The sequence below is a fragment of the Triturus cristatus genome, chromosome 6, assembly GCF_964204655.1.
Source record: "Triturus cristatus chromosome 6, aTriCri1.1, whole genome shotgun sequence".
NCBI lineage: Eukaryota > Metazoa > Chordata > Amphibia > Caudata > Salamandridae > Triturus > Triturus cristatus.
The window spans coordinates 273,613,350-273,685,438 of NC_140589.1; the positions used below are offsets into that span (position 1 = coordinate 273,613,350).

Below are 72,089 nucleotides of genomic sequence, written 5' to 3' on the forward strand. Positions count from 1 at the left end.
AACGCCTTTGGATTTCTCTTAATTATCTTACCATCCCCTACTGACTTGGCATAAGGGAGCTCATTCAGAATGACCTCTCGGTGGTTGGGATGTACTTGCGCCTCTATCACCAGGGCCCTTGGCTCGGCCGACTCAACTAAGCCTGTGTGTCATAGATGTTGGGTATTTGATTGGTCCCCAGTCTGTTGAGTGCTCAAATATCTTACCGGCTGGGTAGATATGTGGGTAGGTAAATATTTCTTCAGTGTCCCGCTGTCATCTTCCAAAACCTCAGTCGCAGTCGCCTGCCGACACCCATGCCAATACTTTAATAGGGTTGTCTGATTTGTATAATTTTTACCTGGGGGTAACAGATAGGGCAAGCCCATGTTTTCTCATTTACCTTGATTGCTTCGAGCTTCTTGTCCCTCTGAATTCTGGACATGCTGGCTGCCAATTGTTTGATCGCAGGATCCGAGATCTAGCGGACTAGGAGACCCAAGAGGTGGACAGCCTGGGGTAGTTTTTGTCAGGCAGGTAGGCTTGTTCTTTCTGAATTCCACCAGAGCCAAATCCAAGACAGCAATCAATCTGTGAATGCCTGTGAATTTGCAAGCAACCCTGTAAGGCAAATAGCCTTAGAGTCGAGGTAGATAGTCTAAGAGCTGAGATACAACAACGGAACAGCGCCAGTTGTGTACTATGGGCTACTATGGTTACTTTGGTTTCAGCAGGATAGTCCAATTCATCTTGGGCTTCCTACCTAAATTTCTTTGAGATCCCATATCTTACCCCTGCTTTAATAGCTTTTTTGGATTTTTTTTTAAAGTTAGGTGACTACAGTCCCAGAATGCCTTAACAGCATTACCAATGGCAGTAACCAAATAAACACAGCGGGAGAAAGAAGGTTACAAGAGCAGTCAATGCAACAGTCAGTGTGCAATGCAATATGCAAGCAGAGCCACATCCCCTATAATGCTTGGGTAAGATGAAGGGCAATAGTAGTATGTGACAGCTAGGTCAGAAGTCGTCTGCAGCTATGATGTGGGGGTAGGAGCACAGAAGCACAGGGCAGAAGCTCAGGGCAGAAACACAGGGCAGGCACAACAAACAAACAAATGCAGAGCCAATAGCACTGTGAAGAAGAGAAACCCGGCTTACCACGCTTCTCCCTGAAATCTCTGAGCAGCCACCCAGGTGCAAATTCCAATACTGCGGGCCCATCGAAACTTCATCACCGCTCCAACCCAAACCCATGCCTCTTTCCAAGCCGACAAACAGCTGGCGACAATGAAGTGAGCTGACAGTTGGCGGAGCGATGGTGAGGCGGGGGAATATGCCACTATGGGCCAGGGAAGTCAACAGGTGGGCTGGAGTGGGTGACTCTGCACACCGCAAACCGGAGCCATAGACAAGAAAACATCCAAGATGGACACAGGACACCTGGCACAGTGATGGGGCCGCAATGTGATGAAGCCACAGCGAAAGCACAAGTGAGCAAGCTGCACCAGGAGCTACACTGGCCTGTTCCGCCCTGGACTGCGCAGCCGCAGCATCAGATGCCTAGCGTACTGATGCCTGGCAATGGCAATCAAAGAGAAAATAACGGTTATTGCTTATGTTGAATTGATCCCAGCTGAAGCATGTTACTTTTTTTAATACAATTATTCACATTATCAATTTGTATCTATTGTTTCCAGTGTTGCTTTTTTTCATCCCCAAGGTTCAGCCTACATGTTCCACTGGGTGTGTATAGTCCAATGTCCAAAGATACAAGTGCTTCGAGAAGGCCAAGTAGAAACCGAGCAATTGATCAATTAACAATTCTACAGAGGTAAAAGTGGGAGAAATAGTAGCCTTTGGGTGAGTGAGTGAGTGAGTGAGTGAGTGAGTGAGTGAGTGAGTGAGTGAGTGAGTGAGTGAGTGAGTGAGTGAGAATTTGAAAACATAAAGCAAGATTTTATTATTATTGTTACTATTGTTCTCGTTTTTGTTTTGTTATTATTGTTGTTATTGATATTATTATTACTATTATTAATATTATGAAGAGCAACAATAAAAACAACAACAAATCAACCATTTAAATGTAACAACAATAACTTGCACTTTTATTTCTTGTTTTAAATATTGAGGGTTGAATTTAACTATAAAACTTTTTGTTTATTTATACAGTTCAGCCTGAATACCTACATTTTGCTCCAGTGCAATACATTCTTTCACTGACAGAGCATTAAAAAAATGTTTGCACTGATTGGTTCGTGTAAATTGTGTGCATCGCTGCATCATATTAGGCCTGATATACAAAGCCACCTTGCATTCACAAAAGCCCAATTTGCAATTTGTCATTTGCAAAATTACAGGTGTTATGACTAAACAAAGGCAAGTCGCATTGTGACAGAGGTACAATGCAAACATCTCAGCCTTTGCCACTGCAAAAACAAATTCGTAAAAATCACAAGATTTGCAACTGGAAAAAGGCAACTTGCAGGTTTTAAGGGTACATTGCAAAATCACAGGCTTTTGAGACTGGAAAACGGTATGTAACAATGTACTAAAGCTACTTTTCGAAAACACATGCTTTTTGGCCTCAAATAAACAAGTTGCAATGTATTAGTGGATAAACCCATACTGGTTTTTTATTTTCTTTGCCTTACGGCTTTCATAATGTGACAATGGGCCAACCGAAAAGAGCAATTTCCTGGTTTCAAGCTACCAGAAACTTGGATATCAGAATACATTGCAACACTGCTCAGAAGGTACTACTTCCCCCTAGTTGCCCCATCACAGATGTCAAGGACTTGACCTCCCACAGTCTAGGATGTCTCTCTAATCTGCTTGATAATGTAACTCCACTTCAAAGTAAAAAGAAACCATCAGTCCCAGGGTTCAACAAGAAATGGAGACAATCACCCTCCACCACCAACCTCAAATGTCTCTGAAATGCTATGTCCAAGTACAAAAGACATGTCTTTGCAAGAAATCCAATCCCTTTAGATCCCTCCTGGACTCAGCCAAGAACCAACCGAATGTGGTACGTGCTACCAATAGCCCCTCTACTTCCTCATCCATCAAACCTGATGATCCACCAACAAAAGTAGAAAAGTTTGTAAAGTTCTTCCACTGCAAAGTAAAATTACGTCTAGGTCATGACGTCCACCCTTCCCCTCTCCTGATGTGCTGATCCACAGATACTTGGCAAATAATTAACATCCTTGCGGGGGAAGACTTACTCAAAATCTTCGCAAAATTCATACCCTAAAACCCCTTTATGGACCCACTCCCAGGTAACACTGCCAAATACGTTTCTATTCACAAGCTACCCTACTAGCAAAATTGGTGAATCTCTCCATCAGTCAAGGAACATTTCCTGACTGCCTCAAAACTGCAAACTCACCCCTCTCCTCAAAAAACACCTGCAGATGTAATGACCTCTAAAACTATTGCATGGTCTCCAACCTGCCTTTCCTCACAAAATTAACTGAAAGATGTCTAACATAGAAATCGATTCCGTTTTTCAGGCAAAAACGTGCACGCATTGCATTGCTTTGAATGGCAACGCGTGCACGTTTGGCAATTCCCTTGCGGGAGTGAGCTTTGAAACCATCTGTTTGTAATTAACAGATGGTTCCTGCTTGCTCCCGCAAGGGAGAGAGGCGCAGGCCCCCTCCTCTGTCCCCTCCCCCTGCTGCCTCCTCCTCTTCTCGTTAAACTTTTTTTTTTTACTTTTAGCACGAGGTACGCGCACTTGTTTTAACTGAGTGTGTGACGGCAGCAAAGCTGTACTACTTTGTGGAACCGGCGGGATAGTTATGTTCTGTCAGCAGGTGCTACCCTGACCAGTTGTGCTGTGTGACACTCACTCTCACTTCTCTACTTGCTGTTAGCGCAGTAGGGGTTTTGATGAAGAGGAGGGCCAGAGGTTTGACCAGGGGCCTCAGCAGTGTTCACTCAGCTTGATATGCCTCGTCGCTGTTCATCCGGCGCTATGCCTTCAGTACCGGAAGTTCTTGTTCGATGGAAGTCCCACTTTGGTGGGCGTGGTGGGTGATGATCGGCAGGTGCGCGAATCGCCGCGCCCGTGTTGTAACAAGTTGCAGTTGTCACTTTAAGAGAAACTTGTTATTCTTGTGAGCCTGCCTCGAGCGATGTATTTATTTAATGTCCTCTCAGCGTTCTGGCGTTCTTGTCTAACCTGCTGTAACTGTTTACTTGGGCAGTTATGACGAGAGTGCCAGAGTGACCGGTTGCGGGCTGCTTGTTTCCCCATGTTTACTGGCTGAATAAACACTTAACTTAAGTGCAACGCTTTGTGTACCTTTCTTCGACTTCCACATTTGGCGACGAGACGTCTTTCAAGCAGCTCACCAATCGGATTGCAGAAATTTAAAGAAATATTCACCTCAAGCCTTGTTTTATCTTCACTCTGACGACGGCTCCTCGATACTCACTGCAGAGACCACGCAACCGAAACATTGTCACTTCCTCTCTGACGTCGTGATGCTCCACGCATGACTAGAGGGGTGTGTGAAAGTATTTTGGGCAGATTTGGTCACTGCGCGCTCCGTATCTGCAGACGAAGTGGATTGCCAAGCAACAGAGCCTTCCTTCGTCGTTTCTCCACTTCAAGCCCAATTTAAATGAAAGAAATATCCCGCTTTCAACGCGAGGAGTTCTTTTAAACTGGTAAGACTTGCCTGCACTTCGGTGACAGGCACACCATTTAATTTCTTTTACTTATTCTTCACATTTGGCTGTTATTTCTATTACTGGCTCAGCAATTATTAATATTTTATCACGGCCAGCACTTCGCTCAGTTATTGCCTGCATTTAAAGTGACAGAAACAATTTAAGGCTCACCAATTATTTTTATTTAATTAAGGCCAGCATATTTCAGTACTTGCCTGTATTTCCAGTGACAGGCACACTTTAAAAAAACATTTCACTGCTCAATTTTTCAAATCTTCCTCAAAATGGCATCAAAAAATCATTTACTAACTATATCTGACTTCCTGCCTTCCCCAGGCAAACCAGCTATTCCATGGAAGCATTGGCTCAACATGTTTCAAAATTACTTAGTAGCCAATGTTGCAACTGAATATGATGCCAAAAGGAAGTTTGCGCTATTATATGGTCATTTGGGGTTTGAAGGCCAGCAAGTATTTAATAACTTACCACAAATTCAACCCCCACCAGGGGCTCAAGAAGGATGGAACATTTTCTCTGAAGGTTTAGCAAGACTAATAAGAAAATTTGCAGAAGAGCCTAGTATACTTTTAGAACATTTCAATTTCATGAAAAGGAAACAACATATGGATGAATCTGTGGAGGATTATATTTCTGTTTACGACATTTGGCATCAACCTGCAATTTTGGGGCTGTGTTAGATACGTGTTTAAGGGATCAGTTTGTTTATCATTGCTCATCCAAAAAGATTCAAGAGAGATTGTTGGGTTGTAGGGACCCCACATTAAGTGAAACTATAGAAATAGCTAAAGGCATAGAAAGATCTATGATTTCTTCTAAAGTAATTTCTAATGATTCTTCTCCTCCCAGCTCTTCAATAGGTGTTCACATTTCAGCAATTGATACAAGAAGCAGATTTAATAGAGTTCCATTTAAGAAACCTAATAATTTTTGTTACAGATGTGGTTCACGTAATCATTTGGGTTATAACCCAAATTGCCCCGCTTCCTTCAAATGATGCACCAAGTGTGGTAAGATAGGCCATTTTATGTCAGTTTGTAAAACTGCTAAAAACACTGTAAGAATTATTTCAGTATATTTGGCGGTCAATTTTGACTCCAGGGCACTTTTGACAACCACCGTAGGGACATTTCAATGAAAGCCACAGCCCTCCGACTGAATTTTTCAAAACGTTCGAAAAAATTGATGGGTCCGAGCCTAACCCCAATGATGGAAGTTATGAAAGCCAAAGTCGGCCCCATGTTGTCATACGGCATTAAAATCTTTAGGGGTAAAATTAGCACAACACTAAATCACCACGTGACCAAGATTTATAAAAGTGTTTTTCGTATGCCAAAGTCTGCCTCTGGCGCACAGATTCGATTAGAACTGGGCCTCCTAAATTATGAAATCTCCAGCTCTGGTGTCTATTTAAATCTGTGCCACAAGCTAAGGCAGGCTCAAGGTGGGTCCCTCGAGTCAATGTTGTGGTCGGACATCAGTTCTAATAATCCCAGAGGGACCTACAGCAAGCTCTTCCGTGATTGTGTACAGTAACTCTCAGCAGGGGACCTTTGGACCCTAAACCCCAGTCAAACGGCCTTTAAAATCAGTATTAAGAAGCGTATCCGCGTGCTGTCCTATTCCACAGACAAAGCTATCCTTGCTAAAAGTAAGCATGCATGGGTAGTAATTAAATTCCTACCAGCTGGCTATACCACCATCATACCCGTCCTGCACATTTCCTTTGTATTTAAAATTGAGATTTATGGCACTACGACTGGGGGAATGGCACATACCCACCTGGCGTTGTACGTCAGACAATCAACAGTGCAGGGGTTGCGGAGACTCGGTGGAATCTATTGAGCATGTTGGATGCCTCTGCCCTGCACTGCTGACCCAGCACAGATTAAAATTGAGGCCGGAGTGGAACAGATTAGGAGTTTGGCCTTGCAGACAGGCAATCATCGCGGCTCTGAATCCGGAGAACACAGCACTAAATGTAAGTTTTACTAACTTTATTCATTTTGCATACCGTAAATTCAACCAGCAAATTGTAGGACAAAGTGTAGGGGCTAAACCAAAACTGTAGATTTATAAAGTCCTACTAAGGCCTTTCTGTGTTCTCCATGCCTGTAACATCAGGGTATGCGAAATTGACGATCTCTCATGGACATTGACATTTGACTTTTGTTCCAATGAACTGGTTATATTTCCGGTGTCCACTTGTAACTCTCTGGACTCTTTATTTTTTAATTTCACAAGTATTGCCTACTCTTTTTCTGCTTTTTTATATGATTAATTATTTCAAAAAACAGTTTGTTCCTGCCTAGTTTTAAAATTTTGTATGTTCTCGGTCATTTTAATTATCTTTTTTACATGTATGGCTTGTATTCTCAACTTTTAGGATTATATTTTTAATCAAATAAAGTAATGTATTTGTAGTTCAGTAGAAGTTACACCTGACACATGTGCACAGGATTTAGCTAAAATGATTCTCAAAATTTCTGATGACAATTCTGATCAAATTTCCATCAAAGGTCCATACTGTCAAGCAATGGTATCTCATGTTCTCATAGATATGATGGCAGACTCAGGTGTGCCTATGACAATTATTGCTGACTGGTTATTTGAAGAAAAATGGAAGGAGAGACAATTATCACAAACAGACATTCCCCCGAAAGCCTTTGGTGATCAAGATATTAATATGTTGGGTTATTTTATTGATGTTCTGTCATGTTTGGGTAGACAAATAACGACGAAAATATATGTGGCCATTAAAGGCAAAAATATAAGAGGATGGAAAGATTTAGCAAGATTAGACATCATCTTGGTTCCTGGTGCTGAGAACCCAATTGTTTTAGCTGGACAGTCAATTAACTTTATTGAAAGTGATGTAGAAACTAATGTAATTAATGTTATTAATAGGTTCAATAACGTCTTTTCAGAAGAAATTGGCAACATCAAACAATTTAAACACCTGATCAGACTCAAGGAAAATGCCTCTCCAGTTGTACACAAAGTGAGGTCTGTTCCTCTTAGCATTAGACAAGATCTCAAAACATTACTTGACAAGCTTTGCAAAGAGGGTGTCATCAAAGCAACAGACTACTCTGAATGGGTCAGTCCAGTTGTTATTGTTAAAAAAAAGACAAATGAGATCCGCCTCTGTGTGTATTTGTGCACCCTTAATAAGAACATAGGGCATATTATCACGAAACGACGTTAAAATTATTGCCGCTTTAGCGGCAGAAAACTTCCGGTAAGGCAGCGATAATGGGCTTGATAATATGCCCTTGAGAATTCCCATAGAAGCCCATGTTCTGGTGTCAACATGAGCTTCTATTGGAATTCTCTGCGGCATATTATCAAGCCCATTATCGCCGCTTTAGCGGCGGTTTTCTTCCGCTAAAGCGGTGATAATTTTAACACTGTGCTTGACAATATGCCCCATAATTGTTGACTGTCACCCCCTACCTAAGGTACCTGATTTGCTAGCAAATTTGGGGAAACCTAAAGTGTTTTCTCTACTGGATCTTAGATCCACTTATCACCAGATACCACTTGCCGCAGAGAGTCAAAACCTAACCACCTCCATTACACCTTTTGGTGCGTTCAAGTATTTACATATGCCATTTAGTCTTGCCTCTGCGGTGACTGTGTTCCAGAAATTTATGGACACAATTCTTAAAGACATTTCAGGTGTACAAGCGTTTCAAGACGATGTACTTAATTTTGCGGAGTCTACAAGAGAACATAACCTCATTTTGGAAAGAGTGTTGTCAGTGTTTGAGAATGTGGCCATTACTCTCAGAAGAGAAAAATGTAGGTTCATGGTTGACCAATTAGATTATCTTGGTCATTGTATTTCAAAAGAAGGTATCAAACCCAAGATGTCCCTTATCTCTGCTATCAGAGACACCACACCTCATAAAAAACAAGGACACTCTGCGCTCATTTTTAGGGCTGTGCAAGTACTACTCTCGTTTCATCCAAGGATATGCTTTAATAGTTCAACCGTTAAGGGAACTGTTACGCAAAGGAAATGTTTTTGCTTGGTCTGATGAGGTGCAGAAGACATTCAATGAAATAAAAACATTAATCACTTCTGCGCCCATTTTAGCACCTTACATTTCTGGCCAACCTTGTTGCTTAACGGTTGACGCCAGCCAGTTAGGCTTAGGTGCTGTTTTGTCACAACATGTTGGGAATAGAGAACACACCATTGCTTATGCATCACGCTCTCTTTTGCCCTCAGAAACAAATAACAGCACTATCGAAAAAGAAGCGCTTGCCTGTACCTGGGCAGTTGAGAAATTTAAGACCTTTCTTTGGGGAACACACTTTATCATTTTTACTGACCATAAGCCTCTTATTTTCATGCTTAACGGTAATAGTACAGGTAAAGCTTCAGCCAGGTTGGTGCGCATCCTTTCCAAGCTACATGAGTATAATTTCTCAATTAAATACTTACCTGGTGGCAAAAATGGACGCGCATCTTGTCTTTCAAGAATGCCCATCAATGATACATCTTCACCTGTACCTGATGAGGTAGAGTGCGTTGTAGCTCTCATTAGTGACATTTCTTATGAGAATTTTTCGTTTTCTAAAGAGTCATGGTTGTCTGCACTTAATGAAGACAGTCTTCTTCAAACAGTGATGTCTTACATTAAGTTGGGTTGGCCTCATGAAAGGAATCTTTCTTCTAATATCAAACCCTTTGCACAGGTCTCTGATGAGTTATCAATTGTTAATGGAGGTTTACTTTGTCATGATTCATTAGTCCCTCCCACTAATCTTAGATATTTGTTATTCAAAAAGAGTCATGAGGGTCACATGGGTGTGTCAGCAGCCATTCGGAATTTAAAACAATTTTACTGGTGGCCTGGTCTTGATTCTCAAGTAAAAATATGGATTTCTGACTGCAGCACTTGTTTAATCTCCGATAAGCATTGGAGAACTTTTGAACCAAATATTCACATGGTTCTCTTACCTGATTCTCCTTGGGACAAAGTCACCATAGCCTTTGCGGGCCCCTTTGATCTTCTTCCCGCAAGCAAAAGCCATCTTTTAGTTTTAATTGATTATTTCTCTAAATGGGTATACTTTGATTTTGTGCCATCTCCTGACACCAATGCTGTCATCAAATTTTTGAAAGGTATTTTTGACATTGAAGGTCCGCACAGACAAAATCTGACAGATAATGGCACACAATTTAGATCACATCAGATGATGAAATTTGTTCAAGACCTAGTCATCAAACATCTTACTGTTGCACTCTACTCCCCTTCTTCAAACGGTCTGGTTGAATGCATTAACAGATTTTTGAAAGAGGGAATTCAGACTGCTTTGTCTGGTGGCTTTCAAGTGGAGGAATTTTTCAAATAAAAATTGTGGACTTGCCATATCATTCCTCATAGTACCACTGGCAGTTCTCTTTTCAAATTACTGCGCAACAGGGTTGCCTGTTTACATGTATGCCCTCATTGGGTTAAAGACATAACCAACACCTCTGTAAGTTTCCAAGATGATTTGAAGAAAATTAAAGATGCTGTGAAATGGAAACATACTGCAATTTCTCTTTACCATCAAAATTCTAAGAGCACAAAAAATATTTCATTTTCTGTTGGTGACTGGGTTTTGATCAAAAAACCCAACAGGATTAAGAAAGGGGAATCCAGATTTACCCTGCCTGTCAGAGTCAATTAAGTAGCTAAAAGTGCAATTTTACTAAACGGGAGGGGGTGGTGGAACAGAAGGAATCTTGGAAAGATTACTCATGATCAAGCCTTAAAAATAATTTCTGCAAAAAATAGAGGTTCTTATGTTTCAAAGGTTGGATGGAGAAAACTCTGGCATGGACGTCTTTTGTGACAATTCATCTTCCGCTTAATCAGTTAGAGACTCTCTCTCACATGAGGATTCTGTCTCCAATGATTGTCCCAGTGTTATGTCTCCAGCCACCACTTCCAGTCAATGTCCTTCAGCTACTTTAAGATCATCACCTAACGTTTGCTCTTCACCTGTTTCCTCTCACGAATCACATCGCAATGTTTCTGTTCCCCAGAAATGTAAAGATTTTTATTTAATGTAATCACGTTGTTATGTATAACTGCTTTCAACTGTTTATTCATTGTTACATCTTTTCTCATGTTACATCATATACTTCTTATCTATTGTAGTTCTATTTTATCTTTTTCTTTTTTGTCAAAATAAAGGGTATGATGTTGTGTTCTTGTCACTTTAAGAGCAACTTGTTATTCTCGTGCGCCTGCCTAGGGCGATGTATTTATTTAATGTCCTCTCCGCGTTCTGGCGTTCTCGTCTAACCTGCTGTAACTTTTTACTTGGACAGTTACAACGAGAGCGCCAGAGTGACCGGTTGTGGGCTGCTTGTTTCCCCATGCTTACTGGCTGAATAAACACTTAACTTAAGTGCAACGCTTTGTGTGCCTTTCTTCGACTTGCACTCCGGCGTTGCTTCAGAGTGCGTGGCCAGGTTTGGCGGAGGTGATTGGTGGGCGCATAGGCCCATCGGCAGCTCCTGGCTCACTCTGGCGCTTCCCCGGGCAGTGCAGCATTGCTAGGCCGGACACGTCTTCCTTTATTGCACTCCACGGGGGCTCCTGAGTTTTCCTGCAGTAATAAAGAGGAGCTGCAGTACCAGGAGCAATGAAACAATGGGAACATTATTGAATTAATCAGATCCTTTGATGTGGATACTTACGTATCCAGACCGTGGCTTCGGGCGGAGAGGGAGGGAGGAGGGAAGGAGGTTAGCATCTTCAGTGCTTTCCCTGGCCACTCTCGGGGATGGCGCAGCGGCGGGACGGAAGCTGTGATTAGAGTCTTGCTTAATCTATAATGTGTACCCCGACGTTTACACCTCCGCATCAAATAAGTAAACGTTAGCATCATGTCAGAACAAGCCTCGTCTCACCTGCCCCGCCAATATCTTAGCTGGCATTGGTCCACGTTGGGACTTGTTGAGATAGGTCTGTCTTCTCTGAGAGCACACAGCATCTTTTGATGGAGCGTGTGAGGACATTAATGTGGAGTATGTTGCATGTATCCCATTCTGTATTTCTCCCCCTGTAAAAAACTCTCCTTTGTTTATCCGCAAAAATGCACTGTTGTCAGCTCCCGTTGCTTGGTTGCTGAGGTCTACATTCTTACTGTCTCTTTTTTTGTGCAAGAGGGAGGGTGGACTCACTGTCAACACACTAGTCTAGATGGAATAATGCTGGTGGTCAAAACGACTGATTGGCGGCAGTCCTACATAGCCTTCTTTACTGTACTTCTGTGAGTGAGTTCTCCCTGAAGCCATCCATAATTCTGTTTTTATCCACTCCCAGAGTGTGTAGTAGGATTACATTGTAATTTTTTTCAGTATCAATACTTAAAAAAGGTGCATGTATCTAATATTGTCACTACTGACTGGAAGACCTATTGTCATGATCCGGTAGCCCCCTCATGCCCTTTTAAGCCACTGACTCCTCATACAAACCATACCAAGGGTTGTTTTTGTAGGTTCTGGCTTAGGCTGAAATGCACCTCCTACCAGTCCAAGAAAGTGTGTCCAGGAAGGAAAACTTTGAAAATGCCTCTTTCCCCGACTGACTGGCGACATACAGTGTCAAACCAGCCTCCTTGCAAAATTGACTCCTGTCCAGCGCTCCTACACTGAATAAGTACTGAAAAATTACCATCAGTATGTTGCAGACACACAGCCTGACGACTTGTGTGAATCTTAAGAGTGCTTCATGTACATTGGCCATGTATTCTGGCTAGTTCCTTCCAGCTGAAGCTAAGTTGGAACAAAGGTCAGCCCGTGCATCCTGATCTAAATTGTCTCTGGTCTTTAATATCTCCATTAAACAAGCATTGAAAATGCAATAGGTCTCGCCTTTGATTAAGTTAAAGCTATTTGCTTTGCTAATGGTATTGTATAGCGAAGCATATGGCTTTAACTTAATGAAAGGCGAGACCTATTGGCCAATAGGTCTCGCCTTTGGGACCTTATAAGTGTTTAGCCATGCAACACTTGATGTTGTTGCACCAAGGATATTGTGCTGGATAACTAAACACTTATAAGGTCCCAAAGGCGAGACCATTATGCTTGTTATGGGCTTCTCCTGTCTGCAAATGGTAGACAAAAGCTCATAATTAACCAATGAAAGATGGGTTGATAGAAAATGGAAAGAAGGATGAAAGGTTGAAAGGAAGGTTGAGTGAAAGGATAAATGGGTGGGTGAAAGCATGGGAAAAAGGATGACCGAAATGATGCAGGTGTGGGGCAAAGCATAGGTGAAAGGGTGGGTGGGTGAATGGATATGTGGGTGAGTGAAAGGATAGGTGAAAGAGTGGAGGGGTGAAAGGATTTGTGAGTGAAGTGAAATAATGGTTGAAAGGGTGGTGGATAAAAGGATGAATGAGGGGTGCCTGGGTTCATGGTTGAAAGGATGCATGGGTGGGTGAAAGGATGTGGTAATGGATTTGTAGATGGGAGAAAGGATGGGTGAAAGGGTGGATGGGTGAATGGGTAGATCAGTGAGTGAAAGGATGGATGAAAGGGTGGATGCGTGAAAGGATGGTTGTATGGGTGAATGGGTGAAAGGATGCATGGGTGAAAGGGTAGATGGGTGAAAGGATGAAAGGATGCATTTATAGGTGAAAGGATGGGTGGATGCATAGATGGGTAAAAGGATGCATGAGTAGGTGAAATCAAGGTAGGATGAAAGGATGCATGAGTGGGTGAAAGGGTGGATGGATAGAAGAATGCATGAGTGGGTGAAAGGATGGGTTGATAGCGAAAGGATCTGTGAGTGGGAAAAGGAACGGGTCAAATTATTCCTGTGTGAGTGTAAGGATGTGTGAAAGGGTGAATGGGTGAAAGGGCGGTTGGGTGAGTGAAAGGATGCATGGGTGAGTAAAAACATGGGTGTAAGGGTGAATGCAAGAAAGCATGGGTGAAAGGGTGGATGGGTGAAAGGATGCAAGAGTGAAATGATGCATGAGTGAAAAGATGCGTGAGTGAAAGGGTAGATGGGAGAAACAATGTTTGGGTGGGTGAAATGATGGGTGGATAGCTGAAAGGATTGGTCAAAGGGTGGCTGGTTGAAAGGATGTGTGGGTGAAACGATGGGTGAAATGGTGGATAGGTGAAAGGATGCATGGGTGATTGGAAGGATGCGAGGGTAGGTGAATGGGTGAAAAGATGTATGGGTGAATGGGTGAAAGGATGCATGTGTGGTTGTATGGGTGAAAGGATGCAGGGGTGTAAGAGTGGGTGAAAGGGTGGATGGGTGAGTGAAAAGATGGGTGAAAGGATGCATGAGTGAGGGAAAACATGGGTGAAAGGGTGGATGCATTAAAGAATGGGTGAAAGGATGACTGAGTGAAAGGGTGAATGGAGAAAGGATGCATGGGTGGGTGAAATAATGGGTGGATGGCTGAAAGGATGCATGGGTGGGTGAAAAGATTGGTGAAACGGTGGATGGGTGAAGAGATGTGTGGGTGAGTGAAAGTATTGGTGAAAGGGTGGATGGGTGAATGGATGGTGAAAAGGTGGATGGGTCAAAGAATGCATGGGTGGATGAAAGGATGTAGAGGTGAAGCAATATGTGAAAGGATGTGCTGGTGGGTTAATGGGCGAAAGGATGCTTGGGTGCAGTGGCAGCTCCTCAAGGGAGTGCTGCAGGGCGGTGAGGCAGGGGAGGGGCAGGGTGTGGAGTAGTAAACTCCGGCATATGGCCGAACGGAGTTAACCTCTTCCATGTGTCGGATGGCCCCCGGCCGTCTGACATCACGGTGGGCGTGTGCATTGGACGGCCAGGGGCCGTCCGATTTTCGCACGCATAGAATTCGCACGCACAGCGGGGAAATGTGAGCCGCATGGAAGTGGTTAAGTAAATAAATAAATAAAACGAATTACATTGCGTGCGCTGCATCGCCATTTGGCGTTGCAGCGCACGCAATGTAATTTATTTTATTTATTTATTTACTTAACTCCGTTCTGCCGTATGCCGGAGTTTACTACCCCCACCCTGCCCCTTGGTTCCATCAGAGCTTTGGTTTAAAGTGTGGGGTATTTTATTTTTCTGGCTACTTAGTTGCTCTGCAGCAGCTTTGTTTACAGGGCCAAAGTGAATGGCCACGTCACACCTAAACTGTTTTCTCTCCACTGGTTGCCCATGGAAGCCAGGACTGTCTACTAGACTGCTTGCATAACCCGTAACGCCCTACACACATCCACTTCCCGTTACTTGGAGGGCAAACTCAAGCTTCGAGGAGGTTCGGGGCCATCGCAGAATGCTGCAGCATTGCTGCCAGAACCCCCAACCCTTAAAAAAGGAACGACTGCTGGCAAAATCCTTCTCAGTTAGTGCATCCAGAATTTGGACCTCACTACCTCCAAACCTTCGCCCTACCGCCTCGCTGGCGACCTTCATAGTGGGGCTGAAAGCCCTCCAGCCCTCCTCCTTCAGTGATACTTCAGCTAAGACATGGCAGCCAATCCTCTCCATGGAGAACGTTTGCTCACCTTCTAAACGGAACTGAAAGCCCTCCACCTTACACAATACTTTAGGTAAGTCATTGCAGCTAATGCTTTCCACTGAGAACATGTTGTCTCGCCTCCTAGCACAGAACTACAATACCTCTACTTCATCAGGTGCTTACGAATTTTTCATCACTTTATGGGGCAGATTTACAAGCCCCTTGCGCCACTTTTGCGTCACTTTTCCCGTGTTAAAAGTGACGCAAGGGGCTTGTAAATCTGCCCCTATATATCTATTGTATAACTTGATTCCTTTTTTTAGAATAATTTGCAATTTTTGTAATTCTAGGGCTTATATAACTATATTTGGTAATATGTGGTCATTCTTAAACCCTTTGTAACTATTAATGTAACAACATATATCTACTGTAAAGCGCTCTGGCACCTTAGGGTAACTTCTGGGCTACATAAAAATATGTGCTTAAATAAATATTTGAATAAATGAATAAATGATGGGGGCACTGTGATTCCTCGAGATTTGGGAAAAGGAGGGGCGTGAAAGGGCATCCCCTCCTCTTTCAAGAGCCGCAATGCAATGTATCAAGGGTTTGCAAGATTGATTGGATACCAGCACCCAAAGATTGCGACTTCTGATGACAGTGGCACCTCGGGAATGTATTGTTTTTTGATGCAAGCCCTGTCTGTGTCCATTTATCTGTGGTCTGTGTTACAGTGTCTGTCACTCATGTCCTTTTCTAACAATAAGTTCCGATGTTCACATGAAAACAGAGTAAGCGAACTCCTCGCGAGAATTGCCGGAAGGTCGCCACTCCTCGTCTTCGCATTACTAAATCTGCGATTTTTAAATTATATAGCTAATCTTAAAAATCCCAACAAGTGAAATGCGTTTGAGTAGCGGTAGTTATAAATTAGGCGCTACAGTGATATAGAACGACACTAATACACACCAGTGCTTCTTTTTCCCTCCAAGTCCCTAACCTTTCTGTCACTTTAGATTTAAAATATAGGTTCTGTGTAAATCATTCATTTTCTGCACCTTCAAAATGTTTCCGCGCGCGTTTAGGTGCAGAAAATGAAGACAGTAACCAAACTAAGCATGTGGTCAAACATTGCTGGAACAGAAGAGAAGCTGGCGGGATCAATTCTGCATTCTATTTAGATTCACGGCGCGGCAGGTGCCCTGGAGTCAGTACCAAGAAAGGGAAGAGAGTGTGATAAAACGGAAGGGAAAGGGGGGAATGTCAACAACACGTTTATAGTGGTTAAATTAAGGAAAGTGCTGAGAGAAATACAGAACAGAACGCATGCTCAAAAAAAAGGGCGGGCGCTAAATGGTCGAAATAAAGCGAACATTCTCTGGCGTGCCTCTGAAACGAAATCTTTTCGGCCAGCAGGTGGCGCAGTTTTCACTGAAGTAAGACACTTCCTTTACCCGAAAGCGCACTGCGACTTTCATTATAGAGAAGCGTAAAGCATTAGCAAATAAAAAGCGCCAGTATAAGTGAGCGGAACGCGATTAAAGAAGAAGTTAGAATGCCCGACAAACAGATGGGGAATAGATGTTGAACTATCGAATTAAATATTCAATTAAAAAATGAAAGAAAATATACTTTTTTCGCAGTCGTGAATTCAGTTCATAGGAAAAAAAATAACTGAATATATGTATGATCCTTTCACCTGTTTTCGAATTGCTCGCTAGTATTTTTTCTAAGTGTTCATTTAAAATTATACTAGTTGATATATTCCTATATTTATGTGCGTTATAGCGATAATTTGTTCTGGAGCGCGTTGATATCGAATAATCCACATACGGGTCTGCATTACACATGCAATCCTTTGAATGTTAAAATCGCAAAAACCCGTCGATCCGACAATTCATTAAATAATAAGAGCGCGAGTTAAACAGAGGGACTGCTCGAGCCTTTTTTCTTTGTTCTATTTTAAAAATACGTGGATATATTTTGATGCCTAAGTGGTGTAATTTTTAATCAGATTTTTATTCTTTAAATTAGACAATGACTATTTCTAGCACATATATTTATTAGGTATTTATTTTTAAACGAACTGTACCCTTTGCCGAAATATAAATGTCATGCACCCATGTGGAAAACAACATTTTAGCTATTATAGGTGAATGTTATTTATAAAATACAGACTCATATGTTTGTCTTGTTTGGTGGTGGTATATGTGTTCGATCAATAATCAATTAAAGGTGAATTGTATCTGTTATATGCACATGGTTTTGTGGTGCAGCTTTGTCGACATATATTTAAAGCACGTCTCGTGATATTATTCGCCATGAAGCTTTGTAATTGTGAACTATAAGGGGTGAAGGGCAGATCGAGATAATGTTAATAAATGTTTTATCTTAGTAAATATTCAAAAAAAATGAGTTCACCTCTGTTCACGTGTCACTTAGTTCGGTGTTCTCCGCCCTCTATAAATAATGAAATGTTCCTCAAGTCTTGGAAAATAGATATGAGAAAGAAGGGAATAAATACAGTAACCACTTAGAATCCACAAAGAAGGAAATGTATGTGCTGATCCTTCTTATCAAACCGAGTTAATTATGTACCAAGCACGGGTATTGGATGAAGAAACCGACGAGAAAGAGACAAGTGGAGAACAAATACTGGAAAGCACTAAGAAAAAGAAATGGGCAGAGAACAAGAAAGTAACAAAGAACGAAAAACTTGAGGAAGAGATGCAAAAAAAACACTGAAGCGTGATACATTATGAAAAAGAGGGAAATGGAGAAAGGAAAGGAAAAGAAAGGAAAAGAAAGGAACGGAACGGACCATAGGTAGATGACTGGAAGGAAAAGAAAGACAGAAAGAAGAAAGGCGGATAAAGGAAAGGAAATGAAATGTAAGGTAAGGAAAGAAAACTAAAGAACCAAGCAATGTAGGAGGAAAGCTAAGTTGATGGTGGGGAAGAAAGAAAGAAAGAAAGAAAGAAAGAAAGAAAGAAAGAAAGAAAGAAAGAAAGAAAGAAAGAAAGAAAGAAAGAAAAAGATAAATCCAACAAAGGGGAGACTCACAGGCGGATGAGAGTTGCAATGTCAGTGTTCTTTTAACTAACATTATCTTTCCATTTGCGTTCAGCGCGTTATTTACTGCCCGCACATCACCGATGATGAACCGCCTGCGAAAAATGGCAACCATTTGAGAGATGTGAGGTGTTGAGGGATCGCGAGGTTTCCCAGAGATGCCCGAATGCTGTGGTGAATCGGGTAGGAGCAGGTCCCAAGAAAACAGCCTGTGCCGCGGACTCGGGTTTCTGTCATCTAGAAACTCTTCTCATTGCCGGCTCCCGGGGGTTTATTAATGATCTGTAGCTCCCCGCTTTGATTTGCCTGGTCATTGGCGCTATCCGATGGCGGCGCGCCCAGGCCAGGCCGAGTGCTGGGGGTTCATTACAGAGTGAGTGTGAAGGTCCTGGGCTCGGAGCTCCCCGCGGAGGCCTCCTCTGCCTCCCTCGGGGTGTCATCTTTCCGCCCCGTGAGGTGTGACTGCCTCTAGGCACTGCCCCGACACATGCGCGCACATTTGGCAGGGGACAGCAGCAGCAGGTACAAACCAGCGGAGACACAAAGCACAATGAGACGTGTTCACCGGCGCTGCGTGCGGTGCAGGTGTGCACAACCGACGCTGCAGGCTGGGAGTGGGTGTGGGGGCTGTGTGGCGAGGCCCCCAGCCCTGAAGACACCCACGGAGAAGCGGCCACCACTGGCCCCGGGGCTCGTGCAGCTGTCACGACAGAGAAGCTTTCGGCCTGAGACACGCAGGGCTCGGCCAGCCCCCCTACAACCCGCACATAGTGTCGCCTGTAAGTACACGGCGTGCGCGGGAGAGGGCGAGGGGCAGCCAAAGAGAGTCGTGGGTGGTTTGATAAAGTGCGTTGTTGGGGCGCACTCTGCGTGTGGTTATTTTGTGTTTTGTTTTGAGTTCTGTTTTATGTTATTGCGTTAACCTGTCAGTTTACCTCCCACCTCCACCCTCGTGTCTCTCTCCTCACGTTCGATCCATCCATCCATTCATCCATCCATCCATCTCTATCTGTCTGCCTGCCTGGCTGCCTATTTATATGGCCGTCTATCTTCCTGTCACCCGGCAGATCGGTCGCCTGTCTTATCTATTTTCTGTGTAGGTAGGTATATGTGGTTGTGTTATGTTTCCGTCTGTATGGCCCATTCCAATTTACCATCTTGGCCTCTCCGTGTCTAACCTTTCGTTTGATTTCTTTCTACCTGTGTCTTGGTATATTCTGTCTGCATTTGTCCCTTTCGCCATTCCCCCCTCTACATGAACTCACTCCTTCTCTGAAAAGTAGGACCCCCCCCCCCCCTAGAACACAGAGAACACGCAATGTATGCGCCACAGCCATACAGAGATAACGAAGGGAATGCACAGCAGGTCTTTGTGCTGCAGAGTACACTGTGGCCGCCCTCATACAGTGGGAGCAGAGAGCACAGGAGCACACGGCGAATGCACAACAGACCACTGTGATGCGGAGTACACAGTGGCCACCCTCATGCAGTGTGAGCAGAGAGCACACATTGGATTCACAACAGGCCTTAGTGCAGCAGTGGCCACCCTCATAAATTGGGATACACATCACACAGTGAATGCACAACAGACCTTAGTGCAGCAGAGTACACTGCGTGACAGCCCTCATAGAGAGCACAGGCGCACACAGTGAATGCACAGCAGGCCCTGGTGATGCAGAGTACACTGCGTGACAGCCCTCATAGAGAGCACAGGCGCACACAGTGAATGCACAGCAGGCCCTGGTGATGCAGAGTACACTGCGTGGCCACCCTAATACAGTGGAAGCAGAGGACACAGTTAAATGCATAAAACGCCTTAGTGCAGCATAGCACATTGAGCCGCCCTCATACAGTGGGAGAAGAGAGCACAGAAGCCCACAGTGAATGCACAACAGGCATTAGTGCCTCAGAGTGCACGGTGACCGCACTCATACAGTGGAAGCAGAAAGCACAGCAGAACACATTGAATGCACAACAGACCCTGATGATGCAGAATACACTGTGACAGTCCTCATAGAGAGCACAGGCGCACACAGTGAGTGCACAACAGGCATTGGTGCTGCAGAGTACACTGTGTGGCCACCCTCATACCATGGAAGCAGGGAGCACACAGTTAAATGCACAAAACGCCTTAGTGAAGCATGGTACACAGAGCCACCTTCATGCAGTGGGAGAAGAGAGCACAGGAGCACACAGTGAATGCACAACAGCCATTAGTGCCTCAGAGTGCACGGTGACCACACTCATACAGTGGAAGCAGAAAGCACAGCAGAACACATTGAATGCACAACAGACCCTGATGATGGCAAATACACTGTGGCCGCCCTCATACAATTGGATCACAGAGCACAAGAGCACACAGTGAATGCACAACAGGTCTTGTTGCTGCAGAGTACACTGTGTGGCCACCCTCAAATGCACAAAACGCCTTAGTGCAGCATGGTACACAGAGCCACCTTCATGCAGTGTGAGAAGAGAGCACAGGAGCACACAGTGAATACACAACAGGCCTTAGTGCAGCAGAGTACACTGCCTGTGACCGCCCTCATACAGCGGAAGAAGACACCACCAGAGCATACTGTGAATGCACAACAAGCATTGATTGGTGCCTCAGAGTACACGGTGACCGTCCCGTCCTCATAGAATATGCATTGAGAACACACAATGAATACACAACAGACCTTAATGATGCAGAGTAACTAATGACCGACCCGTGCAGTGTGACCAAAGAACACCCATGAGTGCAAAAAAGACCTTCGTGATGCCGAGAGACCGACCTCATACACAAGATGAATGCATAACAGGTATCCGAGCAGCAGAGTACAGTCATGGCGCCCGGTGACAGGCCACCTACCCTGTGAACAGAGAGCACGTAATGACTGCACAACAGACGTTAGTGATGCAGAGTACATCATGACCGCCCTCGCAGTGTGAACAGAAGTGCACATAGTGAAAACATCATAGGAATTAGTGCTCCAGCGCACACAGCAACCGACCTCTACACACAATGAATGGCACAGTTATCTGTGTTGATGCTGCAGAATACACGTTAACTACCTCACACAGCCCGAGAGAGCACATAGGGAAAGCAAAATCATGCTGCAGAGTACCCATAGTGAATATAGAGCATGCATGTGCTGCAGAGTAGGCAGAACGCATCGATGGTGCAGCGTACACTCAGTGAATATACAGCAGATACTTGTGCTGTAGAGTACACAATGAATGCACAAAGCACTCAGTGAATATACAGCAGATACTTGTGCTGTAGAGTACACAATGAATGCACAAAGCATTACTGTTAATGTTACTGGGTATTTGTAGAGCGCACGGCTACTCCCAGGAGTGCCCGGAGCTAACAGGGAGGACCAGTGGCAAAAACACATCTGTGGCATCTCCGATGTAGAGTACACACCGTGAATTTTACACCAAACAGGATATACATAGTTAATGCTACATTGTACACAGTGACTGCCTCATTTTCAGATCCGTGGCCCTCTTGTCCCATTTCCGTCTCGTGAAAAGGCTGAGACGTCTTCGCTGCCAGTTCTGGGCGGCTGTGCCCACTTCACGGCCACCTTCTGCCGGTACCCCCTTGCTGTACCCGCATCCCGTCGCACCTCCACCGTGCTGCCGCGAAGGGGCAGTAGGTCAAGGGCCCTGGAGTGTGCTCGTGAACCCTGACCCGGACACACCTTGCATTGTTTATCTCGCGCACGCGTTAGTGGGAGATGAACCATCAGCTGCGTCGTGCGGTGGCGCGCGGCCCCGGCTGCAGAGAGGTGAGAGGCAGCGCGTGGGCTGCGCGAGGTGGCCCTACGGGGCGGAGAATGGGTCAAACTCCCGCCAGTGTCCGGGTAACTTATTTACAAAGACGCAGAGGAAATGTTTCACGAGTGGAGCCCACTGGTTCGTCTCACTCTATTCTGTACCGAGCCCAGCGCTCACGGGGCGCAGACACACTGCCTCCTTCCAGGTGCCCCGGGCACGGTGTTAGAGGCCCGGGTGGCCCTTCGCAGCGAATAACAACAGGAGTAACAAGCAGAAGAGGAAGGAATGCTGATCATATAATATAACGTAAATCACTATATCCCTTTTTTTTATCAGAGTTAATAGCATTGCTTTAAAGGAATGTGAACTAATATAGCAAATCCTTATCAGTTCGGTGACTATTTATTCTTAGCAGTAGTGTGCGTTATGGTAGATTGGTAGTAGTGTTAGAATTACAACCAGCATTTATTAATAGTAGTTATAATAGTAGTATTTTTACGTTTCTGATTATTATATTATTCCGTCGGTGGCAATAACTGTAATAGTAGTAATAATATTAATAACCATTATACAAATAATACACATAGAATCGTAATACAAATAATGTGCCCATTATTTTCATTATCTATTATTAACATCATGATAGTGGCAGCGCCCCGTTTATTTGCTGCTCCTGCTGGCTGCGGCGGCCGGGTGGTCGCGGTTTCTTCAGCTTGGCCTCCCGGGCAGGATTCTGATGGGAGCAAATGCTTGACTTTCATTTGTCGACTTTATTTATCTGCAATTGTGATGCTTATTTTACCCTTGGTTTTTTTCTAAATGTTTGAGAAAAAAACTAGGATTAACTTCAGATTGTGCGCCTCTGCTTATCCAAAGGACTGTTTTACGGCCCCTGCAAAGTTTGCCACCAGCGCCTAGGTGCGGCCGGGATGCATTAAGGCGCAGTGGAAGCAAATCTAGCGAATTAGTGGCCACATTTCACCCGCTCAGCGGCTGGGCTGGCGGGGTCGTGAATTCGCCCTTAGAGGGGTGGGGGATGGCGGGGGTCGATCTGCGGGTCCATCTCTTAATCGGATAGCAGCAGAGCCCTGTCTGAGCTAGTGTTTTACAGGCGCAGCGCCCCCCCCCCCGCCCCCTCCGTGTTGGGAGGGGCATATAATGCAGCCCAGCCCAAGTGGGTTTTGGTGGCAGCGCTGCAGCTCCACGACGCTGCCTGGCTTCAGGCTGTTAGGCCGCGATGCTTATAGGAAACACATACCTATTCTGTGCTAAACAGTTTATCATCTTTTTTCTAAACTGTGTAATATGTTTCCTCTTAAGCAGCCGTCTCTGTCTCCATTGTCAGTCGGTGTCTGTCACAGGGTCAGTAACATGTGCATCACTTGACGCAACCCAAGGTCGATTCGGAGCAGTGGGGCATTGAGGGTTGAGGGGTGGGCCGAAGGGCACCGGGCAGAAGGGCGGAGGGCACCGTGTGTAGGAGCAGAGAAAGAGCTCAATGGGGGGGGGGGGGGCTCCTCCTGCGCCCGCCTTGTTTGTTTCTGCGGGGTTCACCTGTGCATAGCAGTCTGCCTTGATATGTGTTTGCTGGGAGCACTCGCTGGACTCCCATGACACAGAGGCTGCTGGGAGTTGGGCATTCAGGAGGTGTGTAACTGACCCATCGCCACGCTCCACCCTCACCCCTCCGAGGCTCACCAGTCTCTTGGGTGGCCTGTTATGTTGGCGTGCATGTAACAGCCCCTGTGTGTATTTTTGTTTATTGTGTGTTGTGATGAGCACTTTCTCCTCAGTCATTGACTCACGTGACACCGAGGCCGCTTGGGGTTGGGAGTGAGAGGTGTGTATTCGACCCCCGCAGGGACGCACCTGCCGCTTGAGTGCCCAGTAGAGCAGGCACTCATGCATTAGGACCTGTTTGGTTTTATTTCTGCAAGCTGTGACCCCAGACTCCTCATGCAACATTGCTTTAAATGGACCGGTACTGAGTACCGGCACTTTTTTATTTTGAGAGGGGGAGCGCCGGCACTTCTCAAGAGAGAAGTAATACTTTTAATTGGAGAGTACCGACACTTCTCAGAAACAATCAGGTACTCTGACACAGAGTACCTGCACTTTAATTTTTCCATTGTAAGCACTGGTGACCCTCATGACAGAGCTCCGTCTGTCATAGACAGCGAAGTGCGGAAAAGCTCCACAGCGTCTTCTGAGGGCGCGCCCGCCTCTTGAGAGCTCCCGAGAGTTTCCAAGTGTGCAACATGTGCCGTTTATTTCTGGGTGTTATTTGTTGTCACTGTAGTGGTTCTGTAATAGAGTGCGGTAGGTGACGGGCAGTGAGGAGGTGTGGGAGCGCTCTCCACAGCCCTCCTCCTCCTCCCTCTCAGGGCAGGGCCGGCCGGCGGCGACTGCGCATGCGCCGAGCTCCAGTGCTTGAAATAAGGAGGCGGCGGCCTGCAGAGTGCAGAGTAGTTTGAGGCGAACTGAGGCGCGCACTGGACTGGCGGCGGGACCCCGGGAGGAGAGCGGGGCAGTGACAGAAGGCACCAGGCGCAGACTATGCCCGGAGCTGCTGGGCCCCCAGCCGCAGCACACACTTGGGACAGCGCGGATCACCCCGAGGGGCCACCCGTGGGCACCAGCACTAGGTAAAGACGTCGTGCACCCGGAGGGTTAACGAGGGCAGCAGGAGGCACGACCCCGGGTGGGGGCTTAGGGCAATGGAGAGATCTGCATGGAGGTCGAAATCTGAGGTGTATGTGCACGAAACTGTATATATAATTATGCCTCAAAAATGATTGTGCATGCATAAGCGTTGTCTGGCACCCACATCCCCGAGCTTACAGTCTGAGACTATCTATCTATGGTAGATAGATAGATAGATAGATAGATAGATAGATAGATAGATAGATAGATAGATAGATAGATAGATAGATAGATAGATAGATAGATAGATAGATAGATAGATAGATAGATAGATAGATAGATAGATAGATAGATAGATAGATAGATAGATAGATAGATAGATAGATAGATAGATAGATAGATAGATAGATAGATAGATAGATAGATAGATAGATAGATAGATAGATAGATAGATAGATAGATAGATAGATAGATAGATAGATAGATAGATAGATAGATAGATAGATAGATAGATAGATAGATAGATTGATTGATTGATTGATTGATTTGGCCAAGGTGATGGATAGCATTCGCCATTTTTCATGCTATGTAAATGTTTGGAATGCACGTTTTTCTTAAATCAGGTGTCTTTTTTTGGAATCGTTACTTTGTCACATTTCGAACAACTATTGGTTGTAAGAATGTGTTGATGCGTAAAATATGTGACGCCCTCGCGATGGAGGTGAAGCTATTCTGCTGGGGCTGCCGCTGTTGACCTCTGTTCTATGCACGCGCCTTGATGCCGGCTGCGGGATGCTTTGCACACGTGCAGTGCTGGCAAGCTGCTTTGCTTTTTGTGGATTCTTCCCGTGGTGAATTCAGCGCATTGAAGACGTCTGGGGTGGCGCTGCTGCTGATGGACTCATGAGGACCCAGGGTTGAACTGGCTCCGGTGCCCGACGGGGTGCCAAAAGCAGGTGCATTTCAGTCTGTCCAATCCTTATTGCTAAACATGGACATGCTTTACCACGCTGACTTTAAAGATAACCCCGCTGCTGGGGCGACCCCTCCTTCTCGACGTGAGGGGGTCTCGCGTTGCAGCGACCGCCTGGGTGTGTTGGATGTGGGACGTGGGGCCAGCTCTGTGGGTTGCTGCATTATTCTGCGGGTGCCGGCAGTGCCCTGCGCGAGGCCATTGCTTCCAACCGAGGTGGCTGTGCACGAGTTTAAGTTTTCAGTCAGGTCTCTCTGTGTTTTGCCCCATCCGAAATCCCTCTGTATGAGTCTGTTCACCCCACCTTGTAAGACTTTTAGCGCATAATTCAACGTGCATATCATCTGGAACCTTGTGCTTAACCGTAGGCATTGTGTATCATTCACAACAAAGCGACCATCGTGTGTGTTTGTCAAACAAATCGATGTATGGTGTTCATGTGTATAGCCCTGGTCAGGTGTGTGTAACTGAGGGCAGGTGTGAGCTGCGTCCCTGTGTGTGTTGAGAGGGTTGGTGTGCGTAAAACATGGGCACGTTTTAGCTGATCCTCCGGGGTGCACGGCGTGGACAGATGTGAACTATGCACGTTCATAACCCTGGGCGGGGAGAGCAGGTCCGGTGCACACCAAGATGTGGGCTGTGAGTGACCACGGTCGAGCCATGTTCTGATATGATCCCCGCGTGTGCATGGTCACCCTCAGTAACCCAATTTATGTGTAACTGTGTCCACGGTATGTGTGGGTGTGTCATTTTTGTAACCAGCGGGTTGTCGGAGCCGTGTGTGGACAAATGACCTCAAGTGAGACGAGTGAGTGAGACGAGTGAGTGTCCGTAATCCTAGGCCGGTGTGTGCAAAACGCAATCAGTTGTCACTATTCCAACATGCGCCTCAGCCGATGCGATCCGAGTGAGCGCGCAGTCACGAGTACATGTGACCTGCTACTGAGTGCACCACGGGTGGATGGATGTGCGGTGCTCTTGCTTGCACGATTGGCAGATGTGCGTGAGTGGTCCATGGGCCAATGTGAGGTGTTACAATGTACAGTGAGCTGTTACTGAGTGCTCCCCGGGCAGAGTTGAAGTGTCACTGAGTGCAACAAGCGTGGATGTACGGTGCTCTGACGTGCACCAGGGAAGAGGCGAGCTGCTGACTGCACGGCAGTTAGGTGTGTGGTGCTCTGGAGTGCAGAACGGGCAGACGTGAGTTGTTGAGGTGTTCATCACAGAAGGACGTGAAGTTATCTTGTATGCACCACGGGCAGATGTGATGTATTTTAGCACTACTCGGTCTACACCACGAGTAGATATGAGGAGTTGTGGTGTTTACGTCGCTCCAAGTGTAAACACTAACGGAGTTGAATCGTTATCACATGCCCCAAAGGCAGAGGTGGGCTGTAGCAGTTGTGCACCACGTTCAGATGTGAGATGTCCCGGTGTGCACCAGTGGCAGATGTGAGCTATTTCAGTGTAAAAGACGTGAGGTGTTCTTGTGTGCACACTGTCCGATGCAGGGCGTTCAGATTGCGCTAAAGGTAGATTTAAGCTGTTCGAGTGTGCACCACTTGTAGAGAGATGTCAGGTGCCACACAGTGCCATATTGTTCAACACTGACAGACCTGAGCTGTTCTCACGTGCAGCACGCGAAGATGTAACTTGCTATAGTGTACACTGAGTCATGTGTGAGGCATTGTATGTGCACCACAGCCAGAGGTGCGGTGGCCGACTCATGCCTTGTGCGGGCCGGAACACCGGGCAGCTGTGTAAACGAGGCAAGGATGGGAGCTGCCGCCTGGACCCAATCACATAACCCTGCAATTAATTTACCTCCGTTGTAATACGTCATGCGGCTGTTGCACTGGGTGTGTTTACCTGGTTTGTGAAGCCTGCATCTCAGAGGCGAGGCTGTGCCCCTGTGTGCACTACCTGTGAAGCCCCCGTGTCTTCAAAGACACCCCCGTGGTGAATCAATTGAGAAAAACAATCGCCGCACTAATTAACATTCCTGATACCGGGCTCCGCGCGCCTGTCACGACCGATCCTGCGATATCACGTGATTGGTGATTTTATAGGGACAGAAGGGGGGTCTTGAAGGCATGAAAAGGGACCTCTCTCAGACCTCATTAACGGGGGCAGCTCCTTCTCTCACGCTCAATTAGACCCCAAAAGGCCCCATTTGTCCAATTTGCACACTTGGTTACAGAGAAGAGCATGCGGGCTTCACGTATGGGACTGTTGCCCGGGTCGGTGGCCCGCGCTGCGCCCCCAATGGCTGGATCTGTGCCGAACATCAATCTCACATATAGATCACACGACCACGTGCCCCTGGATGCACTGCAATGAGATGCGATGGCTGGCCAAGATATGGACACGATGTCGCAATTATTACAAGACTCATAATTGAGCGTTACATTTCTGCAGCGAGTAAAGCAGTTAATGTTACTGAAGCATGTTTTACAAGAGGTGGGATTACAGAAAGCGATTTGCAAATATTCCCTGCGGCACAGGGGCACACACGCGGACACACACCTGCAAATGCGTGCGCACACGCATACACTGTCACGTGCTCCACAGGGCTGTGACATTCAGGTGAATAATACAAAAGGGTCTTGATTTCCCTCCCCCCCCCCCCCCCCCCCCCCAGAAATTTGTCTTTTTCTGCCGCAGACCACGATGTCGCGACTTCGCAACAACTGCACCTTGTCCCGGAGCAGACTCCTGTCACACTACAAAGTTCTTGAATTGGGTTAAACTCAATGCACTTCTGCATAAAAGAGCAACTACCGTTACAGACACACAACCAAGTGCAGCAGGCCGGTGTAAACGCCCATCATATGAAAAGGCAGCCAGACTGAGAAAGCGCCTCGATGCCCCTACTAATGGTAGAACGTGCGGTGGAAATGCAGGTGCCAGAGTAAAGTCCACTGCTGCTCCGACATACGTGAATGTTTAGAGTATGTGCATGTGTGAGAGAGGGTCAGACTTTCGCTAACACACCTGCACTTTTCACTCAGGCTTCGTAACATTGGGAACTCTTTAATATTTTAAACAGTCAATGCACTTACTGGTTCTCTCTCTATTCTCTTTCTATAATAACCTTTGTTTTTCCGTCTTGCATTCTTCACTCAACCTATTGCCTGTAGCTCTCTAATAAATATAATTATGAATTTATTATGAAACATGAACAATTGATAGGGCACCTAAACTGCGGAGTGCCGAATTTAGATTGGTTCAGAGACGTATAAAATATTTTCCTCGGGCACACACCATCTCTTCTAATAGGCCTGATGTTAGAGATGACGGCTTTCAGAAGACTTAACTAGAGATAGGGCCACGCAACGGTGCAAGCCCAGCCCAGGGTCACACAGTGGCGCAGTTCCAGTCCAGGGTCACGCGGAGTCGCATGGCCAGCTCAGGGTCACACAGACGAGCCCAGCCAGGGTCACATGACTGCGGAGGGTTAGCTGGGGGTCCAGTGGCTTCGGTCCAGCCCCACAGGGCGCAGCGGCTCAGACCCAGGCTCACACCCCGGTGCAAGCCCAGCCCAGGGTGAAGAGAAGCCACAGGCCCGGTCCAGGGCACAACATGGCGCAGGCCAACCCCAGGGGCCACTGGGGCTCAGGTCTTGCTTGGGGAGGCTGGAAGGGCACAACTGTTGAGGCACAGGTCACACAAGGGCGCAGGGTCACACAACGGCGCAGGGCCAGGGTCACACAACGACACAGGGCCAGACCAGGGTCACACAAAGGCGCAGGGCCAGGCCAGGGTCACACAACGGCGCAGGGCCAGGGTCACACAAAGGCGCAGGGCCAGGATCACACAACGGCGCAGGGCCAGGGTCACACAAAGGCGCAGGGCCAGGATCACACAAAGGCGCAGGGCCAGGCCAGGGTCACACAACGACGCAGACCCAGCCCCAGGACTGCGGCACCGAGGGGAGGGAGGGAGGAGCGCGCCCGGACAGATGGACTCTCTCAGCTTTACGGTGCGGTTCTGCGGGCGGGTTTATCTTGGCAGAGGGGCTTCGGTTTCACTCGTATGTCAGTGCACTGAGGGGTCTGCTCTCAATTACTCGGCCACCGAGGCCTGTGTTTGAAACCCGTTCCGTTTTATTGCCAGTGGATTCAGAGAGCTCTCGAGGGCCCTTTGTAAAAACCGAGATAAAGACATGTTTACACGAAGCCCAATTACAGCCGGAGAGGAGCAACCGAGAGCCCGGGAGGGCGCGAGGTGTTTGTTCTCTCGCGGAGCAGACTTTACTGAAGTGTCCGAGTCACGACCTGCACCCGCGTGTGCAACTTGTGTGCATGCAAGAATGGCTGAACGTGTGTGCATATATACTGTATGAGCATGCATGCGTGTATAATTCGTATGTGCGGGGTATTTGTCCCTTGGATCATATCTGCATGTGAGTGCAAAGGAAGGCATTTTATTAACATATTCGTTTATACGTGTTTAGTGCATGCACGCAAGAGTGCATGTGCGTGCATGTATGTGAATTTGTCTGTGCGCATGTATGTGTATTGGAAAGCATGTATGCATGCATGTGGGTGTATCTATTCTTACAAGCATACATGCGTTTAGCTTGTTTGTAAACACGTTTACTGCATGCATGTAAGCAGGAATGTGTGTGCTTCTTTGAATACAGGCATGTTGTTGCTGAATACATATGCATCTCACTACCAGCCCTTCCATGACTCACCCGATACTAGTCTGTAAACACGCAGCATAGCACAGGGTGTTCGTGCAGACTTCGAACATGTATCATGTATGTGGTGATATGCCCAAAACGTCCGTGCTCGCGAAACCTCCTCCCACGGCCCTGCGCCCAGTTACAAATTCCTTTTGACCAGTTTCGAATTGATTCTGCTGGAATCGGGTAAGGACATATTTAATTTTGAACTTAGAATAAATGTCCCGTAGAAAAATTCCAATCGATTCCGCTGGTTTCGTGTAACTGTTTTTTTCCGCACAGGGAGGTATTTTCCCCGTCGTTGGTGTTTTTATTTAATTGGCGAATTTTGCCTGTTTCTTCCCACCTGCTGCGCGCAACACAAAGTCCAAAAGCACATTGGTCCAAAGAAAATTCAGGGGAAAATGCTTGTAAATGGCCGTTTCAACAAGGCGTAGAGATTATATTCACTGACAGGACTGCGGCTTGTATTCATGTGTGCTTTTTGAGTGAATTGTTTTATGTGTTTTGAAATGTGCTTGTGTGGTCTTAAACTGGACCGAATAAAGATATTCGATGAAAATGACCGCAGAACACATTAGAATTTTTTTTTGCGGTTGGTATATTTGTAATTCTATCATTCCAGAACGCAATTGTTACAACTGAAACTGCAATAATAAAATAATTGTTAGAACTGAAACTACACCTATATAATAACAATATTAGTAACAAAAATGATAATAGCAATAGCCAACAACAGCTGACGTGCTTTCGTCATTACATTGCATTTAGCTCGTGTGTGCGCCTCTATTATTATTTTTTTATTGTCTTAATTTGTTCAAACTAGGTCGAACAATTGCCCAGAATTTCTAGGGACAGTTCTTTATTTTTGGTACCAAAAAGGCCTTTTGACTTCCCAACTTTTTTAAAAAACAGGTATTCCAGTGAATTTTACCAGAGACATAGAATGCAGCCTGCCCGGCTCCTCCACTTAGACTCGGCACGGAAGTGCGCGCGCTGCTCTGCAGACCACGCGCATATTGGGTCACATAAACACAAATGCAACATGTCGGCTGCATGGTTCCACTTCGGTCCGCGAAGCCCGGCTTCAGTTCTCCCTGGACGGTCATCTTCCCTTTTCAATGACGCGTTGCTTTGGAATGTGAAGGAATCCACAAGGTCACCGGAGTCATAGCCCACAGAAGCCCGTGCGTTTATCAGTAGGCACACCGGCTTTGCGCACAGCTCTGCACTCTTGTGTAAATATCGTGGGGTACCTGGGTGTCCCCCCCCCCAAACACACCCCTGCCATGAAGTGTTAAACCAGGGGACCGGGCAGGACCGGACTGTCTCCAATTAACAGGCCGGCCCCGCAGCAGGCTGACCTCTTTTATTCCGGGTCAGCGCGGCGGCATTCACGGGGATCTCCGCGCTTTTGCTGAAACTGTTAAATTTAGAAGATGAAACGCGCAAAGGCCGGCCTGAGATATAATGACCTCGGCTTTGTGTCTGTTGCGCGAGGAAGTGACCCTGCCGTTTCGTATGTGAAGAAGTCACCGTGGCGTTGTGTATGTTCGAAGACGGGCCACGGCGGTTTTTCTGCTCCATAAAATGATCCCGCTCTTTCGAATGCATGGCTTCTCGCTGCACCCATGGCTCGCGTTTCTCATTGTTATTATCCTTCACAAGTGTCCCCCCCCCCCCACCCCCACCAGGAACAGTATCTGACACACCAGTTTTGGTGCAGAAAACAAAGCTCCCTGCGTCCTCTGCCCACCCCTGGTGCCAGAGGCGCTATTGAAACCCTCGGCTGCACGTAACACGCGGCACTTTATCTAATGAAGGATGTGAGCTTCTGAGTAGAAACATCAGAAAAAGCTCGAAAAAGCTCTGTTAAGATGATTTTGGGTAAAGTCTCCAGACTGAGCACGTCTCCGAGCTGAGATACTGTAGAGGGGGTGGCAGCGCTTCAGACAGACGAAGACCACCTTGATGTGTGGGCTGATCCCTTGCCTAGCATTATTTGTATGGAGGGGGTGACGATGCTGCGCTCTGCAGCGCTAAGATGGACTATCGGCCGCCCACTAGCGCTTAGTATGTAACACAAACATTCCATGTACCTGAAGTAGCGCCTGCGCAGGGTCGGTGCGCTCATATAAGCCGCGCAGAATGGCGAAGCCGCCCCGGTGCCCGTCCCAGAAAGGTGCCGCCTGTGCCCTGTTTAGGCGCCGAGACGACTGTGCCATGGCCAACTCTAGGACCCCGGGGCGCTGCAGCGCGAGGCCGCGTCCAAAAGCTCATACCGTGAGAACTCCAAACACAAAACAGAACTTCGATGAGAATTTAACGGTAGGGAGATGATTCAGTTTCTTTGCAATTGCAAAAATATGTCTACTTGAGTGCTTTACTTATGAAAATAACAAAAACATCAGTATAAAAAAAACACTACTGCCACTGTGAGGCAGGATTTAAAGAAGTATTGCTCTTGTCTGACTTTTTTATTGCATTTATTTCGCTATCACAGTGCCCCCATCCCCCACTCCCCAGTTACCCATCATATCCCTACCATAGTTGAAATAATGTTATTTTAAATAAAGGCAGCGGTAAAAAAAAAAAAAGGAAAAATAGTACAATAACCAAACATTTTACACAGGGTAACATGTTTGTCCCTAAATCTATATTTTTGAACAAGACAGTAGTAAGTGGCATTTGTATAGTGCATCGTTTGGCGTCTGCACAACTTCAATGTGCTATTGACTAACTCAACAGTGTTCCGTTTAGTGCCAGAATACCCGCCTGGCCACAGTGCGCTTGATAAATGCCATAAATACATAATGAAAAAAAAACAAATAGTGACCTCTGGGGTGGCACCAGTGCTGCCCGAATTAGAATCTGCAGCGGGCACTTCATTCGCTGAGCTATCTGACAGACTTCCATGTATAAAACTAACGTTCCAGGGCCCGGTGGGACACCATTATATTTTTCTCTCTGTATGTCTCTCTCTCTCGTCCCTTAACCCCTTTGTGTGTGGTTGCCAGCTGTGGGTTTTATTTTTTTTTGTTTGGGGGTAGTTGCAATTTTCGCCTTTACTCTCATGTGAAATATTTTTTAAGGGAACGATGGATGCCAGGCCTGTTTACAAGTAAGGAAACCTCGCAGGTTAGTGCAAAGTCCGCGTCATCCCATATAAGAGGGTACTGGAACGCTCGAACACAGAATTAAAGAGCTATGTCAGTTTCCTAGGGCACCGCTTTGCCCCTCGTAGTGACGTGGGGTCACGTGCATCCACGTCTCGGGAGGGCGCCTGCTCTTCAGCCTATGCACATCACGTTGGAATAAACACGTGTTTGTACCTCTCTCCCCAGGTGGCATCAGAAGTGAGGACCGAGCCTCCTGTCGGATTCTGCCTGGCAGCGCTGCCCAGCACGTGTCTGAGGTAAGCTATGATGCCCAGACTCACGAAGCGTGTAAATAAAACCAACGCCTGCTGTTTATTTCGACCAATCTTACTATTTGCATCAAAAGTCATAACTTGAGTCCCTGTTGTAATTTACTAGTGGAAGTAGTACTTATGCATAGTTTTACATATTTGGTCCAAACGCACAAGTCCTTTACATGTTTTGTTGGTTGAGGGCTAGCCACTTGCCATGGGTGGGTAACAAAAGTGGGGGCACGGATCTTGCCCTCCAAGTGTGTTCTCTCGCAGTGCTCAGCGATACTCGTTTTTTTCTTCTTGCCATGTTGTTGTTTTACAGGACAAGATTGAGAAAGAGTCAGATTAACGATACAGTCGATACTGCCTTATCGGAATTATATTATTTTGGGGAAAAACTATTTTTCAAAAACTACATACCTGCCAACCATCAGAAGGCATATGAATATTTCTATTGGTTTTGTCATCGTTCCCTACTGCGAGTGCTCTTTTGCGATATTTATATAACGCTAAAAGCCGGGAGCTTCTAGGCACTGGTGATCTGTGGGCGCCTCACATTCTCTCTGCACACTGAAGTCTCCAACATTCTAGCATAGTGTCTGTATTTGCCACTCCCTCGACAGCCTGCGAACTCTATGGTCTAAGATCATAGAGATGCCAGATGACAAGAGAAGACCCAGGTAGCCATCTTCCAGCGCTGCCCATGCTTTTTAATATCGCCCTGAGTTATTGACATTATTCATTGTTAAGCTGCGCCTCTTCGCATCTGTGCCCCCTGAAAAGTCGATGTCGCTCCCACCTCACACGTGGCGGGTTTCTCTCCTTTCCGTTTTTTCTCCTGCAAGAGCAGCACTATAGGTCACGAACATGTCTTTTACGTCCGTGTTTACCTTTCTTGCGAGCATAGCTTTCACTGCTCCCTCTCCCCGGCCTCCTTATAGAATACAAATATTAACTAGACTGTCTCCGCCTTTCATCATAAGGACACCCATATCATGGTTTACTGAATGTGTTTCCACCGGGGTGACTTACCCTTTCCAGGTCATTACAGAAATCGATTCCAGTTCTGGACTTTGTGTCATAGCCTATTGTATTCTGGGTTTTGTAGTCTTGTTCTGCCTGCACTGACATTTTTAGACACACACCCGAAAGCAATGATTTGTGGGAGAAAAGTCCAGGACTGTAAACAGTGCCCGTAATGGCCTGGAGAGAAGTCTTCACCCTAGCTGCCACCTCTGCATCTTGTGTCTATAATGGAAAATGTTTTAACTTACAACTGAAACACGGTTGTTCAAAATTGGTCCAGCTGCAGCTAATCCCCGTCAGATGTGTAGGACATGCGTGAACCAGGTGTTTCCCCCATCTGGACCCCTTGCGTGCACATCTGTGTGATGCAGCTATCTCAAAAAGCTGGCATGGGTGGACCAGCGACAGACGACCCTAACAATAAGCACTTGTTCCGCTTGTTTGGCAGTATTATATCGACCTACGACTATCTTTTCAGGTAAGCATGCCCTGATCTTAACTGGGTGGAGGTAAGAACAGTAACTATACTCATACCTTAATGTACAGTGGTCGGTGGACGTAATGGATACTATATTATTGACATGCGATATATGAACCCCCCTTATCGACTTCTTGCCACACACTATATTGCTTTCAATATAGTGCACCCTACCCTTCTGTTTATATAGATCCAAGACATGGCGAGTATTTACGCCACAAGCGCAAAAGAAGGGACACAGGCAGCAAATGTATTCTTTCGCGTTCATGAAGATGTAAAAGAAACACATCTCCAAAGCTGTAAAATGAAGCCAAAGGCTAGAGTGGGGTACTTGACTACATCCCTCCAACCTGTGGTCGGTCTCACTGCCCACATCTCGGGTACTGCCCACCCTCTCCATTGGTGCTGTGCCCTATTGTGTTTACACAAGTCCCACCACTCCCCTCCTCTCCCTGAGAGCAGACCGATTTTAAAGGATTAATAACTGTGTCAGGGTGTGTTTACACTAACCACAGAGCAGGCCAAACGTTAATATTAATAAATCCGTCTGTGTGTGTTTACACACATCATCACCCCCTTACGGGTGAGTGAACCAAATATTCGCAATGCTGAGTGCCCAACAATGTGCACTGCTAGTCCCGAGCAAGCAGCCCCAACTGGGACCCTCTGGCCCAGAAGGATTGGGCCCACCCGGTGGGCTACAGGTGCTGTCAACTGCGAGGTCTAAATGCTGTAGGGTGTGTTAACTGCTGACCCATGCCAGCACAAACGGCCTGTCTAGACCACAGCTGCCCCCAGACCAGTCAACTGGCCCAGACCACAGCTGCCCCCAGACCAGTCAACTGGCCCAGACCACCGCTGCCCCCAGACCTGTGAACTGGCCCAGACCACAGCTGAACCCAGACAAGTGAACTGGCCCAGACCACAGCTGCCCCCAGACCAGTCAATCGGCCCAGACCTTAGCTGCGCCCAGACCAGTCAACCGGCCCAGACTACAGCTGTTCCCAGACCAGTCAACTGGCCAAGACCATAGCTGCCCCCAGACCCGTCAACAGGCCCTCACCACAGCTGCCTCAGACCAGTCAACCGGCCCAGACCTTAGCTGCCCCAAGACCAGTGAATTGGCCCAGACCATAGCTGCCCCAGACCAGTCAGCCTCCCAGACCACAGCTGTCCCGGACCAGTCAACTGGCCCAGACCACAGCTGCCCCCAGACCAGTCAACTGGCCCAGACCACAGCTGCCCCAGACCAGTCAACCAGCCCAGACCACGGCTGCCCCCAGACCAGTCAACCGGCCCAGACCTCAGCTGCTCCCAGACCAGTCAACCGGCCCAGACAACAGCTGCCCCCAGACCAGTGAACTGGCCCAGACCACAGCTGCCCCCATTCCAGTCAACCGGCCCAGATCACAGCTGCCCCCAGACCAGTCAACCTGCCCAGACCTTAGCTGCCCAAGACCAGTGAACCGGCCCAGACCACAGCTGCCCCCAGACCAGTCAACCGGCCCAGACCACAGCTGCCCCCAAACCAGTCAACCGGCCCAGACCACAGCTGCCCCCAGACCAGTCAACAAGCCCAGACCACAGCTGCCCCCAGACCAGTCAACCAGCCCAGACCACAGCTGCCCCCAGACCAGTCAACAGGCCCAGACCACAGCTGGGGAGCACTGTAATTCAAATGCTGTCTGATCCACTCTGGTATGCAGTGATCATACGCTTGAATCACCCCACCCAGTTTAGCCAATCCGTAAACAAAATTTCAGTCTGACAGTGTCATAAACAGTAAAACACACCAAATACTCGCACTAACCAAACGTACTCCCCTCGCCCTTTTAAAACGGCGATGGGCGCATCGGAAAAAGATGTGGTACCAGCCACATTCTGGTGCTGGCCTGCTTCGACCCAACGCCTAAAGAGGGGGAAAGTGGCTTCTAACCCATTCTAACAGCCCTGCCCTCCCAGTTCCACGTTCCTGCGCGCCATCACATCGACTCGACGAATGACAAGTCGGACAGAGAGCTCTGCAGCAAACATTTAAATCAGACAGCCATCATCAGACAGCCATCTTGCTGCATCTTTCTAAATGTGGATATTGCAGTCAGCTGTGACTACTTGTTCTGCCTCTCTGAGTCCCTTATTAGGTCTGGGGTTAGCGAAGGCATTTTGATGTTACTAAAATCATTTCTAAATTATCATCAAATTACACTGTTATGTCCTTATAAGGAAAGTCAATCAGCCCTTTTCACCTAATTATGTGCATAATATAGAGAGGGGGCTCTCAGGCACTTCTCTTCATCCATTGGTCTGGTATTGTGTCATTCAACTTTTTCTTCCACCCACTAGAGCAGCATAAAGCATGGGGCAGCGAGCCAACTCCTTCAGCCATTGGCTGGCTTCACTGTGAGTGACAGCACTCTGTCCTTTCAAAAGGAGCATGTCCACACTCCAAGTAGATTCCTTGAGTGATGGGGACTATAACCGTGTGCTTTTTGAGACCACAAAACATTTTTGCTATTTACGTTTTTTTAGATTGCTGCCGCTTCCCCCAACGATAAAGATTCAAGGAAACTGACAAAGCAAAACAAGCCGCGACAAAGACAAAGGGCTGGGGTGATGTCAGACCTATTGGCCTCGCCACTGCTTGTTTTTCTTCTTCAAAAGTTATCAGTATGCAGTTTTTGTACAGTGTAGCACTCGCCTATTCTTCAATGTTTTGTGCGCTTTAGTTATCACTCCTACCGCTTCTTCCCTGTCCCGTGCACCTGTAATTGCCCTTTCCATTCTCACATCGGATCTATTCGCTAATTCTTGGTCCCAGAGTCAGAGCGCTGGAGGTTAAACCGAGCCAGTGTTACTTTCCCAGGGCCTCGCTGTCCCTGTGTTTTCACTTGTCCCCCCATTCTATCCCACCCCCACTGAGCCGCTGTATCGGCCCTCCCCTGTTCACAAGGCAGCTTACCTGTCTACCTGTCCCTTCATCTACTCCTGACATTACACTGATGCGCAAGAGAGTTACACTTTCCAGTGCACGAGATTCTTTTTTTATTAGGTGTATAAAGACACACACTTTTCGCACCTTTTGGAATTCATTGACTCATTTTCCCGTCTGTAATTTGAATCTGTTATTGTTCAAACATGATTTTATGACTTGTTTTGCCACCATAATTCAGTCGGCATAAATTACACAGCGCACCTACATATGGCATCGCACACGTGGTTTTCCATTAATGGTGACTTCTTTCTAAGGCATTTCTGTCTTCCGATAGCAGTTCAAGGCTTGGGGGGGGGGGGGGAGGCACTGCAGTGCAGGCCTTCGAAGTAAATGACAGAATTTGATCTATGTATCTGAATATAATACCATTATTTGGCGTGATTTACAGTTGGTTTAGCTACGTCGCCAAAATGCCGTGCATCTGCATAATAAGATATGGCCTAATGTTTCTGATTGTGTCTATTGTGTGTGCGCTTTTAAAAAAAAGTTTTAAACGTTAGCGGAAAAAACCCCTGAACATTCACTTAGCAAAACATTACTAAGTTCCGGCACCAGGGAGAGACAACGCATGCCCTGTCTATTTATAGTTTACATAAACTATCCAAAAATAATATTCATTCTCAAGTTTTAATGCAATACGTGGTCCGTTTGCGTACGATACCATCATTTCTGGTCGGATCTTAAATATCTTTAAGCAAGAAGCATATTAAAGATTGCGAGATGCTTTTTGTGCGCAAACACGGGATTGCATGTACAAAGGACTAACGACAGCCATAATTGTTATTTCACAGGTTCAAGTGGGGCTCGATTCACCAGACCTGTGTAGGAATGAGAAAGGGACGAAGGAAATGTATACAAAAGTAGTTTCTTTCACACGGGTTTTCGTTTAGTGGATTTATATCCCACGAGACGAGAAAATATTGTTTTATCATCAGGTTCGACACATAGGAGCTGTCTTCGAAATACGGAAGTTGTAAATATATGAAAAGAGAAAATGTACTTTCTACCAGACGCGTCCAGCAGTTTCTATGATGCAAACAATTTCTTTGGCACTTTTTAACTTTTTTGTACAAATAAACAAAAGATGTTTACATGGTAAAAATGAGAGGCAGTTTTTAACCGGAACATGCTATATAAAAAGACTAAGAAACAAGCACAGTTAAAGATGCGGTATTTTAAAGACATCGTGGCAGATTTACAAGCCCCTCGCGCCACTTTTGCGTCAGCAGTGTCACTTTTAACATGGGAAAAGTGACGCAAAAGTGGCGCAAGGGGCTTGTAAATCTGCCCCATCATGTGCACCTATTAGTTTGAATAGTGCGTGTATTCTATACAAGGGCCAGAAAACCCAATTTCCGTTATAACCTAACTGCTTCCGGGCGATACCACAAAAAGGTCCTCTCTCCAGTGCCCTGTGGCCCTGCTTGCATCCCAGCCGGAGCCCATTTGCGGGTGCACGAGCTAGTCTTGGCGCCCGCGTGCTGTGGGCGGAGTCGAAGGGCCCTTTGTTCTTCACAGGCCTCCCGTTTGTAAACATCCCCCTCCCCCCGAGTTTGGCCTCACGTGGCGTGACCTCATTCTTGCATCCCTTCTTCCAAGTTTTCAAGGCAGCCTCCCAAACCAAATGGCACAAACGCCTGTTTATTAATAAAAGAAAATTACAAAATAGGCCTTATCTGGAGCACAACACGTTCTAGAAAAACAGAGGCAGACGGTGTTTGGGCCTCCAGTGGCATGACGTTGTTCCTTTACGCTTTTCCATTGTTCTGTAAAGTAACTGAAAATGGTAAACCGTCTTTGTCCCCTTTTGGCCCTTGGGACAGGAACATCTCACAGTTGTAATAAGTTTGTGCATTGCAAAGGACGCAATTGGCTCCTGGCACATTTTTAATATGTCTGGCGCCATTTACATCTTCAAGGCACCTGTCCTGCTGGGAGTGTCTGCCGGGTTCACACTGCGCGGTCCTGTTTGACGTTACAATTGGCCAGTTGAGGGTGGTTTGTACTGGATCCAGTTATTGGCAAGAAACTGCCTTTGATAATGAACTGGCATGCAGAAAATTACAGTTGCTCCTAGGGCATCACTTCTAACCTGTAGCATTTCCCATGAGTTGTTTCCACTGCTGGCTGCTACCTCCTTCCTCTGCGGAGAAACATTTTATGTACAGCTGGTGACTCCGACACAATCATTATCCGAAATATCCACCGTGGGTGGTTCTGTCACATTGCCAATGACCCCCTTCAAAAGTATTTTAACATTATAGGAGTGCGCCCATGAACCCACCTTACAGCAAAATAAATTTATGCTTTTCGAAAGAGCAAAATGCAAATCATATCAATTAAAATTCTTATTCTCAAAATGTTCTCATAAATATTTATTTTGAATGCCTTTAAACCTGACTAGGTTGAACTATTCAGGAGGCTGAAAATCCCAGCTATAAAAAGGATGTCTTCTCGTGACTGTTGGTTAGCTCCACCCTGCCCTATGACATCAGGGGGCAGATTTACAATAACTGGCGCATCCTTGCATATCAGCAGGGATGCGCCAGTTATTGTGCCTCACGGCTCCGCCACCAAGGATGCGCCGCAGGACAGATGCATGACGCATCTGCTGCCGTAAAGGCGGCGCATTGCTGGAGTTGTGTCGCAAGCGCGACGCAGCTCCAGCAAGGCTCGGGGGTGCCCTATCTTTAAAATGCTGCGTCAATCCTTACGCCTGCTTCAAGCAGGCGCAGGGTTTTGACGCAGCATGGCCTTAAAAGTGGCTGAGTGAAATCTTGTAGATTTCACTCAGCCACTTTTAAGAAGCGTTCCTGCGCCGGAACGCCCCCACCTGCGCCGGAACGCCTACATGTGGCGCAGGGCTTTACAACGTGACGCATCACCCAGATGCGTCACGTTGTAAGTACCCCGCACCATGGCGCCGGCTTTGCGCCGCCGCTGCGTCACAAAAGTGACGCAACGGCGGCGTAAAAGAGGAGCAAGGGGCTTGTAAATCTGCCCCCAGGTGTTTGCTGATGAATCTCTGATCCGCTGGAGCTGCAGGAAGGCTCCACTGATACTGGTCAAAATTCATCTCGCTTGCCGTCCATTATAAATACTGATGTCAAAAAGTGGCCTATGGGTGAAAGTAAAATGGAGATTCTGATATTAGAATGTCTCTTTGAACTTTCTTAAAATTCCATTGTAACAAGGAAATATTACATGATTTTATCCTAGTTTTAATGTTGATATGCACTAAATAATTCGAACCAAATTGTGTATCTATTAATTGTCTTCCTGTTTTAAAGTTTTAATTTTTTAACTCTTTGAATATGACATTCGTATCATTGCTTCACGAGCTTAATTGATCATTTTTGTTGTAGCAACACCCGTGCAAAACTAAGGACGCTGTACATCTGTATTCTGCTCTTCCAAAGAACAGCAATGTGTCTTGTTTTTTATTGTAACTGTAGCTTTTATGACATCTCTGTCGAAATAAAGATTATATTGACATTTTTGTTGTTGTTGATATTAGCACATTATCAATCCGCAAAGTTGTTACCTGAGTGGTCATCTGTCCCAGGCAGCAAAATCTATGGACATTTTTGAGTATTCGGTTCCTTTGTACCCCAGGTGTTAGCTGCAGCTGAAGTAGCACACTTGCATCTCTTTATTCTTTTCACATGTTGTCCCTTACTAGCGGCAGCTCACAGTATCGCGCTTGTTCAGGCTGATGTCCTATCAGACGCCTCTTTTGCTTGACAGCCCATCTCAGTTTCCCTCAGTCTTCGATGACCAAGGTGTAGGCGTTCCAAAACAGAGATATCTGAGTGGTGTTCGTGGTGCACAAGTACAACCATATTTCGAGAATTACATTTCAAATTGGTTAGCCAAATGTGTCACTTCTGATCAAAAAAGTGATGCGCTTCATTTGGAAACATATTAACATCATCCCACATAGTTATTTGCCAATCACTTTCTCTTAAAAAGAATAGCAATCTCTTCGGTCTATAGCTGATCCAACATTGTTTACAGGATGTAGAAGAGCAGTGGCGGCTGCCTCTGTATGGGGTGGTGAGGCGACGGGGGGAAGGTGAGACGACGGGGGAGGCATGATATAAACATTTTTTGTTTTACTTACCTTCTTTGCTGCTGCTGCCACCGCACGTCTTTCCTCAGTCCTCCCAGAGTGCCGGAAGCACCCAGTCTCCCTGACTCTCCCAGCCAATCAGGACACTGTAGCAGCGTCGTAATTGGTATGAGCCGCCGAAACAGCCGCTCAGGCAGTAACTGGGAAGCTAGACATGTTCTCCACACAGCCCAGTGGAGAACATGCCAAGGGCAAATAACTGTTTGGACGCCCCAGAGGGGCGACCAAGCTGTCATGCAAACTTAGGTAGGGAGTGCAAACCACTCCTTCTACCTCTGACGGTGGGAAGCCTAGCCCCGCCCCGCCCGACCTGGCTCTAGTCGGAGTCCCACAAAGAAAAATAAAATGATAATAACTTCTTGTTATTATCATTTTATTTTTAATTTGCACTGCCCAACAAGCAGTGGGGCAACGCTCGAGCCGCCACTGTAGAAGAGATATTAAGCCCCACTACTACGGGTGTTGACACTCTGGAGTAGAGAGTCAACGTCCATAGTTGTGAGCTTAAGGCCTTGATTTGGCAGGAGCATTGTTGTTGAACCAGTTACCCAACCAGCTACACTCAACAACCTTTCTTAAATGCTTCACGAATATGGTAAAAAGGCAAACATTAAATGTGGAAGATGTACTTTGATGTACTCTGAATTGTATATGTTTATTGTATTTTATTATGTGATTTTGTTTGTTTTAGTGTGTCACTCGCTACTAGTCATTTATTGTGTAGTCATTATTCATGAATTATTTGTAGGCTCCTACAGTTTGAGTACAGGCATTTGTTGCACTTATCCAAATAACTGCAATATAATACTGATTGATATATGCATTGTTGGTACTGAATGTGTGCAGCTGTTGTATTCATATCACATTGTCACTTTTCCTTCTCTTGTAATTTACTTCTCGCATTCTTATTCTTTTCAGGCACATTCTCCTGGACCCCTGGATCATTTAAAGCAGACCAACCGCAAAGGAGCTGCCATGGGTAGCAAGACTCTGCCAGCCCCTGTGCCCATTCACCCTTCTCTGCAGCTGACCAACTACTCGTTCCTGCAGTCCTTCAATGGGCTTCCAGTGCCAGCTGACCACCTGCCCAACATCTACGGCTTCAGTGCCCTTCATGCGGTCCATCTCCACCAGTGGACCCTGGGCTACCCTACTATGCATTTACCTCGGTCCACCTTCTCCAAAGTACCAGGGGTGTCCGGTTTGGTGGACGCCAGGTTTCAGCTGCCGGCCTTCCCCTTTTTTCCTCACATGATCCACACCAAACAAGAGTCTGCAAATGGCTCTCTGAAAGTGAAACCAAGGTTTGATTTTGCCAACCTTGCAGTGGCAGCTACCCAAGAAGACCATTCAAAGCTGGGCCAGCCAGATGGGCGCGGCTCTCCTGCCTTGAACTCTCTTCTGGATGTCACCAAACTCTCCTCCGAGAAGAAGCCAACTCGAGGCAGGCTGCCTTCCAAGACTAAGAAGGAGTTTGTGTGCAAGTTTTGTGGCAGGCACTTCACTAAGTCTTATAATCTTTTGATCCACGAAAGAACCCATACTGATGAGAGACCCTACACATGTGACATTTGCCATAAAGCATTCAGAAGACAGGACCACCTTAGAGATCACAGGTATGATAGCTGACTGTGTGTCAGTGCAATTTCAAGAGCATGCCTACACCTTTGAAATCCTACTGAATGCTATGAGTGAAGGAAAGACCACATGTTTTGAACTATATGTGTGATTTAACTCAATGTTTATGCTTTCTAGAATGTCCACCTTAGAAAGACAACTCTGCCACTTGTGGGCTACTAATACTTATTTTTTTCAGGACTATGGACTACGTACTAACTCCTTCTTAGATTCTTTCTATATAAATATATCTTGTCCGACTATGCTAGAAATTGTTTCTGTAATCCCGTTACTAGTAATAGTGATAAAAGGAGTGAACATTTCCCAATTCCAACTCCTAAGATATCTTTTATAAACCTTTGAAAACTTCCTAAACCTTTGTAATAGAAAATGCAAGCAAATGTAAATTTTAGTTGGACATTTTTCGTGCAAAGAAATTGAAGCTGATACATTTTTGCAAAAACACTTTTATATAGGAGAATTTAGGTAAAAGTCACAAACTTAGCCGTTTTATAAAGTCCCAAATTGTGCACGTTGCCAAAATCTGCCAGCGACGTTGCATATTTACCATATTTATGTGTCACTATTTGAAAATCATAAATAGCAATTTACCTGTGAAATAGGTCTTTTTTGGCATTGTAGATAATTAAGAAATGTTCTTCCATGAAGTGGCTAGACTTCATTTCAACTTATGAAAGCTGCAATCAAGTTCTTCACATTAAACATGAACTGGTCTACTTGGAATCTGCTTCAGTGTCCCTTAAAGGCACAGAACGTGTTTGCTTTTTGGGCCTGAAACGCACCCCTTGGGTGGCTGAATGAGAGAGCAGAACCTAGGGCTGCGGTCGAAATGTGTATGACTTCGCGGAGCCTAAAAGTTCCTTGCTGTGTTTATAGCAACCCAAACTTTGGCTAGCCAGTTAGCAAAATACAACATTCAGAGGCCTGTCTTTCTTCTCATACTCAATGAACAGTTTCAGGTACAATTTCTACTAGAATATCTGTAGGATCATGTAGCCACCACTCTGGGACTACGTAACTACCACTCTAGGACCATGTGACTACCATTCTAGAACTGCGTTTCTACCTCTCTAGGACCATGGAGTCACCATTCTAGGACCGTATAGTTATCACTCGAGGACCATGTAGCAACACTCTAAGACCATGTCGTCACCACTCTACGACCATGTAGCCACCACTCTAGGACCATGTAGCAAGCACTCTAGTACCATTTAGACACCAATCTAGGGCCATGTAACCACCACTCGAGGACCATGTATTTATTTATTTTTTTGTGACATTTATTGAGCGCGAACGAATACCCGTGGGCGTCTCGGCGCTTGACTGAGCAGCTGACTCTCCCCATCAGTGGAGGGACCAGGACAAAAATTACTGGTTAAACAGCCAGGTTTTCAGATTCTTACGAAACTGAAAGAGTGAGGGGCTAGTTCTAATTTGTTGTGGCAGCGTATTCCAGATCTTGGGTGCCGCAACTGAGAAGCGACGATCACCCCAGGAAACTGTTTAGAACGTGGGACCACTAGTTGGTTGAGAGTCGTAGATCTAAGTTGTCTGGTCGGCCGATAGAATATAAACTGGTCCTTAAGAGGACGTGGACCTTGATCGTGGAGTACCTTATAAACTATGCAGAGGGATTTGAACTTGATCCTGTTATTAATCGTCAGCCAATGGTATGTCCTGATGGTGTTCACTCTAGCACCACATAGCCATCATCATAGGATTATGCAGCCACCACTATAGGACTATGTAGTCACCACTCTAGCACCCCATAGCCACCATTCTGGGCCCACGTAGCCACCACTCTAGGACCATGTAGCCACCACTCTAGGACAAAGTAACTATCACTCTAGGACCACGTAGCCACCACTCTAGAACCATGTAGCCAAGACTCTAGGGCCATATAGCCACCACTCTGGGGCCATTCAGTTACCACTCTAGGACCATGTAGCCACCACTCTAGGACCATGTAGCCACCACTCTAGGACAAAGTAGCCATCACTCTAGGACCACGTAGCCACCACTCTAGAACCATATAGCCACCACTCTGGGGCCATTCAGTTACCACTCTAGGGCCATATAGCCACCACTCTAGGGCCATATAGCCACCACTCTAGTACCATGTAGACACCAATCTAGGGCCATGTAACCACCACTCGAGGGCCATGTAGCCATCACTCTAGCACCACATAGCCATCATCATAGGATTATGCAGCCACCACTATAGGACTATGTAGTCACCACTCTAGCACCCCATAGCCCCCATTCTGGGCCCACTTAGCCACCACTCTAGGACCATGTAGCCACCACTCTAGGACAAAGTAGCTATCACTCTAGGACCACGTAGCCACTACTCTAGAACCATATAGACAAGACTCTAGGGCCATATAGCCACCACTCTGGGGCCATTCAGTTACCACTCTAGGACCATGTAGCCACCACTCTAGGACCATGTAGCCACCACTCTAGGACAAAGTAGCCATCACTCTAGGACCACGTAGCCACCACTCTAGAACCATGTAGCCGCCACTCTAGGACAAAGTAGCCATCACTCTAGGACCAAGTAGCCACCACTCTAGGACCATGTAGCCGCCACTCTAGGACAAAGTAGCCATCACTCTAGGACCACGTAGCCACCACTCTAGAACCATATAGCCACCACTCTGAGGCCATTCAGTTACCACTCTAAGGCCATATAGCCACCACTCTAGGACCATGTAGCCACAAGTTCCAACTAGCATACCATTTCAAACTGTGTTCTGAGGCTGAAAGCAGTCAGAATATTTTGTTTTCATTATTGAAAACGCAGCTACATTTACACGGCTTCTCTGGTCTTTCACTTCGCATCATCTTAATATTCATAATCATGTTATAATTATATCTAGTAGTGCTTAATAACAGGAAGCAAACAGATTGTCCTAATTGATTTTTATGCAGGGTTCTCACTGCCAATATCCACCAGGACAGCTATTTGTAAAACCACATTTGGCTTGGTTGCTTGCCACCGGCCTCATGACACACTGCCTTTCCATGTTTATAAATCAGCACTAGGTCGGCATATTTTCCAGAAAACTTCAACCAAGACACTAAAATGTTTGCTGACTGAATGCTTAGCATTTTAGAAGACAGCATACCTCCCCAGAGCGCAGGGAGTGCAAGGAGCTGTTACTTTTCACAATAATTGAAAATTACCACAATGATATGAATTATGCTTTTTTGTAGGCTCACTGATCACTTTAAAAACCTGTTAGCCCACCATTCTCAATGGTTCTTTTTGCCCAAACATTTGAATCAATGGGGCAATGCCAGAGGCAATTTTAATCGTTTCACATATATTGTGCAAAATAAGGCACCGCCAGTGAGTATGTGGGCGAGAAAGCAAATGAGAGCGAGCCAGCGAAAGAAAGTACGTGGATCTGTGTGTAGTGTTCCTCCATGGATGCGTAAATCACTAGTCCCAATACATTGCTAATTTGGAGAATATTTTTCTAGCCTTTTCCAAAGAGATAATAGGAGGGTCAGACCCACATGTTTAGAAGTAAGCACATCCAGAGGATTGCATGTTAGATATCATAAAGAAAAGCCATGGCAAAAAAAGGTTTGCACAGAGCAGGTGTGACACAAATGTTGTGCTTAATTCCAATCTCTAATTCTAACGCCCATCCTTGCAGAAACCACAGCACACACCTTAAAACCTAATCTTAACACTAACACTTAACCCTAATCATTACCCATAATCCTTACCCTTACCCCACCACAAACCCTTAACTATAACCCTACTCCTTAAGTACAAATATGTTGTTTAGACTTTTTGAATAGTATTTTATAATCTCACTATATTGTTAAATACTTTAAAAATATACTACATTTATGACACAACATTTCTTTTTGCCCAACATGTTTATTGCAAACGCCATAGAACTCTAGCACCCAGAATGAAAATCCCTCCATAACACAAATCTAGCTTAATGACTACTAAAGACCTTTCCATTCTAGCTTCGAATCCACTTTTCAGAAGTAATGTCCTTTCAGCACTTGATCATCAAACACAGACCCCTAAACACTATGGGCCCGATTCACAAAAGTAATCTGAGGCAACATCCTAACTTCACGACTTTCGGAAATCACAAAGGACATTTAGGAGTAGTAAATCCTAACTTTACTACTGCTAAATGCCCTTTGTGAATACCAAAAGTCGTAAAGTTTGGATTTTGTCTCAGATTACTTTTGTGAATCGGGCTCTAACATATTGCGCACTAGGGCCCTTGCTGTAGATTCAGGTCTACATTTATTAAATGTTGTGCAGGCTCTTGTGCAGTACCAGCAGGATTTTATAATGGTAAGTAACCTAATGCAATGCTTTACGTTGCTTTGCTCCATGCCAGCACCTGCTTCAAATCTTAGTAAATAATATCCACCCAGTGTCCATTTATAATGCCACCTATATTGTTAGAATTTTTTATATAGAAGCAAATAACATTGCATAGGTTGAAATGCTTGCACAAAAGGGAATTTCTCTTGGCAGCATTGCCTTCCATCGTTGTTTTATTTAGGCTGTATGTGCATTAAAGGAAGAGGACCAGCCATTTGCAGATACGTCTTGGCCATACACTTCAAAGGAGCAGTCTAGTCCAAAGTGCTGGGCTTGTCTCCTCTGCACAGGGATTCAAGCTACCCTAGCCATATTTAGGTCTTTTTGGGCTTGCAAAGTAAATGTAGCCTGAGTGACACAATTGCAGCAAGTCCGGGACCACTAAGGTCTTTAACTTACCATTCCACCCGTAGGTCTACAATGCACGTAAATGCGGATACTTTAGAGACAGCTTGTCGCAGTGGAACCCAAGGCTGAGAGTCAAGTCCTGTCTGAATGTTTATTGCTCACTACACACTCCCCATCTACTCCCATGGTAAACTTGTCCAGCTCTCTGACCCACATTGCTCCCCTCCACCATCAGAACCTCTTCCCTATCTGACGTCTCGATTAGCAACAAGTCGAAGCCCACAACACTGACCCCTCAGCCCCTATCTTTCATCAAATAATGTCCTGACTCAATTTGTGACTGTGTACATAAACGTCATAGCAGCCTAAGTCCACACCATGATAGCTGCATTTCTTATGACCTCTTCAACTGCATGTTCAGTTCTGACTATCTTCCTTTTCTGCCTCTATTCTCACTCACAGTCCTGGTTCACGTTGGTCACCTGTGCTAAACAAGGTATGCATTTACAGTGAATGTCTTAAGTCTCTTAACCAGGACACACGACTCCTACAACACGCAACTCAGCTTCTATCCTTGATGCAGCCAAATGAGTGTATTATCTAGGCCTTATTTACTCCCTAAAACCTTGCCTACAAAAGCTATATTCACAGCCACTGGGGTTATGCAGTGGGAGAGGACTAAATTATGTGGCAGTGTTGACTAAATTATGCTGCAAGAAAAGGCAAATTATGAGGCATAATGCAGAACATAAAGTGATATTACTTCAATATTTTGTAATTTTTACCCTTGTTAACATTGTCTTAGTAAATGTTTCTCCTTATAAGTATCACTTTAACACCTAAATCCAGCAATAAGCTAGTAAAATATGACTAGTACACCTTTGCGAAGAGTGTTCCTCTGTGTGGCAACACAGGGCTCTACTTCTTTAGTAACTTTTGATACATTTGAGCCAGAATCAAAGTTTTTTTTGTTAAAATATGCAATTGATGCAGCAATGATAAAATATGTGACACCTGTGGCAAATCCGTTGAAAATGTTGCAGCCACAGAATGACATAATTCAAGTGTCTGTGACTATGTGGCATGATTGACTAGCTCCCTTCCCATGTCACCGAGACCCAACACACAATTACTTTTTTATCCAAACTTTCTTCACTGTAGATACTCACTTTGTGATTTTCTCAGGTACCCCATCTCTCCTACACCACTCCTTCCCTTCCTTCTGTACAACACTTGCCTACTATTTCTGTCCTACATTTCCTCTGGATCTGAACTTTCTCCTGTGCTCAGATCCTTTTCATTATTTCCTCCTACCAAATTTTTAAACGTCTGGCTGTATCTATCAATTTCTTACCTGCCCCATGTCTTTCCTTTTGCTTTCTGTACTACCAGTGCCGGACTGGCCCATAGCACAATCAGGAATCTCCTACGGGCTGGTCTGACAGGTCATGTGGGCCGGTTTTGTGGCTGTTCGTGGGCCTGTTTTACAGCTTGCTGGGCCAGTCCTTGCTGTTAATGTCCCTGATATTAAAACAAACATTGACTACCGCAAGCTCAAACCCATACTGTCTCATATACCTCCTAAATCACTTATACAGTGTCTTTGCAAGTTCAAAACTACCCTAATTTGCATACGTGGGACACTTTTTTAGCGATCTAATTCAGTAACGGTGCCACTTTTATTTTGGGGTTCAGGGCTATTTTCTGACCCTGCACATATCTCAAACATTGTTACAGTCATCTCTGTTACATTCAACTCTCTACATCCTTCTACCCAGTCCCTCTCTACCTTGTTTCAAAACATTTCCTCACTCGGGCTCTGGGTTCGTTTTTCCACTGCTCTTTCTCAGTCTCCTGCTAATCCTTACTTTTGGTACCACCCACTTACACTTGGGGTACCCTGCAGCTCACCCCTTGGACTTCTCCTCTTGTGTCTGTCATCTCCATTAGTGATATTACATCTTCCTTTGAGTTCTCATAGTATCTACACCCCCAGCACACCCTATTTTTCTCCTTCCCCTTTCCTTTTCAAACAAAATATTTTGGCTTTCTAACAATTTCAAGTTTATAGAGGGCACTCCACTATCTTGTGCTCAACCCATGTGAGATCCCTTTACTTCCTTGCCTCAGCTGCTCCCCTCTTGTGCCTCCTTCCCCTATTATACCTAAAAACCCTGTCCTAAGCCAGATACCAAGGAGTCTTCTTCAATGCCATGTACAACACAAGTCCTTCATTTGAGCTGCTACAATAGTAGCTAGACTCCAGTTGCTAAATATTTAAAAATAAATATATATACGCCTGCCCCTCCCCTTTCAAACAACTAGCTCCCCAATCAATGCATTGAGATTGAACACACAGGACTATTTTAATATGAAACTCATCATTTCACATTCTAATAGTAGGACTAAATCATCATAATGTCGAACTGCATGCTATTTATCTGGCTCATAATGTGCACCACCTTATACCACTGGCATCTAGCCCGATGGCCACCTCTCCCTGTGCCACACAGCTGGTTTTACGTTACATCCCACACCATCCCCTATGCCCAGACAGCACCCCTCCTCCTTTCTGTAGCAAATATAATCATTTTCACCCTCCAAATTCAGAGCTTTCAGATTTTCGGCCTGACTACAATCTTGGCGTATTGGATACTCCATCACAAATGTGCCGGATATTCCGTCCGCCTTAATACAAGTTCCATAGGATATAGTAGAATCGTAATATGGTGGACGGGTTAGCAGCCATCACATTTGTGATGGACTATCCCATCCACCAAGATCGTAAGCAGACCCTATGTCCTCTCTTCTGGAAAGCTGTGCCTTACCGTCTGCACACCAAGCCCGCTCTCACTGATTTCAGGTGCCCCCCTTAATTTCCAGCTGCTGACAAGGAAACCTAATTATGGTTACACTCTGAGTAATTTGTGTCTAAATGATTTAAACTATTTGTCTCGATTATTGACTTACATACTGTGGGGCTGATTCACGAAGATTCTCTGCGCTCATGGTGGAGGCCTCGCAGTTGTGGTGGGGGCCGCAGTCGCGGCCGGTCCACCACATGAGTGACTGCAGAGTGGAGGGCCCCCCCACAACTGCGGGAGCTCCGCCACGAGTGCAGAGGCCCTTTGTGAATCAGCCCTGTGTTTGTGTGCCACTGCTCAAATTACCATGTATCACCATCACATAGCATAGCATAACATAGCATAGCATAACATAACTTAGCATAGCATAACAACATAAAATGGCATACCTTAACATAACATGGCATAACATAACATGGCATAACATAACTTAGCATAGCATAACATAGCATAACATGACATAACATAGCATAACATAGCATAGCACAGCATAACACAGCAAGGCATAACATAACCGATATGTTTAAAGAGTGCACATGTTTGTATCACAAGGGGAATCTTGTGGCTATTGAGAGATAAAATATTTGTTTCCCAACTCAATGGCCCTCGTTTTATTGAAAGGCTGTAAGGCAGAGTGGACCTCCGAGATATGAGTCTGTGACCTTCGGGTGAAAGGGAGAGCCATGCAGTGGGTGCGTTGCTTCACTTAGCCACCAGCCCCTTGATGTAATCACCAGAACTATGGAGGAACTTCCATTAGAAATGCTACAAAGTTCTTCAATTAATACAAAAACTCAGTTTATGAATTCACAAGCTTCTAATGTCAGCTTTTCTAGCATGATCCCTCGATCATGACAGTGCAGAAAGCATGACCAGGCACACACAGGCTGTGGACCTCGTGAAATGTGGGCACACTCAAGTACACGCTTACACACAGCCCGGTTCCTGAAAATAAATATCTGGTTACATTTACTAGACGGTATTGTATACTATAATATAACTTGTACAACAAAATCATGAAACATCACTGTTCCCCAGTAATAAAGATCGTTTCCATCATGTTAACCTTCAGTGGTTTGCCGAGATGTGGGGAGGTGACCTGAGGTTGGGGTGGGGAGGAAGTGCCCTGAGGGCAGCACCATGATGTAACACTTCCGGTCCCTTCATCATCCATGATCCAGAAACTGAGGAAGCCACAGGACCCGGAAGTGTGGAGTACTTAACTCTTAGGTTGTTCACTCAGTGTGGCTTGCCCAGCCCAGCCAGTCCACAGAGCACCCTAAATGGAAGCGCACTCTCAGGAGGCGTGAAAACAGATTCTGTGAGTCTTTGACATGCCTGTAAAATCATATTATTAATTTTAATTTCCGCCTTCTTTAATTTCAGATACATCCATTCAAAGGAAAAGCCGTTCAAGTGTCAGGAGTGCGGGAAAGGATTTTGCCAATCCAGAACTCTTGCTGTGCACAAAACACTACACACACAGGTCAAGGAACTCAAACCCACCAAAATAAAATGCTGAGATGCTGCTGAGCAAGAACTGGTGTTGCTGGTGTTTTTAAAAGACACAGACAGTTTCACAGCCAAATGTGGAAGAGTACTGCCGACCAAGCAAGCGAACACTGCACAAACTATGCATTAAGGACAATTCTGTTTGAAGAGAGCGATACCTGGACAACATGTTCTTTGAACAAGACCAAGCAAATAAAATACATTCACAGTCTGCCTTGGATAGACATCTTTCTCTTGCAAATCTTCTAACTTTAAAAAAACGAACAATTATCACTATTGGCAATTTCGTCAGCTTGTACTTTTTGCAGCCATTAGCGCACATGAAAACTCAGAGCACAACTTATAGGGCTAGGCAAAGAGCTGGTGTTTCTCTACATTTTTGTGGAATAACCTATAATTCTGGTCAAGGTGTGTTTTCTTGCAGTGAAACCAAATAACAAGACTTTTGTGGAATGCGTGAAACAATGCGGTAGCGCAAAGTGGCAAAGATTGCAAGCGGAATGCGCAATCAATGTCCTGGTGTGTGGGCCTCGGAGCCCTGGTCTGGTGCCTTCAGAGGGGCTGTCACACTGAACCTGCTGTGTGTGTCAGTGATCGACAATCACCTGGACACCTTGCACAAAAGGACGTCCTTTCCCTTCAACCAAAGCTACCAGGATCTTGAAAGAGGTCGTGAAAAGGGCTGCAATTTACAGGCCAAATATTCTACTGCAAGCTTTACCAGCAGTGTGTAAATAAGACATTCCAATGTTTTTAATATGAATATTGTTGTATGGCACTTTATGCTGATTATTGGTAATTATCATTTATCACTGGATTTCTAAATGTATGTAATAAACTGTTTTACAGGCTCCAATTATCCAAGAGTTTGTAATGGGTTCTGTATACTTTCTTTAAGTGACCTTGAAGATACGACATTCCAGAGGGAGCAGGGTGACACAAAACGCACGTCTTCTGTGGTTTTCCACCGAAAGACTTAAGTGATCACTTCAGATTCGAAACATGGCTAGTCAATGTTTAGATGCACGAAAAGTTACAAAACAAGTTTTGTTTTCCCTTGTTCTTACATCAGAGCAAGAAAATTGTGTTTTGAAGCAGTAGAAGGAAGGTGCTGATCTTCCGCCTTTCTCGTAATGATGGCGTGACATGTACCTTCCCACTCTTTTCTCATATGGGAAAGGACCAATCAAGGCACTCATTTTCCTAGCACATGTCACACATCCCAACAACTTCTGTTTACCCTCCTCTATCCACAATGGCAGAGTGAGTGTTGGTTACAGATATCACAATCTCATTCCGCATTGTATTCAAGAAAACAAGCAAAGTAAAAACTGGATTTTCTGCTTGACGGAAACAACACACCTCGACAAACTATTTACATTATTTTTACATAGACCCTCAGTGTTAATATATCAGTTAGACATTGACTCACCTATCCCCACTACCTTCCTGTGCAAAACATTCTGTGAGCTTATGGTTGGCCTGCAACCCGGTCACCCCTGGTACCGCTGCATCTTTTGGATGGGGCACTCTAAAAGGCCCCCAACCATCGCCCAAATCATCGCTCCTATGGGAAGTCCTTAATCTTAAAGATCATGCAGTCGGCCTGCTCACCACAGAGCAACCCTACTTGCACCCCACAGTGTCTGAGAGTCAGTCTGGGCAACTGGGGCTTGTTTTGGCCCCTTTCGCAGACCACCTCCACCAACCCACAAAGGGCCAATGTCTCAAAGACACCAATGCACCTGCATAGAGGTGGGTAAAGGGCTTAGGATAGTGACTGTAACGACCACGCTTATAGCAGCCTCTCTAATGAATGCCACAAATGCCCCCTTCGAGGTCCCAATGACACCGGTCTCATATGTATAGTATTTGTGTGACATGCCAAGGGTGACCTGAGGTGTTCCTGCCGCACTTGAAATCCTACCGCCCCAAAACGACAAAAAGGAGACTTGTGAAACTTGACAGTTCCTTCAAAACAGAAAATGAAGTATTAAAAGTAGAAGATTCCGATGGTTTCTTGTTAACCCCTTCGACACTTATGACGGAACGGTTCCGTCATGCACGTCGGTCGGGCTGTGCTTATGACGGAACCGTTCCGTCATGGCCCCGCCCGCGCTCAGAACCTTCAGCACCGCGCGGAAATCCGCGCAGCGCTGAAGGGGTTAAATGTTTTTTCAGAATAAATGCGACAGCTTCACTGCCACCTCAGGTCTTCACTTCAACTAGTCAGTTACACAGCCAGCATTCCAACGGCCGTTGGAATGTTGGAAATACCAAGTTACAGGTAGGGAAGGGGGAAAAGGACCAAGGACAGAGAAGAGGGTAAAGATAACACAAAGATGACATAACATAACATAAACACAACACTTCTCCCTCCTATAAAAGAAAAACAAAATATGAATCATCCAGAGGATGAGAGCATAAAAACAGAAGATGAAATCATATAACAAAAGGTAAAGGGTAAAAACATACCGTACTAGGTTGCAAAACTCCAGTATTATTTAAAACAGCAGTCTGTGTGCCATTTAGGGACATTGCTCTTTTGTTCATTACATTTTTTCTTATTGGGCTTGCCTTTTACACTTCATACAGATCACAAACCCCTGGTGTACATCTTTTCAACCAAAGGGAGCGAGATTACAACTCCTCGCATTGCTAAGTGGCTCATTGATATGGGAGGATATAACTTCAAGCTGGAGTATGTACTTGGAAATAGAAATCTTGTTGCTGATTGCCTTTCTAGATTGCCGTCCCAAGGGGAAGATGGTATTGGCAAAAATGTTGTGCATCTGGTGGGGTTAGTGGCGGGCCCTTAACACGGCAAGCAAGAAAAACACTGCAAATTTCCCCCATAAAGGGGCAACTTTCAAGTCCCACAAGAATGTACACTGTCTATATCTTAAAAGGAGGGCTGGTTGGGTGGGAGAAAGGGAGTGATCCGCACTCGCAGCTGCTCCTGTCCCATGTGGAGGATCCCAGAAATGGTGCGGAGTAACAACAGGATCTGCCAGATAGGAGTGGCGGGCAAAAGACCTTGCTTCCTCTCACCCGCCTTTTGAACCGTACCTGCAGCCACGCCCCTCTCCACTCAGCACTGTTGCAAAATTTCCCATGTGGCCTGGCAGTGACGGGGACCTTCAAGAAGGCCGTCCACGCCCCCCAGGACACCTCACCCTGCCAGGTAGCCCGCCATCTTAAAATGAGCCGGGTCCCACCGTGGCCCTCCCATAAATGTTGGCTTGGTCAATATCAGGGCAAGCCTCAGGACATTTCTCCACAGATACAAGCTGGGCTTTAAGTGGGCAAGTCCTGTCGGGTCTCAGACGCCACAGTAATTTAAAATAGACTTTTAAACGGGTCCCTTTTGGGCTCTACATTAGTGGCCTTAACTTTACCGGTTAAAAGACTAATCTATTTCTCAATAACGGCTGTAATGAAAAACCCATAAGGTATTGCATCTCAGCGAAGTAATTCCTGTTTAAAATTCATGTTTCTCTTCATCTTGCATTCCTTAAGAGTATTTGTTCTTCAAGATGTGTTTCTGTCGTTTTTTTCTTGCAAATTATGACCCTTATATAGTGAATAGTTTGTAAATGAGCTGCCGCCTGTTTGAGTGAGTTCAGGTTGTGGATATCAATGTGCGCATCTGAGCGCTCTGACGTTGAGGCAGAGGCATTTCAAAATTCTCACAGCGCCTATCGGGATCATAGAGAGTGCAGACTGCATGTGCATGCAAAACCTAGGCCTCTGTGCATATGTCCCAATGATAATTGTGGGAAAAGTTAAATATGCAGATTGATAATTTCATAAAGATGTAGGAAGTAAAAAGGCATGTTTAACTGAGAAAGACTGTTGAAGGGAGTGGTGGAGAGCATGAGTGTCGGAGACAAACCGAAGCACAGTAACACTTCCGCAGACATTAGTATTTTTTTTAACTCACAGTCTCGCATACAGAACTGAGACATTTTCAAACCTAATTATTCACAGCAAAATCATTGTTGCTATAAACTGATCTGATACAGCTAAAAAACATTGGCAAAGCCTGCAGTGCTGGCTTGATTTAAATATATATGTTTGTTATTTTGTGACATGTCTGGATGCAATATCAGAAAACTCGGAGGCGTTCAAATACTGGCCAGGCAACGCGCTGTGTTAAGCACAGGACTTTAGTTCACATGTTTTATGCCACACCCCTAATTACAATAGCTATGACTTGATCATTGGTGGAAGCTTTTATGCGGTCCAATCTGCATTTGCAGGGCCCAGTCCCTCCCTTTAGGGGGTGCTGGTGAAAGCAAGGTCTCGCTGAAGTTGCCTGTCTTCAGGTTTCTTTTCAAAGCTACCAGGCTTGGTTGATTCCTCAGTTCTGGACTGGACTAAAGGCATTCTAAAGATTTGAAGCCAGTGTGAGGATTGTTGTACTATCCATGTCAATTGAATTTCGATCTGGTCAATGTTGGCAGGTTTGGTTTGCCTGACCTAAGATTGTGGTTGGTGGGACAGTGTAACGTCAATGTCCATGGGAATTTTAGGCTCTGTCCCGCATGATTTCTAGAAAATAGTGCTAAGTGTCTTGACTTTAATGGTACTCAATTTACTGTCATAGGAAGGATGGAAAGTTGTGTTGTCTTGCCAGGAATCTGACCTGCAAGTCAAATCTCAGATCTCTGTGATCGGCATTAAATCACTAAGCTACCTTTCATAATTGTCAAGTCAACATAAGACCAAAGATGTAGTATATTTCGTGCAGTGGTGCATCTGCAAAAGTGGAAGGATCCATCAGTGCTCTGGGTTGGTGGGGTTGTGATTTAAACAACTGGTATTTGCAGGGCAAAGGAGACCCCGGAGTGGAACCTCACATAACTACTACTCAGGAGTGGGGTTGATGTAGTGGCCCTAATTCCAAGGTGCTCTGTCTGCCGTGGTACCATTGATTACCAGAATTGTGGTCTTCCTGACATTCAAAGAAAGAAAGCTGCTTTCTTTCATCCGCTTCAGATGTTAGGTGTACCAATGAGTGAAAATCCACATCAGTAACCGCAAAAAGTAATTTTTCCACTGATTAGGGCAGGTCTTGGGTGGTGAATGTCTGGCAAAGGATATAGCTTGAAGAAGCTCCTACACTGCATATAATTTTTTATTTCTTGTGTTCTAAGCATTTTATTTATGTTAGTGCTTCATAGTCCGACTTAGCACAGTCACTAACCAAGGGTGACCAGTCATCCAGGAGGTGCTGGTATAGTCCAGGTTTTTCACCATATGTCATGGCAAATTTCAGTAAAATTAGTATGTCCCAGTTTTGTAAGAGGTTCAACTGACCATAGACAGTGGCAAGCTTTAATGAGTTCCAGTGAAGTATCAGCAGCCCTATCAGAAAGCAATTTCAGCAACACAGATGACACTTTATGTAAAAGCTGTCTTTAATTGCCCTTTGCACTCATTGTCTTCGATTTCTATGTTAAAGAACACTGCCACGTCATTATGTGCCCCACGGTCAATGCCAAATTTGAGTCCTACTTCTATGTGTGTTTAATGGCCCAGATTGTAGGTTTCGCCTAGTCAGCCATGCGCTGTCTCTAAAAGACTTTTGTTTATATACAGTGGACCTACAGTCCACCCATAGCGTACCATTTGCTAGCTTCAGCGTTGTTCTCATTTGCTTCACTCCCAATTGTGACGGCATGTGGTCATCATGTCCTCTTCTTCTGTTTGGTCCTCCCCAGGAGCATGGACCAAGTACTTGTGTCCGTTCATTGATCCCGATTTTGAAGCTACTTTTTTCTTTGTGTTCAAGCACTACATATTGTTTTTTCAGTCTGTTTCCCATATCCCTGATCATGTTGCTTTTATTCAATTTCACCTGCCCCACTTCCATGTTACTTTCTTTCCCTCCAATTCAACAGCCTGTACTCTATGCACTGCAATCTATGCCACTGCACTCTACGCCACTCTACTCTACTCTGCACCACTCATTCTTACCCCAAATACAGGGAAACATTCCTTCAAGCAGAAATGGAGGATGTTCCTCCTCAATTGCCGATCCCTGCCGAAACACTATGCTGAGCTGGCCATGTTGATAGAGGAGCTCAATCCTAATGTCCTCTTCTTAACAGAGACATGGCTTCAGCTAGAAACCGATCCTGCAACAGTTTGGGCCATCCCCCAAGGTTATACTCTTAAACGATTGGATCGCAAGACTGGCAGAGGTGGAGGGTTGGCCATTATCTATAGGGACAACTTTAGATGCCGGGTCACTTCCTCCTCCACGCCAGCGTGCGAGAACTTACATTTCACTCTTGAGTTCTCCCCTTCCACCACTTTCTCTGGTATTTTAGTCTATCGACCACCTGGCACCCTTAACAACTTCATCACTAACATGATGGATATAGTGGCCAGCCTAGTGCTCACCTCGGCTAATTTCACCCTGCTGGGTGATCTGAATTTACACCTAGACGATCCGCTTGACTCAATAGCCAACAGTTTTCGAACTAACCTTCAGTCCATTGACCTGTCCCAGAAAGGTTTTCAATCAACGCACATCAAGGGGCATCTTCTAGATCACATTTATAGTAATCTAGATAGCCTAACCGTCGAGGCCCCTGTACCACTACCTTGGACCGATCACTTTTTAGTACCCTTTACATGGTCCACATGCACTCCCCCCACTTTACGAATTCACAATAAGCATTGGGGAAGAAAATGGGCCTCTCTCCCACTTCCCAAGTGGAAACTAGCTCTCACAGAACATCTACCCCCGAAGGTGGCCAATCCCAATACAGCCACTGTCAATTTTGATAACTGGATTTCCAGTTCCCTTGACCTAGTCCTGCCAAAGGAACCCCTGCACTTAATAAACAGAGCTAAAGTTGCTCCCTGGTACTCCCCGGTTCTTAGGACTATGAAACAATCCTGTCGCAAATTAGAGAGAGCCTGGAGACAAGAATACTCACAATCAAAGAAAGCTGAGTACAGAGCAGCAATAAAGCTCTACAAAAACCAAATAAAATCTGCACAAGCCCATTTCTATGAATCCAAAATCAACCTAGCTGCAAACTCCCCTAAAGAAATCTTTAAAATAGCCAAATCTTTAATCTCCCCCCCTCCTCCTGAGCGTCTGTCATCCGACGGCGCGCAAACCTGTTGTAATAATTTAGCCTCCTTCTTCTCTCAGAAGATCCAGGCCATTTATTCTTCATTTTCTACTGGCAATGGTGACAGGATGTGCACCACCACTACAGATTCTGACCTCTTGGTTCCCAGCTCACTGGACAAATTCCCCCTCCTAGATCCCATCACTTTAGATAGAATGCTTCTTAATGTCACCTTGGGATCTCCTAATGACCCAGCTCCTCCGCCGACTCTCAATAAGGTGATGGATGTCATCCGCCCAGTCATCTTGGATGTCCTTAATGCCTCCATCTCCTCTAAATCTGTCCCAGTACCCTGGAAGTGTGCGATGGTTAGGGCCCTTTTGAAAAAGCCCACCTTGGACCAGAACAACTTGGCCAACTTTCGCCCCATCTCCTTACTGCCCTGGATGAGCAAACTGCTTGAAAGGCACATCAATAATATCTTAGTAGACTACTTAGAATCAAGTAATCTGCTATGTGCCTCTCACACAGGTTTCCGCCCTCAGCATGGAACTGAAACTGCTCTCCTAGCGGTGACGGAAGAAACTAGATCGGTGCTGGATCGGGGAGGAAAAGCAGCCATCATATTACTCGACCTCAGTGCCGCGTTCGACACTGTTAACCATGCCACACTACTACATCGTTTGAAAGGCGTGGGCGTGTCGGGCGCGGCCCTGGAATGGCTGACCTCCTTCCTGGACGAGCGTTTCTTCCGGGTGTTTGAGGGTGAGGTAGTCTCCCCTAAGCAACCACTTAGCTGTGGGGTTCCCCAGGGCTCGTCCCTGAGCCCCACCCTTTTTAATGTCTATATGCGACCTCTAGCGGAGATAGTCCAGTCTTTTGGTGTGCGTATTGTCACCTACGCGGACGACACCCAACTGGTGGTCTCTCTGGACCACACCGAGGAGTCGTCCAACACCCTGGGCCTGTGTCTAGAGGCCGTTGCTAAGTGGATGCAGTCCTCCTGTCTCAAACTTAATGGGGAGAAGACGGAGATTATGTTATTGGGCAACTCTCCCCCGTCCACGCTGGCTTCCATTTGGCCCACTTGCCTCGGTGCGCCTCCTCCTCCTAAACCTCAGATAAAGAGCCTTGGAATCTGGCTCGATAAAACGCTGGACTTTTCGATCCAGGCTACCAAAACTGCCTCTACGTGCGTCGGTCTAATGAAAATGCTCCGTAAAGTCCTCCCTCTGCTTCCTTTCCAGGCGAGGAGAATCATGGTCCAGGCCCTGATACTCTCCCGCCTGGACTATGGAAATGCTCTATTCCTAGGTGCTCCGGCATCAGTGACCAATAGGCTTCAAATCACACAAAACTGTGCCGCTCGATTACTATTTAACATCCCCCGTTGGCAGTCAGCCAAGAAAGCTCTAAAAGAACTGCACTGGCTCCCAATGGCCGCCAGAGCTCAGTTTAAGGCTATGTGCATTGTGCACAAATCTTTCCATCGTACAGACCCTGCCATTCTGTTCCCCTTAGTTATGCCTTACGCTCCATCTAGAGCCCTTCACTCTGGTTCACTGCACCTAGCAACTACAACAAAAATCAACAAAGCCCGATGGGGTGGCCGTTCCTTTTCCCATACCGCCGCGAGACTCTGGAATTCCCTCCCCTTAGCTCTCAGAGAAAATAATAACCGGTTGGCATTTAGGAAGGCTTTGAAAACCCACCTGTTCGCAAAAGCGTGTTAGTCTCACCCTGCGGCCCGCCACAGTGATCAATTAAAGCGCTGCGAGGCCTCCGGGTAGTTACGCGCTATATAAATATAATTTTTCATTTCATTTCATTTCATTTCATTTCTACACCTCTCTACTCTAACTCATTTCTATGCCACTCTACCGTACACCATTGCACTCTTTGCTACTGCACTCTACGCCACTGCACTCTATGCTATTGCACTCTACTCTGCACTACTCCACTCTATGCCACTTGTAGGAACGTGCCCCTTTTTGACATGTTCAACCCCACTGTTTGCCCTATATTTGATGTGATTTCGACTGGAAGTGCTCTAAATTTCTGCTGACCAGGTTCCCAGTGCCAGATGTTGTTCCCAAAACTGTGATTGTACCTCAATTTGCAATACCTTTGGCACTCCTTGTATGTCTCTAGTAAGTGGTACCCCTGGTACCTAGGGGAAGAAGGCTAAAGAGGGTCCTTAGGGGCTGCAGCATGAATTGTGCCTCCCTAAACGACCCCTCACCAAACATACAAGCTGCCACTGTAGGCTGAGTATCTTGGTGCAGATAAAAGTGAAAACACAACATGACACATATTCCTGTGTGCCACGTCCACAAACACTGCATGCGGTATAGGTAAGTCACCCCTACAGCAGGCCTTACGGCCCTAAGGCAGGGTGCACTGTACTACATGTGGGGACATATCTTCATGAGCCTATATGCTCCTGTGCTGGTCACAAGCTACATGATGGTTTCACTGAAAATAGGGATGTTTGGTATCAAACATCTCGTATTAATGAGCCCACACAGATGCAAGTGTTGGATTTATTGATACAAACACACAAAGGGCACCTTAGAGGTGCCCCCTGAACACCTACTAGCTACTTGTGTGCTGACTGACTGGTTTTCACCATCCTGCCACCAAAGACAAGTTTCTGAACCCCAAGGGTGCAGGCCTTTGCCCTCAGGAGCCAGAAATCAAGCCTGCTCTGGCATAGGGTGGCTACACCCTTGCCCACATGATGACCTGCAGATTAGCATTCCAAGATAGGTAAGCTTTAAAGACCACACTGCCTTTTGTGTGTGAATCTGGCTTCTCTCATACGAGAAGAAACTGACCTCCCTTCTCCAGGACCCATTGGCACCTGGACAGGTGAGAACATTAGGTAGTCAGATAGGAGTGTCCACCCTCAGGCCAGTACCACCCCTAATGTGGAAGTGGTCATACTGGGAGTGTTTGACCCAGGGATAGGTAACCCATTGACTACTACCCTACACTCCACTAACGCCCCGAATTTCAGTATTTAGGACAGCCCTTGTCACCAGAAAATCAGATCCTGATGACCCTCGAAGAAGGACACGAAGAGCTGCGAGAGCAGAAGACTGAAGAAGAGCAGCTGAATTGGCAGCAGCCCTGCCGGACTGTCTGCTGTTCTCCGTCTAAACTGCACTGAAGATGTCTCGTTGTGCCGCTGTTGTGCCTCCAAGGCCTGGGAGGATGGCCTGCCTTCAATAAGGACTCAAGAACTACAGTGGAGTGGCAGAATGCTGTATTTGTTTTTCCTCCTGTAGGATAGCATTGCAGCTTCTGAAAAATACACTAAGCGCCAACTTTTTAAAACACAAAGAGGTATATTCACAAGAACGTTTGCTAAACATCACCCAAAAATGTTAACGCAACTTTACACATCACACCCTATTGTGGGAAAATAACCCTGTGTCAACGTGGAATTCACAACAAGGTGGTATCATGCGATACAACCACCTCGATGGAGATAAAAACACAAACCACAACACAAAAAAACCTGCGAGGGGCCAAAGCGCGATGAGGAATTCAGCGATAAGCAGTGCCAGGCCTACAACACACACCTGGTAGACGGGAAAATTCACCATAAGAGTAGAAAAAACACCCAAACACAAACTGACCAACACCCAAGCACCATGGAGGCAGCCAGAGCTGGCGCAGAGGATGAGCACCCCGGACGACCAGCCCGGGACCTCAGGGGAAGGGTAAGGACAAAAAGAAGAGGAAGACGAAGTGCAGTCTGCAGGCGAACAGGATCATAGTGACAGAGGTGATGGAACACCATCAACTACTGTTCGTCACCTCCAACGTGTCATTGGGCACAAAAACTGGAATATGGCGGGACATCGTGGACAAGGTGAATGCCGTCGGAGAGCACAAGAGGACAATGGACGAGGTCAAGAGGCAATGGAATAACATCAAGCGAAAGACCAAGGAGAAACTCGCAGCCAACCAGAAGGCAGCAATGCAGACTGAAGGTGTGGACCCAGTGCCACAGCTCGTGCTGGATGACATGGAGAAGCTGGTGTAGACAGTCATCAGTGTGGATACTGTGGCCGGAGTCGGGGGACTGAACACTGCTCGACAGGACACAACATAACCGCAACAGGGTGAGTGACCACCAGGTACTGGCGGGACGGGTGGAGATGGCCACAATGGCACACATGCACAAACAAGCAGAGCACAGTGCACACCCTCAATGACTCTGGGTCATCGCCCAGCTCTATAGACTGCCACAATGTACAATGCCATGCTGTCTAATTGTCAACATATACCATGCGGCTACATACATGTGGACACATTGCAATACACCATCTCCCCTTCACATTGCAGGGTCACCGTCAACACCCCCTGCAGAGCAGTCCCAGCCACTCTTCACTGATGACGAGGAGGACAACCCCAGCATCGACGCACAAGCCCTCCTAGACATCACTGACATCATCCGTGACTCACCTTCAGGATCAGGGCTGCCCAGCTGCATTGAGGAGACCCCACCGACCACCCAAACCACCCAGCAGGGGGCACCCACAGCCCCGGCAGTGTCCCAAGACCCCCAGGAACAACACACAGCCTTCCAACGCCGTGTGCTGGAGGCCAGAGAGTGACAGCTGATCAGGTGCAGGTGGGGCTCGACCTCATGGGTACCATGGACGCCATCCATGGGTGTCTAGGCGCACTCCATGGTCTCCAACGAGCCCTGATTGACATTGCTGGAGAGAAGAACACATGTCCACTCAGAAGGGCTCCAGCGATACCAGCCGTGAGCTGGCACACATGCGGACGCTCATGGAAGACATGGTGCGGATGGAGGCGGAAAGGATGGCAGCCACAGCTGCACACCAGCCAAATGTAGCTGGGATCTACCATGCCCTGCAGATCATCATCATGGCATTGCTGCCACAGGTGTGGCAATGATGAATGCTGCTGCCCCCACACCATCCACATCTCCGCCCCCTGGTGTGCCATTGCCTCACAGTGCGACAGACGTATCCACTCCGGCCCCTGATGTGTCAGTGGCACACAGTGCCTCAGCCGGTACTGCAACACCCACAGGTGGGGCAGAGCACACATCCAGGGACAAGGACGTGGATGGGTTTGTGATCAGGAGGCACTAGCATTCATTTCCGCCACCCGGCCTGTTTCTGCTTGGTGCCGCACATGGCCCCATGACCTTCCACTGACCCCCGATACACTCTGATGCACTCACCTTGGACAGCGACATGGACTGCCATGTCCTGTTTCATGACCAATGACATGGCGACCAGACTGCGGACTGCACCCATCCTCTTCCGCAGTACTTGTCATCCCAGGATGGACTCTGGCTGGCCCTCCATGGGCCCATATTGTGTAGTGTGGTCAGCATTGCCCTGTACCGCTCCAGCTGCAGAACTGCACTGGATGTGCAATAAACATCCAGTGATGCACTGCTGTGTTATGTCTTTCATCATTCATGTATGAATGTGTGGATGAATGTAGGGACAGTGATTTTCCTTGCGACAATGATGCTCATCCTGTGGGATGCCAGTCAGAGGGTGCTACATTGCATAATGTGTACCGGGTGCCGTGGACACTACAACAGGAACACATGCATCAGTCACTTCCATGTCCGGACATGAACTGAACCACGCCCCTGAGTCCACGAGCCATTGTTGCAAGCCCTGCGCTGGTCCGGCGTACGGCAGGCCAGACCACTCCGCTTATGCTCCGAGGGGCCGGCAAGGCGGCTCAGTGGGTTTAGCACAAGTTACTGTTGCCCACACAACCGATTACAAGCATTGTCATAGCCAATAGGTCTTGCATTTGGGACCTTATAAGTGTTTCGTTATCCAGCACAATATCCTTGGTGCAACAACATCAACTGTTGCATGGCTAAACACTTATAAGGTCCTAAAGGCGAGACCTATTGGCAATGCCAATGCTTGTTAAATATATTTTGGATAGGGCCATTAAAAGACTACCTTTGGGGGTTAAAGCACCTTTTCTTAGCTTCTCCACACTCTTCAGCTGTGCAACTGACATAGAGAGTCCCTCCGACCTTCATCTTTCTCTTGCTTCTACAGAATCATCGGACACAGTTGGGGAGACCTGCGCAGGAGGTAACTAGGAAGCTGCACGTCATCCAAGCAACGAGCATCCTCTATTCTTTGTTCATTTCCCTCCTCTCGTACTCAACAGCACTCGGGGCCCGATTACAAATGGCCCATTAAATTGCCATCCCTACACAAAACCATGTTTGCACAGGGTGGTGTGAAGTTTGCCGCGCACCTGTAATAACTAAGTTCAAAGGGCTGGTATTTATCAGGATACGCGGGTTTTGGTGCATGGAGTGCCACAATCTGCAAGTTATTCCCCAAAAAGTTGAAACAGGTGAAAATTCCGAACATCTGTGTCGGATTTCATCGGATGACATCATTATCACATCTGACATGGGCCACTTACTGTAATCAGGCTCTTGGCCTCTCGCCTGGGCCGGTACATTCTGCTTTCTGTTATTCATGATTGGGGTAGGGAGAGGTTAGCCTTGGTTTGCCCCCCCCACGCGACCCCCCAGCTTCAAAACTGTTAATTGCTTATGCGATACATGACGGATGTTCAGATAAAGGCCTCCGAACGAATATATACTATCCCATCTATAAAACCAAATAAAGAGACTCGAAAGTAAATATATTTAAGTATTAATATTTCCCGAAATTCACTCATCTCGACCGGTTGAAAAGGCACGCACAAATCTTTGCATGTTGGCTGTCTTTCCACTCCACATCTCTGCTGCAAGTTCCCTCCTTACAATCCTTTCCAGAAGAAAGTAGCCAGCATTACTCTAGGAGAGTAAAACCTTGGGGCAGTATACATTTGCAATGACATACCAGGAATTAAGTTTATATAAAGTCAAATACAGTCACAAAACAAGGCCTCTGGCTCGTATGGCCATGGTAATTTTAAATGTGCAAGTCGCGTTTTTGTGTATGCCCGCTTTAGTTGAGGTGAGACGTGGAACAAAGGAGAACTTCATTTTTTTTGTTCGTTAAAAAAAAAAGCAGTTTGAGGGTAAATAGGGGTTTTAAGAGAGAGAAAGGGAACAGGAAAGTGGAGGATGTTAGAGAAAGTACTTTACGTTGTGTGTGGAGATATGGCCATATTGGAAGGAAACAAACCACGGACGGGAGAGGAGGATGGTAGAGAAAGTGTAGTAGGCGGTGTGCTGTGTCTGCCTGCTGCTGACGTGGCGTCGCTGGTCTGGTTCCTGTAAAGCTTTGTCACAACGACTTGTTAATTGATGTTAATGAGAGCGCCTGAGGGCTTCATTACATTTGTGTAAAACTTTGGCTTATGGAGAACCGAAGGTTATTGCAAGTGGAGACAGTGTGCTGTGTATGCCTGCAAAAACTGTAAACCAGCAGCGTCGCAAAAGGCAAAGCTAAAGGCAGGATGCTTAGTATATTAATACACTAAACATCCATAAGTGCACTCTGCTAAACTCACGAGGGAATGACTGACAGTGGTAGGGTATGTGCGTGTGTGAAAGTAATCGCGATCGCGATCACATCAAAGCGGCCGTGCAGCCCGCGAAAGTGAAAACAAACGAGTGATTTCAGGCCTCCAAATGGTGCGCGCGCCCGGCCGACGCACATGCACTGTATTTGGAGGCCTGAAAAGCCACTGTTTGCACTTCCAAAACTCGCTTACTATAAGTCTCGCCAGAGCAGCGCTAAAGCGCTGTCTCAGGTGAGACCTAAAAAACGAATTGGGATTCTATCAAGTCATCACATTAGTGAAGAGTCGAGGTTATGGGGTGGGGTGGGGAGTACTGTTATGATTGGACTTAAGAACTCCTGTAATGTCTCTAAACTGCTATTCATATAGCATAAAATATTCATACACACGCATTATCACCCTAGCGAAGATGGGAGTATTTTCTACCAACATCAAAAGGATGAAAGGTGGACACTGACCTGCATGGGTTACATCATTCACAGATCTCAGTTTCCAACTTGCCTATTTTACCGACCATACATTCAATTGAATACATAGGTACAATTCGACATAATAACTTCTCTGGTTTTTTTGACAGAGTAAAGCATGCGTTATTAGTACTTTTCATATACCTGGTTAATAAAAAAAATAAACAGGCACGAGGGAGTATCCATTCCTGTTTGTCCGCTCAGTGGGTCAAGAAAATAACCACTGTGCGCCTCTTTTAGAAGTACAAATCAGCAGTGACATAACGAAACATGACGCCCCACCGGATCCACTACAGAATATGCCCAGGGGCCAGGAACAGGGGCGGCCTTAGGCATGTGCAAGCTGTGCACCTGCACAGGGCCGCCAAACCCCAGGGGCCGCCACAAGGAATCGGAATCCGACTCTTTCTTCCTGTCGTTCATTTGTTCCCCTGTGAAATGGATGCAAAAAAGAAAAACACTTTTGCTGGAAATGCCGTTTTGAAATTTTTCTATTCCAAAGTGCAGCCACGGAAATAAAAGGTTAAAAATATGAAAAATAAATAAATAAAGCAAAAAGGAATGTTCTTAAAGTGCCCAGATCGGTTTTATTCACACCCCAAAAACATTAGCGTCACTTTACTCAGTTTGCCAGTGAAGCGCTGTTTTCCCCCGGTGGGGAAGTGCGCCAAACCTGGAGGTACTGCGATACCTGGTTGATGGGTGGATTGGAAAACAAAATGTGTACGGCGGCTTTGTGTTCACGAATGTGGTCTTTTTAAACCATACTGCTTACGTTTTGTAAGCATATAAGCAGTGGACATTGAAATGGGTCCTTTCTGGGTCCTGTAGTTTTCAGGCAGAAGCACTCACTGATTTCTGAATAGTGAGTGTAAAAGCGTTAAGTTCACCATGTTGTTCCTGCTTACATTTCACAAGCTTTATTTAATCTTTCATTACCAATGAGTGTTTGCTTTTTCCAGGATGTTGTTACTTTTTTCCTTTAGGGAGCATATTGCTCTTGCCAGTGCTTAATTTGAATTGAGTCGCATCCAGTTGTTTATAGCAGGTCAAATTGGATTGTAGTTGAAGGCAATGTGAATTTCTCTCAGTGGGGCAGTATGGTGTTCAGTGAGGGAGCGGATGTAGCACTGGGGGCAGAGCTGCCGAATTTAGAACTGAGGAACCAGGTAACTGAGGAACCAGGTTCAGCCTTCATGAGCAATCCCCCAGACCACTCTCCTGAGGGAGCACATTCCCACGCTAGACCTTAGAAGACCCGGCAAATCCGGAAAAGCCCTGGTGTCTTAACTCCAGCAGGTGGACCCTAGCACTGGCGTGTGGGTTCACCTTGAAGGCTTGCCCACCACAATCCATACTGAAGTTCACCTCCAGTCTTGCTGGCAGGCCTAAGAAGTAGCAGACCCTAGAGCAACAGTGAGGTCACAGGACCCCTGAGAAGAACTGGCACTAGGGTTATGCGACCGGTGTGTCCGCAACGGGTGCTGACTTTGAGTGGGGGCATTGTATATTATGGTTTTAAAAGCACTTGCTGCCTCCTTCCTGGCCGACAGCAATTTTCGGCAATAATAAAAATGTCATGATAACTCCGGTGAATAAACGTCTTACTAGAGCGAGATCGGAGTTTTGTCTAGTGGAAGTTTTGACTCATGGAAAGATAACGCAGAGGGTTAATGTGCCTGCTGCTAAGAACATGTACCATGCCCATCACAAAGTGCACATATTGTAAATAGGTTAGTGGGTTACTGCTTTTGACAGTAAGATCCTTTTGCTACTTGCAGTTTATAAGTTAAAATCCTAACAAAGAACAGTGAGCTATTAGCTTTCATCTTAGAGCTGCATACAAACTGCAAGGTATAAACTAGAGCTTTATGTTTTTTTTCCCTAAGCCTTTGATTATCCTAATGTTGCAAAAAGTGTTCATTTGGATAGAAATCAATAATGATTATTAAAGGGAACCTCCAATCATGGTATTAAGTTTTAAATTCTGAGTTTGTGTTTCTCCAGATCAATCACTATTAAACTATACTGCCTACTAATACGGTTTTCATGTGACTCCTACACCTTGTAGTCCTTTGTCTGATGTAACATTTCCCATACAGTGATTTACACACGTAAAATTGATTGTCTCTGTGTATATTGCTGACAACAGAAAATCCATGGCTCAGAAACAAATGGCTTGTTCTTCCACTTTTAAGCATATTTGGGACATTCTGTGATTAGAAACATATCCCACTTTGTGAATTTATTTTAATGTCAATAACTCATATTAATCGTTAAATAATCATGTGTATTCATTGGTTGAATTACATAACATAATAAGCTGTAAATGGTCAGTGAAATGCCAAACAAATACTAAAGATTGGGATGTTTTGCCAATCCTGGCCACACCTCTAACTCCGCCCACTGATCCAATCCTCAGGTTATTCCCGCCCTCTGATTCTCCGCCCACAGTTCCCCTACTTTTTTTTCCCCACTTCGACCACTGGACACAATACATATTTGTGGCGGCCCCTGGCAGGGATTTGGCGGCCTCCGGCTTCCACTAACTTGCAAACACCCTGACCGTCACCCCCCCTTCCCGCACCTGTGTGCCTCGTTCCTGATTCGCGCCTCCCCCGCAACGGTAGCGTGGCGCGCTCGCGGATGCCGCCATCTTGCTCCGTCTGTCTGTCTGGTCTTCTATTGTCCGTCTGCGACTCGGGACGAAGCCTTTTACTGCTGAGCTGGTGGCGTCCGTGAGATCTGAGAGCCTCCGCGTCCGGCCAAGCCCTGTCTCTTATCGGCCTGAGGGCCGCATACCGGACCACGTCCGTCTGTCTGTCCACTCGGGACAGCGGTGACTGGATGCAGGTGAGACATCTGCCTTCCAGGCGGATGAAGCGGGCAACAGGCATGTGTGTCTCTGAATGCAGGGTACCTTTACTCCCTGTATTTTCCTGGATGTGTCAGTGCTGTCTGTCATTTTGTCTTTCTTTTTGGGTCAGTAACGCTGCCTATTAGTGTTTCTGTCTCTGTGGGGATAGAGTGATCTGCGCAGACTCAACATCCTCAAACTGCTTCCCGTGTGCGGCGTGGCGTGTGTCATCAGTCTCCATTCTTTCTGGTGGTCTAAATCGGAACGTTACGACACGTGCGGTGCCATCTAGCTGTCACACATTGCCAAACTGTGGTAGGAAGGTGTGTCTCAGTGAGTCTTACAATTTTTTAAATACAAAGAAAAAAAACATTTTAAGTGAAAAAGGGAAGAAAGGGAAGCATGATAGGTTTTTGGTAAACAGTAGGTAAACATGAGTAGTGCGTCACGTGCTGAGGTTGCGGAAATTCGTTTCTTTTGCAGTTTTCCTGGTGTGCCTGGGTGAAAACGAACCCTTATTTACTACATCGCTGCCCGCGTATCCAGAGGACACAGGTCCTGTCATGGCCCTGCAGCCGTCTGTGCCAGTCCCTCACGTCGTGTGTCACAATGCCCTCCTCCTCCTTCTCCTAAATGTTATCATTCTGAGAAGAATTCGGAAGGGTAGGAGCAGCCGCAGGTACTGGTCATCTAACGCCTTTTCTGGACGTTTTACTAAAACACCTTCCTGAGCTCCGCCCCGCCCGGACCCCCTCTTCCGGGGCCCCCTACCTACGCTCCCTGCACAGGGCCACCATGAGCCTAGAGCCGCCCCTGCCAGGAAACTCCAATGCCCCAAAGATACTCATAGTCTTCCTTTGAATAGGGGCCAGGCCACGAAGGGTGGGGCCGGGTGGGGGCCCGCCTACCAGCTCGCCTGCATTGCGCCCCTGCAAATCCGCCTCATCCGTCTTTCGGGTACCTAGAGATCAGCCGCCCTGTCGCCGGACGCCCCTCCAGTCGTCAGATGGTTACCTCGGCCACGGTTACACGTATTTTTGCAGCAATATTAGAATCATCTCCCCCCACTTAAGGGTCAAT

The 72,089-nt window shown here is 46.1% G+C and overlaps 1 protein-coding gene across 4 annotated transcripts; it reads left to right on the forward strand.

Annotated features, from left to right (window-relative positions):
* The first annotated feature begins 18,721 nt into the window (after positions 1 to 18,721).
* On the forward strand, positions 18,722 to 53,934 carry OSR1 (odd-skipped related transcription factor 1). 4 transcript variants are annotated; one of them, XM_085610633.1, is made up of 4 exons: positions 18,722 to 19,010; positions 33,650 to 33,720; positions 43,264 to 43,961; positions 52,951 to 53,934. In XM_085610633.1, exons 1-4 carry the CDS (start codon positions 18,782 to 18,784, stop codon positions 53,084 to 53,086), a joined length of 1,134 nt encoding a protein of 377 aa, XP_085466759.1. In that variant the 5' UTR covers positions 18,722 to 18,781; the 3' UTR covers positions 53,087 to 53,934. The 4 variants fall into 4 exon arrangements, with proteins under 4 accessions (XP_085466759.1, XP_085466762.1, XP_085466761.1 ...); XM_085610635.1 differs by lacking the exon at positions 18,722 to 19,010 and adding an exon at positions 22,285 to 22,305; XM_085610634.1 differs by lacking the exon at positions 18,722 to 19,010 and adding an exon at positions 24,468 to 24,644.
* Positions 53,935 to 72,089: the final 18,155 nt, after the last annotated feature.

Coding starts and splice junctions, on each gene's coding strand:
- OSR1 (XM_085610633.1), top strand. CDS start 18,782: ATGAGACGTGTTCACCGGCGCTGCGTGCGGTGCAGGTGTGCACAACCG. Junction 19,011..33,649: donor ACCCGCACATAGTGTCGCCT/GTAAGTACACGG, acceptor CTCTCTCCCCAG/GTGGCATCAGAAGTGAGGAC. Junction 43,962..52,950: donor GACCACCTTAGAGATCACAG/GTATGATAGCTG, acceptor CTTTAATTTCAG/ATACATCCATTCAAAGGAAA.